Below are 72,089 nucleotides of genomic sequence, written 5' to 3' on the forward strand. Positions count from 1 at the left end.
CACATTTTAGGGCCGTCTTTGATAGCATCGAAAGTTTTGCAGGGTTATTGGAGAATTATATAAAAATATATACGCATGAATTTGTATGGTGTTCTGAGGGTTTAGTACATTTAGAGGCTTAAAACAGGAATGTTTAATGTCACCTGGTTTATTCTTATTGTTTATCAATGATCTTATGGTTTGCATCGGGGAGGGCGTTTGGATCGGTCTTAATAATAAAGTATTGTTGTATGCTGATGATCTGATGCTACTGGCATTCCCGCCAACAGCGCTTCAGATAATGATTAACGATCTAAAAAAATACTGTGAACAATGGGGATTAATAATTAACATGGAAAAAACAAAAATTATGGTTTTTCACGAGAGAGAGTCAGTTAGCGAGATATGAAAGATGTTTTTTGGGAAATGAGCAAATCAAGGTGGTCAACAAATACAAATACTTGAGCACTACTTTCATTTCTTTGTTATCTTTTGAAGAGCACATAAGAAAACTGGTATCAATAGCCAAATTCGGTTTGAAAAAATCTGGAGCAGTTTTTTAGCTAACAATGAAATGCCGGTGGAAAGTAAATGGGACATTTTTGAAGCGGTAACGAGGGCGGTGGTAACATACGGAGGACAGGTTTGTGATTCTTATATGTTAGACGATTTAGAGGTTTTGTTAACGTTTTTTATTAAAAAGTTATTCTGTTTGCCGTAGTCCACTCCTAATTGTGTAATATACATGGAAACAGATAAGATTAATTTATCTTATTTTACTTTTAGTATGAATTATAAACATATTAAAATTAAAAGAAAATCGTTAGCTGTGTAAACTTGCTATTAAAGTTATCGAGTACAATATCAGATGGTATAGAATATGGTAGTCAATGACGGAAAGGTAAGGTTGTGATTTTAGCGAGCGTATGGATGGGGCGTGCGATTGGAATGTACAGTTGAGTGGTGTGAATGAATGCATGAAGAAGGAGTTAAAGGAGAAATGAATGGCTCGTTATTTTACAATATTTAACATCGTCATGCAAGATTATTTATTCATAAATAAATAATAAATAATCGGAATTATTTTACTGGTAAATTTAACAGGAACGAAATTTCGGTAATATTTAGAACCCGGGTTGTCCAGTGGAGATTAAATAAAAGTCTGGGTAGCAAAGGCGGACAGTGGCTACGCACATTATGCAACAGGCTGCAGGAAGAAGACATATTACATTTTATCGAAAATGCCCGATATTAGCGCATATAAGAAATTCTAAACTGGGTAACATTGTCTTAACAGTGAACAAATAATTAATCTACTTAATGGAAGGGATTGGATAAGGCTGATGGATTTATTAGGTATGCTAGTCTTACAGTTGTAGTTTAATTGCTGAATTTAATACTTAAAGAGTCCAACATGGAGTTATGTGTGTATGTGTGGGTGTGCTATTCAGATGCTTCAAATTTAGGATGAAGTATATATCGCTGAGTCCCGCTGCACTGAAACATAAAGTTTAAAGATGACGTCATAATCACAGTACATTATGTTCATTGGTCTGGGTATTTGAATAAATCAGAAAAATCTGATTTATTCAAATAATAAAATTGTAATTAATTTAAAAAAAATTATTTAAATAAAAATTAATTTTTAAAAATTCTAAAATATCTATTTTTATTTGCTTGTTAAAAAATATTGACAAGTAGAAAAGATATTTTCTCCGATGACAAAATTATACAGTAAAATTAGTCTTTTTATTTTTTAAATAATTAATTTTTTTTTAATTTTATACTAGAAGCCAACTAGAAACTGTAATCCGTCACTATAATTTTAATTTCGAAAGATAATGATCCATAAACTTTCAAACCAGGAAAAATAATGTTAAAGCACTAAAAACAAGTTAAAAAAGAAAGAAGTTTTAAACAGAATTGTGACTTAAAATGAAAATGGAATAAAGTAACTAAAAGAGAAAACAAATGTTGCTGTTTGAACAAGCAGTGAATATTTAGCTGAAAAAAGTAATTAATTATCTTTTAATATTTGCGTTAAACAATTTTTTCTGCAGATTTGGTATTTTTTTATTTATTTTTAGCTTACGACAGCTACATTTTAATTACACTAATTTTTTTCAATATTTTAATAACTTTTTTATTATTTCTTTAACTATAAACATATTAAAACTAAAAATACACATAATAAAGATATTATTTTTATAAAAATATAAACGTAGCAAAACACGTGGAGTAGAATTTTATCGTTACGAGTGTTTGGTATGGAAGAGCGGTAGGGACTGTAGTGGAATGCATTCGATTATGCGATGCAGTAACAACAGATGCTGCATACGGCGAACACAAATACACCATATGGCGCCAGATCGCTTCAGTAACTCAAAAGACTTTATTAACTCTCAACGTTGAGATTCGCAAACACTGGAAAGCTATCCTTCCCATAAGGCACCGGCAACGCTTTGTCACGAAGTAGATGGAGGCGAGAGGGAAGCCCGGCTTTTCATATAAGGGACGGGAATAGTACGGTATGGTATGAGAAAATGGAGGGTGTAACTTATAAGAGTGGGAGAGTTGAAGGAAACGGTGGGTGACTGTGGAAGGAGACATCTTTAATCAAGCAACGGCTGAAGTGAGGGTGGACACAACGCTTTCTCCTCAATTGTCTAGGACCGTGATAAATGATACGATCCCTGTTTCTTCCCCGTTAATGACTTATTCGTACAAAAAACCCTTAGCTACATTGTAGACTTCATAAACACCCCGAAATAATCTGTGTTCGCTGTATCAGTATAAACCCGATTTTAAAATATTGCCTCTATCATCAACATCATCATTTTCTTTATCATTATCATGAACATAAAATATAACCTACACGATGCAGAATCTAAGTTCATAAAACATGAACTCATTTTTAAAAAAAATTCTATTAGATATAATTTTTTAAACGCAAAACCGCATGACCTCAATCCTTCAGTGAATGTATAAAATTGATAAGATTTACATTTTTTATTTAAAACGTATAGATGAAAAATAATATATATATATATATATATATATATATATTATAATGCTGCATCTAATTACAAAAAGGTTTTCAGTACATAAAACATACATTTTTCAGTATATAGTTAAACTAATTGTTTCTAAGCAACAAAGTCACTAGAAGATGGCGTGCCAAGACGTAATACGTTTGGCTGTCTTCATTTAACTAACTTGAAGAATCACCAACTAATAATGTATTATCTTAAAGATTATTTAGCCAAATTTAAATTTATTTTTATTTTATCTTGACATGAGAATATAAAAAAATATGAACGTTTTGACTTTAGTTCGTAATTCTCCCTTTTCCAGTACAATATTATCTCGGTGTAACATTATTTAACATGGTTTCGACTGTAACTCATATGTCCCCCTACAATATGAATGAAAAATAATGCAATATATTTTACTCTTTGATTCATTTCTTAACACGTATAAAATACTGGAATCCGTATGTTTTTCATTAATTATTATACTGAAAATGATTCTGCAAAACGTATTGCATTTTAACTGATACCGATTTGTTGATAATAAAGTGAACGTTGTTATGAACTTACCGTACCTGCTGTTGTACAATTATGTTTATCATTACTGTGAATAAGTGATAAAAATTGAAATTTTTTACTTTTATATTTCAGTTTTGAAGTTTAAATCCTAGTATAAACTAGTTGCTTTTTTTACTAGACAGCGGATACCGGTGTACTTTTGTGGCTGGGGTTCATTTAACTAAACGTCACAGAAAAGGTCGGCCTGAGTCCTTACAAGGCAATACTTCATTTACATGTCATACATATCATTTTCATCTCATTGGGTCGTGGTGGGGAGGGTTGTTTATTGTTTACTAGTTTAACAGATTGCAACGCACACAATAGGAAAATACATAAATATTTCAGTTTAACAATAGCTTCGATGTACGCATCAGTACCTATACTATCCTCTATATATATTTATTGATAAATCATGTTTCTTGTTTTTAGCTAGTTTTATTTTGTATTATTAATAATCATTCGTTAACAAGTGCTGTTTTTGTTGTTAATTTTCTTAGCGTTGAACTAACAACACTTTGTTGTAGAATCTTCAAGAAAATTTTTTTTTTATGATTTGTAAAAAAAAGTAATAAATGTCAGTAATATTTATAATATATTGTAACACAATAAACCAAAGACAGATTATAAAAGAAATTAAAAATTGACATAGCGATAAATAATTTATACAGCAAATTATAACATTTTTAATAAAATATATTAAAATATTTATTTAAAGGATTACATGTACTATAAAAATAAATAATGAAAGGACCCACATTAAATTCTCTTCCATAAAAGGAATATAATGGACACAAGTAAAAAGAGACACTCACAAAAAAATATGGCAAATTATTAACAGAAAAAAATTAAGCTAAATGAAAATTCGTACGCTGCTCAAAGAATTATGATTATTAAATTAAATTAGCCGGCCAAAAAAATTATATATATATATATATATATATATATATATTTAGTCGTAGTTTTGAGTGCTTATTACAGTGAAATTAAACAGTAAATTATTACAGTCAAAAATTAAACTAGGTATTTTTAAATATAAATGTAAATATATTAATGCATTATCAACTAATATGTGTTATGATTGGCGTAGTAAACCATAAAGCACCCACCGGGTTGGTCCAGTGGTAAAACCGTATTTCCAAATCAGCTGATTTGGAAGTCGAGAGTGCCAGCGTTCAAGTCCTAGTAAAGGCAATTATTTTATACGGATTTGAATACTAGACCGGGGATACCGAAGTTCTTTGGTGGTTGGGTTTCAATTAACCACATATCTCAGGAATGTTCGAACTGAGTCTGTACAACACTACACTTCATTTACACTCATACATATCATCCTGTGAAGTAATACCTGAACGGTAATTCCCGGCGGCTAAACAGGTAAAAGAGAGAGAGAGAGTAAACCGTAAAGCAAACATAGAGATGAGTACTAAAATAATTAATAATCGCCCTAAATGATTACATAATTGATTACATAAGAATAGTTAATTTTTAAAACAGTCATAATGTTTAGAAATTCTTTGATTGTTGTGTGGAAGAGTTGAAATTAGCTACAGCTGTACTAGCTGATTTTTAAAATTAAAACCAATATTCAACAAAATTATAATAATTTCACTAATATTTTTACCGACTATTCGAATAAAAATACTTACACAGTAGATTTTTGGTCATACGGTGGGATTGTGGGGGTGAAATTCAATCTTCTTTTATGTTTAGAAGTATGAGGAAAATAATACCACTCACTTAAAATATAATTTCCATATATATATATATATATATAGGCCTATGTATGTAATGTATAACTTATAAATTTGACTCGAAAAAACTATTAAATTAATATTCATTGAAATCTACTTATGGTTTAGTAATATATCTGAAGTAGTGTATGTAATAATACGAAGAAGATTGGTCGATTCGTTCCAGAGTTAACTCAATTCGAGATCGACAACAAGCAACGTAACTTCAATTCGAGGTACTTTTTTTGGTTGTATGATGGTATTAAATGGTAAAAATGAATTTTCTTTACGTTTTGAGATGTATAATTTTGAATATTCTATTCAAGTATAACATTTTTGGGCTAAAAAATATCCAAAACTAATAAATCAATTTCAATGAAATTTAGACACGAAATAGTATTCTATGTAACTTTATGCATGTGAAATTTTTATGAAGATACATTGAGTCGTTCTTCAGTTACGCTCAATTTTATGTCAACAACAGACAATATAACCTCAATTTGAGATTATGTTGACTTTGCACTTGTGTATTTTTTATTCGCGCTTATGTAATGAGTCACAGTGATGAGCGAGTTTAACATTATGCTTGTGTGTAGGGTCAGTCGTTATTTTTAAATATTTCATCAACGGTTTTATTTAGTTAATTTTCTTATAATATGAAAAAAATTTCATTTTAATATTAAAAAAAAAACATTATACCTCTTTACTTTTTTTCATTTAATTTATGATTTATATGTTTCTTGATTAAAAAACTATTACAATATAATTATAACAGAAAAAATTACACAAAATAAAATAGCAAAACGTCGAGCTCTTTGCTTATAAGTGCTGAGGTATATTTTTAATTTATAGTTATCAGGTCATACAGTGATTCTCAAGCTATTTGTATCGTAGTTAATTATTCACATTCCATATTACATAAAACTAGTATCGTGTTATTTATTTTTTCTGGACTAAATTTTTGTGAAATAGTAATTTTCATTTTGATTTTTGTTTTTCTTAAACTGGTTTTACAGTTTCTTTGTTTGATAAATTTAATATATCAATAAACAAATATGTAATTTATTAAAGGAAGTTAAAATAACAAATTTTCAGATGCGATGATAAAAAAAAAACTTGTTCTTACATTAACCAAAATGTGGAGATCTGAATCGGAAAAAATAAAAAATAATGGATATCCTGTTATAATTATTTAGATGAACTCTTTTACAGCGGATATTACGTAAATTCCGTTATCCGAACCGATCCTGCAAGTTTAAACACAGTCAAAACATAAAAAAATTAATAAGAAAAGTGTTATCAATGATCCAGTGTGAAAATAAAAAAGTCAATTTAATATTTTATTTCTTATTCAAATCATCTGTCAGCATAATATTTTTTTTTAAATCCTCCAGTTTAGTTATCTGAAAAACCGTCCGATGAATTCATTTGATGAACTTGAAAACTCACTGAGTATATTCATTTTCTGAAGTTTTAGGAGTAGTAAAAAATTAAAAAAAATCTAATCTGTACATCACATGACTTCCTTGTACACATTAAATTACATATACGCATTTTTAAAAGTACATAAAATTTTATTTCACTAATAACTTCTGATTTTTTTTCATTTTTATTGTTATTATAGAATTATTATTTATTGTCATATTTTTTTTTTACGATTAAGAGTTAAATAATTATTAATAAATTAATATATTTAAATAAAAAAAAAAAAGGAAATGAAGTCGCATTCAAACCGATGTGCCTTCACCTTATAAGATCCAAATATCTCATTTAATAAAATTTTATCTGGCTATAACTCTGGAACCAATGAAAATAAGTGCCCCTTATCGTTGAAAAGCTCTCTATTTGGGCTGATTACTGCAGTTTAGAAAAATTCCATAATAGTTCTTTTTTTTGGATTTTGGCTTTTTTCGACACTTTTGGTCAAGTCGATTGCAGTCAAAAGAGGAGGTGCATAACTAGATGTTACAGCAGTTCTAAATCCAAAGTTTCAACATTCTATGGCTAATCGTTTTTGAGTTATGCGAGATACATACGTACAGATGTCACGCCAAAACTAATCAAAATGGATTCAGGGATGGTCAAAATAGATATTTCCATTGAAATCTAAAAACCGATATTTTTCGCCATCACAGTACTTCCTTTACTGCGTACAATGAAGTAAAAATGTATAAATATATATATATATATATAGAAATAAACTAAGGATATGAGTAGATTAGAAAACTATCCTTTTACTACTACTACTACAACTATTACTTGCTTTTTGAAGTCGGTTGAAAATAATTATATTATCATATTAAATATGTATAAAAAATATATACATTATTTTTTTTTTTTGTGGTGGGGGGTAGTCATAACATATTTATTTATTTTGATAGAACTATACTCTTTTATATGGTAAATAATCGTAATGCTGTGCTTTGTATTCTATGATATAAAAATGCTACAATAAAATTTTATGCATTCATCTAAACCAGTATATAAAGTGGACAATCCTTTGCAAAGACGTTTTCAGGATAACTTTTATTTTCCTAACAAATCCTACTACAAAGAAACAGAAGACATTTTCAGTTGCTTTTAAATATTCATGAGATTTCTTTCATGATCTTCACACCGGTTTGTTTGAATAACTTTACTTCAAATATATATTTGTTCTACGTATTTTATTTTAAATGGTAATTGAGATTTTCCAAAAAAATATTATTGATAAAACAATTAATTAAAAATGTAATTTGGTTTTTGTTAAACTGATTTATACAGCGTAATGATAACATTTAATAATACCATTCAATAATTTTTTTTTCTAACCTCCGGTATCACCGTTGGGTATCGCTTCAGAGGATGAGATGAATGATTTGTAGCGTGTATGAAAATGCCTTGCCTGACCGTGGTCCCGGTTCGAATCCCGGTCAGGCATGACATTTTCACACACGCTACAAATCATTCATCTCATCCTCAAAGCAATATGGATAAATTTAATTTGATTACCCAGAGGGTAAAAAAAAAAGTTCAATTGAATAAAGGAAAAAAGAAGGGAGAAAATATCATGACCTAATTTGATAAAACTTATTAACTATTTAATTTGAAATAATTTGGTAATAATTCATCACAGAAATCTTTCGTTCTAATATCCCAGCTAATACAGAATGTAGTACTACCAGTTAGTTTACAAAATATAAACTGGGTGATCAGCTTCAAAATAACTTTCAATCTTTCTAATCATTTTATCACATTTAATTATATACCGATTCTGTTTTATCACATATGAAAAAAAAAGCTAGTACCGATAACAATTTTTGTTAAATTCTGCGTTTGCCTAGAGGATAAATTTCAATCATTTTTACAATGATAAGTTTAATAATTATAACTAATATCAGAACACTTAAAATTCGCTACTCTATTTACAAATCTCTTCATGTAAACAATGATAATTAAATAAAATCCATTCTGAAAAGAATTTTTAAATAAGTATTCATAAAATATTTTTAAAATGACCTCCTATCGTAAGACAAAAGAGACTGTTTGTTCATGAAGAGCTGTTGGTCTCTTACTCTGTACAAATATTTTCATTGTAAAATGTAAAAAATAAATAAAAAATATATGGAAACCAGCAAATACACTAAACCCTGGTTTTCAAAGGTAGGGTGAAATTTTATTTAAGAAGGTCATGAACAAATTATTTTTAAAATTTGTTTATCTTCTTAGAATTTTTAAAAGTATTTCAGCAAACTATTCGAAAAACTGTATGTAAGACGAGAAAACAGTCATGGATTCCACATGATTACTCCACCCCTTTTTTTTTTGTTAGAGAAGAATGTGTGTAAGAGTTGAATATATTAAAAACAATAATATTACTTGAATATGCCGGGATAATTTTTTACCAAAATTTACCTGCCTCGAGATAATAATCATAGACCAACCCTCAGGATAGCAACAAGCGCATCCTCTCATCCAGTTTTCTTAAAAATTGTCTAATATCAACGGTTCATGTAATAAAACACTAAAAAATTTATCATGATTGTACAACTATCTGAAGTATAAACGTTACAGAAAGAAAAATATACACTAATTCTTGAATAAAAATTTTTCTTCCCCACTTTTATTTCCTTTATTGGACTTAGTAAAATCATGAAATATCGGGAAAACAGGAAAAGTGTGGATTATCATGATATAAAAAAATTATAGCATGGAATACTGTTAACAGAAGAGAAAATTAAAACATATATATATATTTAAAAATAAAAATTCCAAACCATATTAGCCAAAAAAAATCTAGATTAATCTGTTTGAAATTAATTGTGTCATTTTTTACTTCCTTGTACGAAGTAAAGGAAGTATTGTTATCGCGAAAAATTTCAGTTTTCAGATTTCAACGGAAATATCTATTTTGAAAATCCCTGAATCCATTTCGACCAGTTTCGGCGTGACATCGTTACGTACTATGTATTTACGTACGTTTGTATCTTGCATCTCAAAAACGATTAGGTGTAGAACGTTGAAATTTTGGACTATTATAACCTCTAATTCTATACCTTCTCTTTTGATTGCAATCGACTGGACCAAAAGTGTCCAAAAAGCCCAAAATAAAAAAAAATCTGGATTTTGGATTTTTTTCTTAAATACAGTAATCAGCCATTGAGAGCTTTTCAAATATAAGTGGTGCTTACTTTCATTGGTTCCACAGTTATAGACAGATAAAATTTTAATTTTTGAAATATTTGGATCTTACAGCGGGAAGGCACATCGGTTTGAATGCGACTTCATTTACTTTTTTAACTTTTTTTTTATAATTTAAATATATCGATTTACTTATAATTATTAACCTCCGATTGTAAAAAAAAAATGTAATAAATAATAATTCAATAATAACAACAAAAAAGAAAAAGAAATGAAAAAATATCAGAAGTTTATAGTAAAAAATATTTTATGTATTTTTATAAATGTGTACAAGTATATGTAATTTAATAGGCGTATAAGGAAGTAACATGGTGTTCAGATCAGATTTGGTGAAATATCTGATTAATTAATATTAATTGAAAATTATAATTTAGAATCGTATTAAAATTTTATGTACTTTTCATTTCAAATAATGTGTATATGTAATTTAATAGGTGTACAACGAAGTCATGAGGTGTCCACATCCAATTTTTATTTACAAATTTATTGTAAATTCTTTTATTTTTCTTCTCGTTGTTTCATCGTGATTCTTACTATTTTTACTATATGATTTTTTTTATTTTTATTTTTTGTTCTACTATTAGGTGTTAAACTTAGTATGAAATATATAATTACTTCATAATTGCTTAATTTATACGCTGCTTGCCTCGAAATTTCTTTGTAATATTTAGTTTTTTGTTTCTATTATTAATAAATCAATATATTTAGATTAAAAAAGAAGATGAAGCCTGATTTGAATCTATGTGGCTTCCCCTTGTAAAATCCAAATATTTCATTAATTAAAATTTTATTTGGCTATAAATCTGAAATCAATGAAGTTAAGTACCACTTATTTTATATCGTTGAAAAGCTCTCAATAAGGGCTTATTGCTACTGTTTAAAAAGTCCAAAATTCAAAAACAGTTTGGATTTTGGACTTTTTTGGGCACTTTTCGCTCAGCCGATAGTTCATCAGATTTTTTATTTGTAGTGCAAGTAATTAGAAACCCGAAATAGTTTACTCTTAAAAAAATGTGTATAATATAATACTTTCTTAACTGAATAATATTCAAACACAAAGTACATAATTTACAAATTATGGAAGTATTCTTTTACACTGATTTCAGGGGTAATAAATTTAACCTTATTAAACCATATCGATTAGAACGGCAATGAAAAAAGGATTATTGTTTTTAAACATTTTATTATGTTATTAATGCTACTATATATGAACTACCACATAAATTTTATCATTGTATTAATACATTATATCGCGTTTATACTATCATGATTGACTTTAAATAATATCGAGTTAAAATACTTGTTTTGTGATATTATAACACAAGAAATAAGCTGTAAAAATTACTGTTTTCTATTTGGTCAACAAAACTATAGCCATTATTATATTGTAACTAATGCATTCCGAGTACAAATTTTGAAAGAGAATATATTTCACCAGTTATACAGTCTTTGAAACTTTACAAAGTAGCTCGTTCAAAGTTTCAAGAATTATGTCAATATTGAAGCGTCTACGCTTTCCCCCGTTGCCGTTTTCTCCCGCTCCTGAACATTACTTACTTGTTCTACTCTTACAGTTGCTACTGTTGGTGAAGGAAAATTAATTGTCTTGTAACCGTGTGTCAAAGTTTAAAAGTTCATTCTTTGGCCGTCTAGCAGGGGTTAAAAAGTGAAGATAAAAGCTGCTCGGGAAAAGAAATCTACTAATTCTTTAGAAATATTTTGTCATTAAAAAATTTGATTCACCCTTCAATTAAATTATCATACAGATAATTTTATCTAAAATTCAATCTACAAATCTTTTAAAAATAAAGTTGTTTTTCAATTGTAATTTTAAAACTAATTTTGTATTATAATATAAACTTATAACTAATTTATTATCATTTCTTATATCCTGTAACTGAATTAATAGATCCTTAAAATAAACAAAAAACACGCAATAAAAAATTGTGGTATTTTTTTAATGGAAAGCAAAATGATATTTATTTTTATATTTTAATTTTAACTGTGCAAGCACTCCAGAAACGATACAGTGCTCCCAAAGAATAAAAACCACCTAACGACAGGCTAACTAGGAAAAATTAGGAATTAAATTGCTTCCTGGTTCCGTTTTCACTAAACAAACACACTGTATCTTGCTTAGTGAAATGGCGATAATACTCGGTTTTATAAGTGATATATGTACTCTTATCACCACATAGCGTCTATATAATGAGTATTATAAATCATTATACACCTCACGTTTGCCCGTGAGATGCTTCGGGTAAAGAAAACATAAGGCAGAAATTGCGGTTTTTGGAGTACGATAAGGTCGGAAAGCCCCAGTCTCGAGGGCCGGCATGCTGTGTTGTGCCAGTTCCGGTGAACGGCTGGGGACTCCTGGGGTGTCAGGGTGAGTGTAAATTAAAAGAATGATTTCCGGCCGCTGGGTGAGCGCCCGGGAACGACATAGTCGGGCTCGGCTCCCCCACCCCGGCGGATAGAGGCAGGCGTTAAGAGTATAGACCGAGTCCCGGTTCCTGGGGTGGAACCCGGGAACGACATAGTGGGGCCTAATTAACCCCTGTCGGGGGTCGGGATTAGATAAAATATGGGGCAGGCGATAAAATATCCAACCGGCGGACCAACCTGTCATGCCAGACGTGATGCCGGTTGGCGTGGAGAACCGTAAGAGTTTTAAGAACACTCTCCTGGGCTGAGCTTTACTTAATTTTATGTTCGGCCCAGGAGAGTAGAGAGAAAAGAAAATTCGTTCCAACTGAATATCCTCCATTTTTCTAACTTCTAAGTGTGTTCTTCCATTTCCTTTTAACTTCTTTTCTTCTGAATGTTTGTAGGCATCCTTCTTTCTCATGCTCTCATTATTTTCACCATTCCACTATAATCATTCGCTGAGGATGATCTCTACTTAGGATACCACTCAATCAAGATATTTTCTACTTTTGATTTAAACGTTCATTGAATTCTTCTCTCCAAACATTTTTCCCAATACTTTGGGACAACATTTTTCATTTTGTCGGTCTGTTTCATTTTCTCTGTTGTTTTTCTATCCAAATACTTTTATCCTTTATTTTGACGTTTACTATTTTGACGTGAAACCCATATGATGTAAAAATCCTTACCAAGGGTTTGACCAATCTCTTTGCAGTTCAACCGGGATCTTTCTTGCAATCAGTAATTTTTTCATCTTTTCTAAACTTCTCTTTCCATAAATATTTTGTTCCTTTCTTTCTTATTATATCTTCCTTTACCAAGATACCATACATTCCAAACATTTGTATCATATTTTATGATCTTTATTTCCATGATATATTAATGGAATTTATTTTTCATTACCTTACCTCACATCCTTTTTTTTAGTCTTCGTAATTTGAAATTTGGAAATCATCCCACTCTCACAAAACTCTTTATCATGAAATGTAATTTTTCCTCAGATTATTTCAAGATCGATGATCACAATTACATTTGATTGTCTTTAATTTTTTAATTCCAATACGAAGTCACTTATTTTGCATCCCTTCTTTCAGTTAATTTTGAAACATGTACTGATGTCGTGCGACATTCTTATCTCATTATTCTTCCAATAAGTATTTTTCCCATTTTATTATTTTTTTTCTTTACCTCCTTTTTCGTGTACGATTCCATTAATAATATTTGAATACTTTCATTTGCACCTAAAATCTGTACCGATTACAGCAACACTATTTACGATAAACAAGTTTAATTAAAAAAAAATGGTACTAACGATTAAAAAGTTTTCTACTTAGATAAACGAGAAAGTGATAATTTTAAATTAAGTTAGCACTTTAACGACCGATTTTTTGTTCGCACAAGAAGAAACGCACTTATTTTCAGGCTAAACTATTTAATCGAATCTTGCTACGTCCGATTAAACAAATGAAATACATTTGATTTTGTATAATTTTTGCGCAAGAAATGTACAAAATATAAATTAAATAAGAAAACTAAAAGAATATATTTTTTTTATTTTTAAAATATAAACTCTTTATACTAGAAAATTAAATTATTATAACTGTAATTGGATGAAATAGTTAAAAACAAGACTAACTAATGAAAAGAAAAATTAAAGAGTACATACAGGCATCAAGTTTAAACTCGTTCACCTGGGTGACTCACTTCATAAGCGCGTTTAAAAATTACACCAATACAAACTTATTATAACCTCAATTTGAGATTTTGTTATCTGTTGTCAATCTGAAATTGAGCGTAACTGAAGAACGACTCGACCAATCTTCATCAAGTTTTCATTTTTTTAACTTCCTAAAAACTACTACAGCATATCTAAATTTCAATGAAATTGATGTAGTAGTTTTAGAGATTTTCGAGCCACAAATTTTATGCTTAGCCTATATAAATATATATTCATGTATAATACATATAACAGGTAAAAATTACATATGTACATATGTTTTATTTATATGTAAAATTATATTTTAAGTGAACTGTATTTTCGTACTACTCAATCTCAAAATATAAAGAAAATTCAATTTCAACCCTCAATGCCTCCTTGCAACCGAATTCAATCCGTACTTTTCTTTGAAAAGTCGGTAAAAAAAATGTATCTAAATTTAAAGAAAAAAATTATATAATGAATTTAATATAAATATAATATTTTTTTTAAAATATGGATTAAAAATAATATTAAACAAAAAATTAACGAATACAAGTTAAAGTGTGAAAATTTTAAAGCAATACCAGTTTTATAATAACGAAAAAACGTTTTCTAATTTGGTGTAAGAGAAAAAAATTATAGAAGTGTCTCAAAAGGGAGAAAGAAACGAACGGGAAAAATAAAATTACATGAATGATGGTGCTAGATAGGGACAGAACAAAACTCACGCTAAGGAAAGTGACAAATGCCAGGGAAGCACGATGTGTCCAAATCATTTCCCATCCGGCCTTCCCCTAACGTAGTGAACGAAAATCTGCGTGATTTGAGAAAAATTGCATGAAGGCTAAAATCCAAACACAGACACACAAACTAAGAAAATAGAAAAAAAAAATATCAGTCAGTCATGTATATTCAAGAAGTATCGTTAGTTTATACAGACAATAGAAGCTAAACAAATCTACGAAAATATAAATTTGATAAATATACCTATGTATCCGTTTATTTTCAAAAGTAAAAAATATGCAACATTTTACATTGTGTTATTGTCGAAAAAATCTCTCAACAAAGAAGAAAAATCCATAACTAACATAAATCGCTTTCCTTTTAGTGTAATTTATTTTTTTGAGACATATTCAATACAGCAATCCATCAAACGCAATACGTTAGTAGCACGCTAAAAAAAAATCATAATAAAAACAAAGTGATATATGTTTATTTTACTAAACGTAAATTTCCAAATTGCAATCCAAAATATTAAACATTTTTTAGAACAGAAATTAAATTTTAATTAAAATTTAAATTTATAAATTAATATAATACATTAACTTATTTTCTAATAAGTCTAATCTAACTAATTTATTAGAGTTATTTATTATCTAATTATCTTATTTATTAGATTTATCTATGTAATAAGTTTGATCTAATTAATTTTCTAATAACAAAAAATAGATTTAACTTCTTTGCTTCAATGAAATATAAAATTTTCATAATTAGCTTACATTAAACTTTCTTCCTGCAATCTCATTAGACAATATTATATTTCGTCTAATAAAATATTATAATTTTCAAAACACCATTAACATACATAGTACAGTTCATATATATAAAACTAACCTTTTGATATGCGTGTATTAAACGGTACGTTTCTTCCCAATACACTGAACAGATACGGAACTTTCATTGGCTCATATTATTCTGCAATGATTTTTTCACTAATCAGTAGTTATTATTAATAGTTTGCATTGAATTCTTTTCCCATTTAATCAAATAAGTTCATTCATTTAAATATGAAAAGAATTTATTGGTGGATAAAATAACGGTGAATCCAACCAATTTTATATTCAGAATTGTTATTTTATTGCAGTTACATAAGAACTTTAATTTTAAGAATTATCAGTAATATCGAATTTCAATAAATTTGTGGTGTAGTATTACATATTATGTTAAAATCTTAACAACTAATTACAGTACACAATATTGTTTATTCATAAAACTGAAGATATACACTCGTAAATCTATAGATATATAATTAGAAACTTCTAGGAAATTAAACATTTGTACTCTATTATTATTTTTTTTTTTTGAGGTTTTTTAGGGGCATCGACTACTTTGGTCATTAACTTAAAAAAAAAACAAAAAAACAAAAAAGGGTTCAATATTTCACATTTTCATATGTCAAAAAAAATGATCAAAATTTTACTTTTCTTATAACTTCTGATCCAATAAAATTACTTTTTAGGCTTTCCTTTCGGCCATCCTTTCTTGCCCCGTTTCTCCATTCTTCTGACGGCCTCAACCTCTGATGACAGCGTATCTGAGGCCTCAGACATGGCATCGTCTTCCTCTATTTCGGATGCCAGTGACGTTCTGCGGCTGACGTCAGTCGATGAAAGTTTCGTCAGTGCTGTTAGCATCTTTGCTAGGGAATCTAAACTAATAAGCGATGATTTCTCCGCGGCGGATGAGCCGGACTCTATCTCTACTTCAGTACTGGGTCCAGCTGAAATAGATGCTCTCACCGAAGCTGATCTTTGTGCTTTTGGAGGCTCTATTGGTACAGGTTTTATTTCATCTGCGCCTGGTGCTTTTTCTATAATAACTTGCACCTCCGTTTCCGCAGATTCAGGTTTTCTTGTCACAATTTCTTTAGATTTGTGACTACACGACGGAGCGATCTGTTTCTCTTTGTCAGATAAATCAAGATTTTTAATTCTTACACAAGTTGGTGACTTTACAATCGCAGATTTTATATTATTATTTTTATTTAATACTATTATTATACTATTATATTATTATTTTATTATTTATTTATTTATATTATTATTATATTATATTATTATACTATTACTATTATATTATTATAATACTATTATTATTTTTTTTATTAAAATACTATACACTTTGTTGTAAATAGGTCAACTTCTCATTTGAATATGATTTCAAACAACTAATTTTAAAAATAAGACTTTATCGTTTAATAAATTTTGAGATTTTTAACAAAAATCTCAAAATTTATGATTTATGATGATTCAGAAAAACTGGAACTTTTTTTAATTTTTGTTGGTAACCTTGAGTGAGTGTCACCACTAAATAAGTTATTTAAGTCAGCTCACGTCCTCCTACCATTTACTTATAGAGTCAAGGAGTGGTGCGCAATGTGCTTTTGACATCAAAGATTTTTACTTCCTTGTACTAGGACAAGGAAGTAAAAATCCTTTTACAAGGAAGTAAGTACAAGGAAGCAATAATCGCGAAAAATTTAGGTTTTTAGATTTCAACGGAAATATCCATTTTGATCACCTTTTAATACATTTTGACTAGTTTCGACGTGACATCTGTACCTACATATGTATTTCGCTTAACTCAAAAACGATTAGTCTTAGAATGTTGAAATTTTGGATATAAGACTGGTGTAACATCTAGTTGTGCTTCTCCCCCTTTGATTGCAATCGACTGGACCAAAAGTGTTCAAAAATCTCAAAAAAATGAATTTCTGACTTTTTCTTAACTGCAATATAAGCCCCCGTTGAGACTTTTTCAACGATTTATCATAAGAGGTACTTATTTTAATTGGTTCCAGAGTTAAAGCCAAATAAAATTTTAATTAATGAAATATTTGGATCTTACAAGTGGACAGCGCATCGGTTCGAATCCGGTTTCATTTCCTTTTATTTAAATGTATTGATTTTTTAACTTATTAACTTCTGATTGTAAATAAAATTTTAAAATAAATAATACATCAATAATAACAATAACAAAAAAATATATGAAAATATCAGAAGTAATTAGTGAGATAAAATTTTGGTACTTTTAATTTTTAAAAAAATGTGTATATGTAATTTAACAGGCGTACAAGGAAGTCACGTGATGTTCACATCAGATTTTTATAAAAATAATGAAAGTGTGGGAAGTGCATGTAGAGAATTTCGCCACCAGTTTAATTTAGAACCATTAGCTCTTTCAATTAATACATGGGCAATTAATTTTGAGAAAACTGGTCCAGCAGTTTAAAACACCTCTAGGCGGCGTTCGTACATCAGGGATTATAATCACTATTTAAACTGCTGTCATAATAAGGCCACGCCGTTCAATTCGTCGTGAACCGGTGTCTTTACCTTGTATAATACAAGATAAAATAAACTGTTTCACAACTTACTTTACCATTCGTACAAGTTGACGTCCAGATCGTACAGGAATTGAAAACAAACCATCACATAATCGCCATTAATTCTGTGAACGAATGGTTGTAAAGACAAACGAGGACAATGGTTTAATTAACGAATTTTGGATATCGGATGAAGCCCAATTCCACCGTAACTGATTTCTTAATAAACAAAACTTTCATTCTCGGGCACAAGAAAATCCTACACAACTACATCAGCGTGTACTACAAAGCAACAAGGTTGCCATGTACTGTTCTGTGTTATCGTTTGACATAATAGGACCTGATTTTTTTTTGAAAACGAGGATTGCTTCACGACTATAGTCACAACAGATCAATATATCGTCCTTAAAAGCTTTGTCGCGCAAATATTACAAGAAGCTACAAGAATTATTGACAACGCATGAGTTCAACAAAATAAATCAACATGCAGTACGAATAAGATGGCTTCTGATCTCCAACTGTTTTGTACCATTTTGAAATTTATAAACGTAATACCACTGTATTTATTTATTAAAAATTTTTATTTATTTATTGTAAACACAAATATTAAATATATTGTTCAAATATCGTAATTATTTATTGAATACTAATTTATTTTTACAATAGTATTATTTTTTACAAAAAAAAAAATAAGTAGAGAAATATAAATTTTATGTTTTCTTATTTGTTTGGGTAAATAGAATAATAATTGATATATATATATATATATATATATATATATATATATATCAACAGAACTTTTATTGTTACGCTGTATTTATTCCATTATATAATATATACGTCCTATTAAAAAATAAAAACAAAATAAAATTATATTAATAAAATGATAAAAAAATAAATAAAAATATTATGTTAAAAATTTTTCTAATTAACAAATTCGAGTAAATAAACACTTTTTTAATTGAGACATGATCAAAAATCCTGCTTGTCGCACCTGTAAAACAATTACGATAAATATAACATAATTTATTACTCATGATGTTTTTGTTGCAAAACTTATGTAAAGAATAAGAGAAACTTTTGAATACTTTCGTTGAAGAAGAATTTTTTAAATTAGTTGATTTAGTAAACTACGAAATTATTTAAGAATTGGAGAAGAAGATATTTTATTAAAATCTATTAAAGAGAAGTTTAAAAAAATAAATTAGTTTATCATTATGATATTCAAAGGAAATTTTAACAGCGAAAAAATGTATATTAGTTTTAAGGCAAATGTTTGAATATAAGATTTAAGATGTAGTTAATATGTAAATCATGGTTAAAAGATCAATGTAGAATAGAAAAAATTATAAAATGCATAATTTTTTGTTATATCACTGAAGTGGTATAATAAAAAATATTGCCGGTCTCCTACAACAATAAATTATACAGAATTTTGTATCTAGTCAACTGAAAAAAAAAAGTAAGAAATTAAAACTTCCGCGTATTCCTACATGTTATTTTTATTGAATAAAATACTTGGAGTTATAAATAAGAAGAATAAGTACACAATTTTCGTAAAATAAATAGCTTATATACACTTTGTAATTAGAAACTTGCTTTCTAAAATACGTGACTTAAAATTCAGGTTGATAAGGCAACAAATTGTATAATCACCCTATTGTCTTGAGGGTTCAATACCACCCATTCGGCCCGCTACGTTTTAATCGTGATTAACGTTAATCCTCCCACACTATCGTACCTAACCTCACTTAACTGTCCGACATATATATATGTATCTACAGAATACTCTCCATTGTCCCGCATTCAATTCATGGAATTCCCTCGTTAGCAGTAGTTATAGAAAGGAAGGTCTTACATTGTGACCCTTTACCGAAACAACCCTAGAGGAATATCAGTCATTCCCATAAATTCTATATTTTCTTTATATCTTCTACCCTTATACTACGATGTGCTATTAAATATCAATAGTTGATCTGATATTATAATTTTATGGATTTGAATAGTTTGTTAAAATATAACAATATTTTCACAAGGATCTATGTTCTCGTTCTGAAAAGTTTAAATATTTGTTTTAAACAATGAAGTGAAAATTGTACTCTCCACCTGCCTCTACAATGGTAGAGAAGTCATTATTTTTCATCCACAATTTTCCGATTCAAAAAATCAGATCAGGCACGCCGAATTTTTACACGCTGAAAATATACCTAAAAAATTCCTTTTAATAATTTTTGTTTAACAGAACATCCTAGAGGTAAAATTTCAGCCGATTACCCCTTAAAAAAATAATTATATACAATTTCGTGTTAATAAATACCTGAATGATGGTAAGGAAGACTATTAATACACTTTTCATTCCTTTTTTCACTTCGGTTTTGTGATAAAACACGGTTTATCAAAAATTACTTAACCTTTTTAGGTAATACACTTCAAATAAAATTGTGGTATTTCATGACATTTTTTGTTACTTAATGAACAGTTTTGTACCTGTTCACGGCCTGCATAATTTTAACTTTCGTGATTCTACATTTACCATTTTTGGTAATTTATTTTTACCACTTTTCGATTTTAGGATATTTTTATTTTCATTCCGATTATTCCCAGTCATAATTTTTTTCTTAATTTTAAATAAAAAAAAAAAAAAAAAATGTGAACGTCTTCTTCGTTACCATTCTCACGATTAAAGAATAATTTGATCAATAAATACTTCGTATTTTTTTTTTTTTTTTATGTAATTTTTTCCTTTGTAAATCCATCAGTTTACATCTTACGTAAGTTTCTTCAATGTGATGGCCACGAAATAAAATTGATTTCTATATCTGTAGCGTTTTTTTCACTTTCAGCGAAAAAAGTCAAATTTGCAATAAAAAAAAAGTATGTGTAATATAAACTAAATTTTATTTTTTATATAAAAATTTATAGTTTACATTATGTTCGAAAAAGTATCTTTCTTATTTCCTCCACCACTTTACTTGACATATCAAGTCTATCAATAAAATTTTGCGTGACTGTTTCGCACAAAATCAACTTGAATTCCTCTAATAACGTGTTGAATATATTCTTTCAAGTCATTAATCGTTAACGGTTTGTTGGTATAGGTTTGTGCCTTAACATAACCCCTGAAAAAAAAATCTCAGTGATTCAAATTATACAAATTTGATGGCTAACAGATATTACCATTTCGTGAAATTATCGAATCGACAAACATTTGACACAATAAGAGCATAATTGTTTCAGCAGCTGTGAGACATGTGCCACCTTTCTGTTGAAACTACACTTTAAAATAAAAAAATGCGAATCATAACTCGATAGCGTTACCATTTACTGTTTTTTTTTTTTTTGTCTTCAGTCATTTGACTGGTTTGATGCAGCTCTCCAAGATTCCCTAACTAGTGCTAGTCGTTTCATTTCAGTATACCCCCTACCACCATCATTTACTGTAACAGTGTAAAAGAATTTCCTTGTTCATTTTCGAAAAAGAAAATGAGCAATGTACACCTTTTTTTTTTTCTTTTCCCTGTTTAGCCTCCGGTAACTACCGCTTAGATAATTCTTCAGAGGATGATATGTATGAGTGTAAATGAAGTATAGTCGTGTACATTCTCAGTTCGACCGTTCCTGAGATGTGTGGTTAATTGAAACCCAACCACCAAAGAACACCGGTATCCACGATCTAGTATTCAAATCCGTGTAAAAATAACTGGCTTTACTAGGACTTGAACGCTGTAACTCTCGACTTCCAAATCAGCTGATTTGGGAAGACGCGTTAACCACTAGACCAACCCGGTGGGTTGAGCAATGTACACCTATCCACACCAAACTTTTTTCCGATATAATGGTCGCTGTTGAATTATGATTGAATTTTAAACATCTCAAATACGGCAATTTTACTTGTTTTCAATGCTATCAAGCAAAAAATGTACCTTTTCTAAAAAGATAAATTTTTTTAATGAAATTTTTTATCCAATCCGAGTGGCTTTATAGTCCAATCGGCAAACCACCAACAGAAGTAATAATCCCGTCATTTTAATTCTTGAGTAAGTTGAATCTTATACGGGTGTAGGTTAAGATATTGACGCAAAATTCGCCATGTAATTTTTGAAGAATTGAGCCTTTCTTCATGTAAACTGTGTGAAACCAATAAATTTTGATTTTCACGAACACTTGCAGTTACAGCAACAATATTCTCTTAAATCCTTGCATTTTTATTTTATGAATTAGTGTTTTAGCATTAAGTAGAGAAAATTCTCTTTAAATTTTTTTTAACCAAACTATGAATTATATTGTTTAGTTTGACCGATTATGAATACCATAAATATCACGAAGTGCAAGATATAACTGTAACTGATTCTATATTTCGATATTACACTTTTGTGATTTATAAACTGTGTGGAGACGTGACTGTTCTACTATGATTTATCATGAACAACTGAAAAAAAATTGACGCTTGTTATATAAAAAAACAATCAATGTCACCACCACAATCTGTCAATTTTTTTATGCTCGGTTTGAAAAACCCGTCAACCATAATTAAAAAAAAAAATTACATTAAACTAACTTACACTTTTTAATTCACTTCATACATGGTATGAACGATTTGCAAGAAAACATGAGTTATATGATTGATCTCTTTTACTGAAAAGAAACCATTATTTTTTTAGAACATTTTATTTAAATCATAGCTTTACTCCTTTTAAAAAATTATCAAAGTTAATTTAACACTACTTTAGAACTTAAAATTTGTCAAATTCTCTTAACTAGAAAGCGCTTAAAACTCGTTAAAACAATAAGAAAATTGTTTAAAAAAATAAAGATAAAATACTCATAAAATAAGTATGAAGTTTTCCGGCGAATAGAGCTAAAATAGCTAAATTAAAGGAAAAGTATCGAGATAATATCAAACATCGTTACCGTTTTTTTTTTGCAAATCTTAAAGATGTAGCATCCTGCTTGTTAATTCATAACAAAAAAAAAAAAAACATGAATTTGTTTAGCATTGCTTTTAACTTTATATCTCAGGATTGAACCAAACCGGTTCAATCGATTTTTCTTCATATTTGGCTCAAATATTTCTAAATATGGGGCAATGATCATATTATTTTTTTTTTCAAAATTCGTTAAGAAAGTGGGAGGATATCGTGAAAAAACCAATTTCTGTTTTCTTAAGTGGCATTTTAGAAAAAATAATTTTCAAACAATAGATAAATATTAAAAATTATATTACACGACTGCAAAAAAAAAGTTTTGATGTCAAATATTGTTCTTTAATATACGATAATTAATAATGTAGGATTATTAAATAGCGTGCATTTAACAATTGTAAATAGTATAATCTATTTTTCAAATTTTTAAATTTATTTAAACATATATATATATATATATATAACCTGTGACATTCCCGGTTACGTAAGGATTCCATTGAAGGGTCATACATATAAATCGGTTCAGCCGTTGAGGAGCTATGGTGAAACAAACTTACAAACATACATTACATTCCTTTTTGGGCAGTCGTGTAAAAATCAAACTCCATCTCTTAAAACCGAAATTTATATTTTTTTTTGTTCTAATGTTCTATCTTCCATCAGTTAAATTTTTTTCCAAAAAATTGTTGAAAATTTATACTTCATTTATACACACCTATCAAGAAACGTCTATAATAATCTTAAATTATAGAACCCAGGTCTAACGTGCAAAAAAGGTTTTCTGTGAATTTTCTTTCTTTTATTTTAGTCTTTATTGAATGGGTGTTAGTTTTAGAGAAAACTTTAGTTTTAGAGAAAACTTTACTTAAGCATATTTATAACGGTAAATCTATATATGAATATTTTAGAATAATTTTTTTTTTTAATTTTATTCCCACCTCTATAAAATACATTTTCTGATTTTTTTTTTCTAGATCTTTAATTCTCTTATACGAGTACATATTTGTTTATAACAAACTGAAATTTAGAGTTTGTGGAACAAAATAAAAGAAAAAATTTATAATAAAATTATTTCAATGGTTACAAAATTGAAGAATATCAAAACAATTAGACTGTCTGGAATATGATCTTAAAATACGACTGCTTGAAATAAATATTTGACAAGTTCTTAGACGGAATTATATATTTCAAAGAAATACTTTAATAACAATGGAGGAAATTTTTAGGTTAATATAGATAGGCGTCCAACATATTAAGTCTTTTAGAGTTTTAGAATCATAGAATGATATTGGTAAAAATAGTTCTATTATAAAAACATTAGTTGTTATTCATTCGTGCAGTTGCAGTTATCTTAAATAAATTTTCTTTAACGCAGTTGTTTTAATGACTGTTTGAAATTCATACTATTCTTATCCTAGATAACAGATCTGTATCTGGATTGGGCGGCCACACCAAGCGGAGGAATTAAGTTGCTTAGAATATTTTAAGCTGATTTTCTATTTTTAAGGAGAATTGCCGTACAGAGGAGTTATTGCCATAACTTAATCGTTTCATTACCCATTTTTTTAATTTTATTTTATATTATTTAATTTTTTCATGTTTACCTTTGCTAATTCTCTTTTACTGTACATTTACTGTTGGTTGTTCTTTAATAATAGAAATATGCATTTATTATTATATTTCTATTTCATTGTATGTGGTTTTTAAGCAATTTTTCATTTTTGGTTTTATTTTAATAACTTGTTACCGTAATTTTTTTTTTAACTTCGTAACTTGGATAAAGATTTTATAAGTTAATAATTATATCATAATTAATTTAATAAAAGTATTAAAAGATGTCAAGAGTTGGAAGCAACTATGTGATTGTACCTCATCGATATTTAAGAAATTTTCATCAATATATGATAAGTTTTATATACTATTATAAAAAGACGAGGAGGGTTTTTGTTTGTTAGAGATAAACAAAAAACTATTCAATCAATCGCAACCAAATTTTTACCCATGTTTCTTTGCATAACTTAAAATAAAAAACAGATATATTTCATCATGAAAAAAAAAATGAAGATATACCTAATAGCGAATATTAGCCGCTGATGTATAAACTTTAATTAATAGAATTAATGAACGGTGAACTGCGAGTATCTACCACTGTGTGAACTGCCTTTGAACTGAATGGTTCGAATCAATGAAATGAATAATATTCATTCTATTATATTCAGTATATAATATAATTTTGTATTATATATAGTACAATATAAAATTTTACCAAATTATAAGATAATTAGGTATATTTATCTTACATCTAAAAAGATAATTCTATCATATAATTTTATAAGATACTTATAAATTATAAGATATTATTAATAGAATTAAACTTATGTTAAATAAAATCTGTAATATTATATAAAGAAGAAGAAGGTTTTTGTTTGTTTGGGATAAACAGAAGAACTACTCGATCAATCACAACCAAATTTTTACCCACGTTTCTTTGGCAAAACTAGTCCTAGTTCTATTTACAGTTAAAATATTAAAAATATTCATGAATTCTTCACCCCGAAGGTGGGTGAAGTTGTAAATTAAAGTTATCAATTAAGGAGAAAACAAAGATTAATTATTTCATTTCATTATTATATTTCTGCCTCCATGGCGAAGAAATAAGTTATGAAATTTTCGTCGACAAAAGTGTGTGTACTTTAGTTACCATAGCTACAAATATTATTATTATTATTATTATGTCTTTTACAGTTTAGTTTCTTGTTCAGGTTTCTATAATGCCAGAATATTTAAATTGTTATTTACCTTTATTATTCTCACAATCATGAGGATAACGAACAGTGCGGGTGTTAAGGGGAGGAGCCTTCCGGATAGACGGGAATAGTCACCGAATCGAGCTCTAAGGGTGTCCAAGGCGCCATCCACCTACAACACGGGAATGGTGAGCGAAACGAGCGCTGCGGCCCTAGGGTATACCTTGTATCCTCGGGAGACCTCGGAGGATCCCCTGAATTAACTCCGGGGTTTTTCTAGGTCGACCTTGGAAGTCCAGGTTCTGGCTAGATGAGCCGGGGGACATGTATCTCAAATAACAAATACCAATCAAATAAACCTAAATAACTGTTACCAAAAGTCGATTTTCGCGACTTTTAGTGTTGGTATTGAGTTGTTGATTGTTTATTGGGTTGCCAGCTCACAGTTCATCGTTTATTAATTCTATTAATCAAAGTTTACGCATCAGCGGCAAATCTGCACTATTAGATTTATTTTTTGAGATGAAATATATCTAAAAACGTTTTAGTTATACCAAAAAAAACATGGTTAATCAAGAACCACAAAACTTGAATTTGGGTTGTTGATTGTTTATTGGGTTGGTTGTTTTATTGGGTTGCCAGCTCACACAGTGATAGATACTCACAGTTCATCGTTTATTAATTCTATTAAGTAAAGTTTAAGCATCAGCGGCAAATCTGCACTATTAGATATTTTTTTCGAGATGAAATATATCTAAATACGTTTTAGTTATACCAAAAAAAAACATGGTTAATCAACAACCACAAAACTTGAACAACACAACCCAAATATATATTTTCTAAATTTTTAGTTTATATTTTTTTTTTTTGTTTGGTGGAATTTTGGAATTTTTTACCGACTGATGATTTGGCATCCCGCGAAAGTCGATTTTTTGTATTAGTTTTTTTGGTTCTGTTAACTGTGTTTGGTTATTTTGTTGTTATTTGGCACAGTTGTCAGTAGATTAATGAATAATTTGGATTTTCACAGTTTTATATATATATATATATATATATATATATATGTATATATGTATATATATATATATATATATATATATATATACAGAAAGAAAACATAAATGCTTAAAGTAAATTAAACAAGAGATGCGCAGCTACTGAATAATTAACTAAATGACAATGAATAAGATCTAAAGAATAATCATAAAATGTAAATAAAATAAAAGTATTTATCGTATTAAAAGTATTAATAGTATTAAAGTATTAAAAGTAATAAAGTAACCAAATTTGGTTATGGATTTGGTAAAGTAATAAAGTAAAGTTATTAAGTAATAAAGTATTAAAAGTATTTATTGTATCAATTAGACGATTATAACTCTGAGGCAACATGAACCAAACTTACTATAATATAAGAATATAATCATATTAACATTCTGCGTAATTATTTACTAATTTTAAAATGTTGGTTTTCAGCAATGTGTGGTAGTTACAAGAATCATCGTCAATATTATTACATCTGTATATTTTACATTACTAACAAAATTTACAAAACGGATGATATATGTTGATATTACGCTGTTTGGTCTACTCAAATAGAAACTTTATCAAGAAAGAAATACAGTAAGAAAGGAAGAAGAACTTTACCAGACGGATTGTAGATTACACATGTACCATGCTAAACTGTTCTACATTTGACTGGCTGTTTTTACACCTAGGGGAATAGAAACATCTGTATTTTCGTATTTCAATGAGAATAACATATGTAATCGTATTGTTGTATGTTTTACTTTAAAGGTACATACAATATTTTACTTTATTTACGTATTATAATGTAATAAAATTATCTAGTGTATGCAAAACACTACCGCTTCATTCACGTAAAGTAGTTGAATTGAATTGAACAACTTTTATATTATGAACATTTAATAACTCTTTTCTTACTATTATTAATTATGTACGTAAATTTATCTATTAAATAATGCAATTACATTATATTATACGATAAAAATAAGGTTAATAAAAATAATTTAGTCATAATCAAATAATATGTAAGAAAATTAGGTTGATGGATAAACTCTGATATATAATATTATTTCCCCTATTCTCTCACGCACTTTCATTCTGTCTCTCTCACTCTCTCTCTCTCTTTCTATAAATACATATATATATATATATATATATATATGCAGAATATTTACTGTATGTTTTCAGGTGCTTAGTAATTAATAACATTATTACCGAATAATTTTGCAGATATTTCTCTGATAATAATAAAAGTCCGATGATTTTCCAACACAACAGAGCAACTACGTACTTTTCTCTAGCATTTAGACAACATTAGACTTAACACATCTGGAGTACAACATGTCAGGTCACTTGAAATCGTAAGTTTATCAACAAAGGTGTACTAAAAGAAGAGTTAATTATTAGACTTTTTAGTGCGGTATAACTAATACAAAAAATCCTGTTGAAACACGATAAGCCACTAAAAACTTTCATCAACGAGTGCAATGCTGTATCCATTGTTGTGGAATACATTTTTAACAGCTTATTTTGTTTTAAGTTGATTTTATTGTTTGTTTGTATATGTGTTTTTTTTAAATATTTTTTTTTGTTTTATTTTTTAATATTGAAAATGTTGTTTCGTTTATACCTAATGAAAATCTGCTACATTTCGATTTTTGTTTTTTTTCAAAATTTTTACGTTTTTATTTAGTTTTATTCATACCACTTTACTCGGAATCAAAATTTCTACAAGTCATATTTAAAACCTTTATGTGTTTATTAATTATTTAACTAAGTTTTTAACGCGAAAAATTAAATAATATATTTTTCGACTGCAAGCTTTTATATTTTACCGCAGATTTCTCAAAAACTACTACAAATTCAGTTCTGGGACCTATTTCATTTCAATTTTTCTGGTCATCTTTTATATAAAACCACTAAATTTAGTCCTTAATTTGGGTCCCATGAATTTCAGTCTGGCTTAATTTTATCGATACTATATATACATATAAACATATGTTACGGTAAAATCCCGAATACCGGTAAATTTTAAGTTTTACTGGTAAATTATAACATTGGTAAAATTCCGAAAAAATCTTGAAAACACAATTATTTCGGACTTTTACCAGATAGTTTTTCATTATTGACATTTACCATATTCTTTTGGTAAAAGTTGACAATTCTGTAACGAAATCACTTTTAAATAGGAAAGAGCATGAATTTAAAAATGCTCTTCTCAATTTCGGGATTTCAGATCAAAAATTGCAATAAAATTAATAATTTTCAAACGTGAGAATAATCAATAAATAGTTAACTCTTAAATACACAGTCTGGGTCTAACACCCGGATTGTTTTTTAACCCAATTTATTTTCAATTTTTGCTGCGGGAAATAAAGTCAACGTATAAAGTGAAGAATAAATATGAAATAATGATTTTGAAAGAGTAAATCCTTTTCAAAGGATGAAGCCTGTAAAATACAATTACCATTACGAATAATCGATTAACTTTTTTGTGTAAAAATTATTCTTAATAATATTAAATAAAACTCAATCACATTTTCTTAACAGCAAGTTTTTTTAATCATGGTGTTTTGTAAAAGGAAAGACGAATTTTACGATAAACAGAAAACTGGAAGGCTATATTTTAAAAAACAGAATTTTTAGTTATATTTTTTAGTTTTTTTATATATTTCCTTAAGTTTTAGAATGGTTTGAACGAACAAAATGACTGTATTTAATGAAAAACGTTCAGTCGGGATTCAGAACTTTTTTCTTAAATTGAAAATAAATTGGGTTAAAAAACAATCTGGATGTTAGACCTAGACAGTGTATTTAAGAGTTAACTATTAATTGATTATTTTCACATTTGAAAATGATTAATTTTAATGCAATTTTTTAAGTGAAATCCCGAAATTGAGAAGAGCATTTTTAAATTCATGCTCTTTCCTATTTAGAAGTTATTTACCAACAGAATATGGTAATTGTCAACAATGACCAAAACGATTTGGTATAAGTCCGAATTAAATGTGTTTTCAAAATTATTTCGGACTTTTACCAAGTGACTTTTTTTTTTCTTTTTTTTTTTTTTTTATTCCCACCTACTCCTCTGGAACGGATCTACAATCAAGTTTGACTCGCTCCAGAGGAGTGTCCTTTACTCTAGCTCGCCTCCCCGCCCGCCGGCTGTATGTCCGGCACGGCAGGTCAGTTCACCGGTTAGCTCTTTTATTTCGTAGGTGGAATTTCCACCTACGACAAGCCGTCATCAGCGAGCGGTTTCTTCTTGACGAGCTTCCTCATCTTTCTTCTTTATAACTGCGGTTATAAACGACGAGATCACATTAAAGTTATCCTCGTTAAGTAGCATTTTATCCACCACATTCTCCATAGATAATGGCCCTATACGTCTTACACAGGATTGCCTGCTTTCAGTCCAACGGTTACATTCAAATACTACATGTTCAGGGGAATCATATGCCCCACAGTAAGGACAGTTGTTGTTATCTACCCTTAGTCTTGCACATAAATAGGACCTGAACGACCCATGCCCTGTAAAAAATTGCGTTATCCAGTAATTTATGTCCCCGAACTTCCTTTCTATCCATGGTCGGATCAAAGGTATCAAACGATGTGTCCATCGTCCCGTGTTGGCTACATCCCAACGATGTTGCCAATTACGCAGCATCTCTTCATATGCTTCTTTAGAAGGTTGTCCACGTGCTATATTCACTCGCATTACCAAGTGACTTGGTAAGTGTTAAAATTTACCGGTAAAATTTAAGATTTACCGGTATTCGGGGTTTTACCGCAACATATATATATCATTGCACGTTAGATAATTGTAATATATTTGTATGCAGAGAGTATCATATTATCATATTGCAAAGTTGAAGTTAATTAGAAAAAATATTGCATGTATTTTCTACTACCAGAAGGTGGTTTTTGGAAAATTTTGATATTAATATATAAACAATAATATCAAATTAATAAAAATACATTATTAATACAATATATATATATATATATATATAATACATTACCTTATATAAATTAATAACTCCGAACAAAAAAACGAATCATGAAAAAAAGAGGAAAATTTTTTAAATATTAAAAAAATTATTTGATCACTTTTTCGTCGTTTGATGTACGAAGAAGCTTGGTTAATTAATGATCATAGATAAAAGTAGCTGCAAAAATTTTAACGAGATTTTAATAGAATTGTCAGATAAATGTAATAACTCAACAGGAGGTAGGAGTTATTATTTTACTTGAGAAGGCGAATTCTACGTGAATTGCCGTGTTATTATTTCATGATAGAGAGTTCAATAAAATAGTATAAAATCATGTAATCTGACTCAAAAGTAATGATTACATGAAGAAATGTTTAAAACATGTAGGTATTCTTGGCAATAAATACCATTAAAAAAATTTATGGAATAATTAGGAACAAAGTTTATAAATCCGATATATATATATCAAATTGATTTACAATATTAAAAAAAATTAGCGTGATGTACGAAAAAAAATAGTACATCTTAATAATTATCATAATACACAAAAGAAAAGATTTACTTAAGTCCATTAAATATACAGCTAAAGTTAAACATTTTTGTTTACAACAGCAATACAATAATATAATAAATTGTTTTTATTTAAAAACTTTACCTATATTATAAAAAAAGACATTCTACGGCATAATTTAAAATTTCAAGATTATATTTTTCAACCTTTTACAAGTTATATCTTAGTCATATTCAGGACTTTATAGTTCTGAAGCAGATCAACAAGTTTTTTTATGTTTTTTCAATGTAAAATTATAAAAAATCTCATTTAATCGTTGCAGAAGTGTTCTTCGGTACCCCACAAGGAAATAATATTCCGCGTTTCTTTATATTTGGTTTACAGTAGAAATTTTTTTGCAATACTTTTAAAAAACTCACCAGCAAAAGAATTAGCTTTTGATATCATTAATTTCTATCAACCTAAGTGAAACCATGACCTTATTGTATATTACTTATGATTCTTGGTTTCTTAAAACGAAGGATAACTTATTATTTAACTCCGACAATGTGAAGAAATCTATAAAAAAAACCATAGTGCCCCTTTTTTTTACTCATGAAACCCTGCACAAATTAAATCTTTACCTAATAATATTTATCCTTCCTTTTATGATGTAGTCCAAAATTATGCACGTTTTTCCTACATGTTCATCAATATCTGGTTTTTCGGGGATTATGGGCAAAAGTATAATTGACTTTTTATTATTTTTCTGAATACACAACACTAATTTCGTATTGGTTTTAAACTCAATAATAGATAAGGGTCAACGGATTTTTTTTTCTGCAGAGAAACTGGTGGTTTTACGAAAACCTACTTCCTCTTCGATCAACAGGAAATACGAATCCAAAATTTTCATGAAGTTTAGGTGGAGGAAGGGCAGAATTTGTCCATGTTCATTGTTAGATCCTCCCCGTGAGGACCATGAAACGTACGGTAGAATTTAGAGCGAGGTCGGACTGTAAATTCATAGGTGATGAATGAAGACAACGCCTTGTTGCTTGTTGAATAATGATTTTATTGAATTGTCGTCTTGATACTTAATGATAACGTGTAATTGAACATTTAATACGTAACTTTACACATATAATTACACTTAATAACATTTAACTTATACTAATAAACTAGTCGTTCATCCGGACTGAAATTACATACGACCGCTCTGGATCGGATTCTGACGTAGAATGCTAGTACCATCTTAACTTTCCGTTGAGCGCTAGCATCCACTACATCACAGCACCGGACGGCTCGACGTGGAACGGAACATTCATAAGAAAAGAACAGTTTTTTTAATGTACAAGGTATATTCAAAAATTTTATATTGTGGCTGTAGTGTATCCACAATACGTTTTTTTTTTACAAATTATCTTTATTTATTTCGATTCAATTTTTAAAAGTATAAGCAATATGTATATAATTAAACAAATGTATAAATGTGTACACTAACAAGATTGGTGATAAACGAAAACCCTTGGATATATCATAAGTATAAGCAGCTTGTACATTTAGAATAACGGTCTTCTTTATCAAGGTCAAGCAGTATGTTAAAGAAAACAACGTATAATCTAGCTTGATTACCTTGTTCAACCTAGCAAGAATTTTACTTTTGTTTTTTAACTATCATTTAAAGAAAGAAACATATCTTCTTAATCCTTTTTAAAAGAGAATTTATATTAAAAAAAAAAAAGAATGAATAAAAAGTAATCCTTAAGGAAAACCTATGAAATGTAAGCACGAGACAATATAGTCTACTTAGAGAGAACAAACAAAAAGTATGTTTAAATATGCTAGTATTTTATATAATCCTGCAATAAATAAAAAAAGATTGAAGAAGATAAAGGAGGAAAAAGTATGATTTTTAGTTCGTAGGAAATGAGAAGTACTAAGAAGTACAGCACAAAAGAAAATAAAATAAAAAAGGAAGAAGATAAGGGAATAAAAGAAGAGATAAGTATAAAAGGTAAGGTGAAGTAATATCTTCTGGTTTATTGCGAGCATAATCTGCTGTTATTGTAATTTTACAACCAACCCTCGTAACACAATCCCGTTTTCCCACTACACTTACATTTCCGCCCCCACCCCATTCCAAACCCCCTTCTAAGAAAAAAGCTTTAAGTCACAATGCTATCAACTATGTTGTTACGTAGAAGAAAACGCCTATCCATATAAATTTTGAAGCTTGTTTTACGTAGATACGTATCATACGTACAAGAAGATGATGATTTTGGTGGACGAAATGTTTGAAGTTTTAAATATCTCACTCTACTTCTACCGTTCTGTACGTAAGCTATTATTATATGAAGGCGTATTATAACATTTAAAGCCCATTTCATTAGTCTGACATTACAATGTGACAGTTATAAACCCGGTAACAGCAGTCTCCTGTTCTATCTAACAACCCGGCTACCCTTACATTTTATATTATATTATTTTAGCCTAACAGTACTACTAACATTTGAATCTGCAAAGAGCTTTTTTAGTTTTATAAAAAGTAACTAATAAAAGTAAAAGCGGATTTTATTACACGGTAACTCAATTAGCTTTTTTTTTAACATTAATATTATTAAAAAAAAAAATAATAGAAACCATGTTTATCAGGGTGATTGGATATGTTTATACAAAAATTAAATTGATTAATTTATCTTTATTTTTTTTAAACCATATGGTACTCAAAAATAATAAATATTTCTTTTTTTATGATTTTAAAATGATATTTTAATTGCTTATAATTTGTTTTTAATTATTATTTTATCATTGACCAGAGAAAAAATATAGTTTTTTTTGTATAGGTAAAATAAACTGAAAATGTTTTAATTATTTATATTAAAAGCAAATGTAGTTTTTAATTTATGGTTTAAATAAACACAGAATAGAACTAAAATCAAATCCCTCGACCATTGATTACAAAAAAAAAAATATTTTATTACATCATATCTCTTCAATAAAAGAAAAAATATTTATTATAATTTTTTTTTAAACATATATATACACATATACAGAGTACATCACGAAGTTTTCTCAGAACTTTCATAATCTATTTTACTCGTTAAAAATAATTGTAAAGGTATTATAAACATATGTTATAAACTGCTTCGTTTGCGAGTTACGGCTAGTAAAAGATTTCACTCGCATTTCAGCTAGCCCGGTGAAATGAGGTCGTACTGAATTTTTTAGAATTTTAATTAAGAGGCTACATTAATATATTTGTCTGAAAAGTAATTATTTAATATAAAAAAAAAAATGCAGATTCTTTCTAGCGATGTGAAAAATATGTTAAACCCATATTTACTGTTAAAAATTGCTGTTAAAAAATTTAATAAAAACTGGAATTATAAACAATTTTAAAATGAAAATAAATTAATAAAAGTTATGTAGATGATAATTTTATATTAATGACAGAAATACAGTAAATTGTATGAAAAATTATTTCAAATTTGCCAATAAAATAGCAAAAGCTGATCAACAATGCGCAATACTGTAATAGTGTTTAAATCATTCTGAAGGGTATATGATGTATATCGGGTACTGTGAACTGTGGTCTCGTTAGCAAAGGTTTTTTGTGAAGTTTGAATGTGATCGATCGGTTTACCATTGAAGTAATTCCGTGCTTATTTACAACAAAGAAATATGCTGAAATGGTATTTATTTTGAAGTTGTAATGTTGCGAGTGCTGCAGTAGAATATGAAATACCTTATTCGAATCGCAGGGTTCCAGATCCCAAAACAATTAGCGCGCTTTTCGCAATCTTCGGGAAACAGTTTCGCTGCTTAGTATTCATACCAGGTACGAACGATCTGACAAACACGACGCTGTTATTAATTAAATTATTATCGATGTAGTATCAGTACAGTCCAAGCGTCAGTTCACGACTTCTAAGCGGATCGGATTTTCTCATTCGATGGTTTGGAGGACACTTAAAACAAGGTTATTCCTTATCATAAACAGACAGCTCAGCATCAACACCCAGGAGATGGTCCGCTTTTCGTGGAGTTTTGTAAATGGTGGAATACACTCAACAACTCTACAAGTGCGTTTTGTTTACCGATGAGGCAAATTTCACTCGAGATGGCATCAACAACTTGAGCATACATGGGCAGATGTGAATCCTCATGAAACGGTGAAAGACAATTTTCAACATCGATTTAGCATCAATGTGTGGTGCTGCCTTCTTCACAATCAGCTGTTTGGGCCATTTATATTACTTGGTTGCTTAAATGCTGAGGTCTATTGGCATTTTTTTTTCAAGCTGAATTGCCGCAGCTGCTCCAACATGTTGTTCTAGCGCTGAGACGGAAAGTATACTTCCAACACGATGGCGCGCCTTACTTCTGTTGTGCCGTTTTCACTCACTTAAATCATCACTTCCCTAAGAAATGTATCGGATATTCCTGGCAATCAAGATCTCCTGATCTAATAATACCTTTATATTTTTGCTCAGGGGATGGATTAATAATATTGTATAAAAAAAAAAACAACACATTATTATGAGATATTAATTGTTCGCATTATGGATGTAGCTGGGAAACTTAAGGACAGCCCTCAAGAACTATATCAGCAAAAAAATAAGTACAGAAACGTGCCAAGAAATGTGTTGAAAACGGATCATTTTTGAAAATTTATTATATACTGGTAATAATGTACTTTGGTCTAGTGTACTGCTTTAAAATAATTTCGATTTTTTAACTTTTCTTTGTTTTATTTAATTTATCTTACCATTTTGTTAAAAATTAAATTTTCTACAAGTTTTATTTAAAATTTTTACATGTTTATTAGCCGTTTAACAAAGTTATTGTTTAAAAAAAGCAGGGTTTTTTACCCAATTTATTGGTTTTACTCAAGATTAAACAAAACCTATTGCAGATACGGTTGTGAAACCTATTTTATACAAATTTTTCTGGTCATAAACCATAAGAAATCACTAATTCTGCCTGTTAATTGAAGTCCTAAAATTCTACCTCATTTCACCGAGGTAGCTGAAATTCGGGCGAAATCTTTCACTATCCGTAACTCGGAAACGAAGTATTGCAGGATATATGTTTATATTAACTTTTTCAATTAAATTCACAAGTATAATAAGTTATGAAAGTTCCGGGAGAACTTCGTGATACGCCCTTAATATTAAAAATTATAAAAAAATATTGTTTTCTAAACTTAAGGTAATACTAATAGAAAATTGTATTTACCTATATACCTGAAATTCTTTAAACAATTGCATTTATATCCCTAAATTATGAATTAAGTGAAAAAAAAATCCATGGAAATAGTAAAATACGTTAACTCTGGTTGGAAGGAAGAAAGGATGCATTGTATAATGAAACCAAAACGTTGTAAATCAACTAAGATGACATTTTATTCACACTATTACAGAAATGCTTTAATTCAATAAATTAAACAATTGTCAAGATACAAATACTATATAGAGTTCTGTAGATGGTACAGTACTAGACGGAACAATATATAACAAGTCGACTAGTTTTTTTATTGTTTTATTACTGTAGCCATGATTACAGTAATGAATTGAAGTCCGTAACAATGTACTGTTATATTTTACTATTTAGAATTTAATCTATTATCATTTAACTAGGATGTTAAGTCAAAAAATCAAGAAATTCCATTTAATTCTCTCTTTGATAGAAGTGCTGTAGCCCAGCAACATCGTCTTAACCTATGCATTATTCAATTATTATTATTATTATTATTCTAAGACAAAAAAACATGTTCGCCATGAAGTACAACATTAAATACCTTAATGTTAATATTTATTCAAAATGAAAATATGTTTGTGTAAACGATTCAAAAATTAAGATTCAATTACTCGTAAATTCAAATATGTTTTGAATACTTTAAAAAGTCAATTTTTATTAAATTCAAATATGTACTGAGTTAAGCGTAAACCTCAAGATCAATAAAATCATGTTTTTTTTATTTTATCAATTCTTTATATCGCGTGAGTTGTAATTCAAATAATACTTGTTTATTGTTTTTAAACCAGCAATTCTGAACATATATTAGCTTGCAATGGTGTAAGCAGTTTTGTTCACAGAATCTACGATTATAAATTGGCTGCATAAAAAATTAAATTTTTTCGATGTCTTCTATATCCATTAAATATAAAACAATTAACTAGTAGGAATATTAGTCGAGTTTTTAAACCAAAATTTGAATAATCTAAAATTCCACACACGATTACAAAATACAACATAAGAAAAGCATGATTAATTATTGTATATCTGATCTGTTGTTTATAATATATGTAAAAAACTGCTAGGTTATTGTCAACAAGAATATGGCTGTAAAAATCCTTCTTACTGTAACGGAGAAAATATTTAAGAAAAGTGGTAATAGAAAAAATTTGCTATAATTATCAAAGGGATTATTCTAAAAAAAGTTCAGTAAAGTTCTTTTTAAAATACTACTCAGTTTTTTATCAGTAATTTTTTTTTATTTATTAATAATGCCCTCCAGTAATTTTAAACTTGGGGCCATGACACCGAGGGGCACCGTCAAAATTGTTAGGATCAGTGAAGATGCTAGATTAAAATTTTTTTTATATCCTTGTAAATTGTATGTACTGTAATCATGAATTTCCCTTATATGATTATGATTTTATCATTGAATAACTAAAAATGATGTCTACATGCGATTATATGACTTATATATAACAAACACTCTCCATTTACAGGAACATTTCCCTTAGCCAACAATACTCGCCTGTACACCAAGCAGTTAATCTAATCTACGTACGCGTAAATTGTCCTAATATACACCAACGTGTTTTTTTTCACAACATTCGTGCATCGTAAATAAAAGATCTTGATTGGCAGATTACTTTAATCTAATTCGTTATTAATAAAATGAAATACAGTACAATTAAAAATTTATTACATAAATTTTTTTATAGTATTAACTATATTCAGAAATATAAATAAATAAATGACTACATTTATTACATACGTTGATAAAAGAAGTGTATGTAAATATGAAGATATGTAGCCACAAATAAGTTTGCCAGATCAAGGAAGCCATGAATCTTAAACATTTAGATAACACTGGTATATATACATTATTAAAATATCTGAAGTTATATAAATTGATGGTGAACCAACATTAACGTCTACATTCTACTTTATTTTAATAAACTCTTTTATATTTTATGTTATACGCATAAAAATTAGTTTTAAAATAGCAAACATAAATTTCAACTTAAAGGTAAATAAATTAGAAAATATTATTAAATAATAACTCACCAAGGAAGACTATATATACTATTTTTGAGTAATAAGATTGTACTCACCTGAAAAAAAAAAGGTAAAAGATGCATATTAAATGAGATAATAATAATTAAATAAAAATGTGAGTGATATGATACAGCTTGAACGCCTAAAAACTACATACATTACTATATTACAAATGAAATAAATGCATTGATAAATTACAAATTATATTTTGTAATTCTGTAATTAAGTTAAAATGCACCATAAATTAAAGAAAAAAAACAAAATATTGGCAGAATAGCTTGTTAATAACCTTACTCCTGCAAATATAGAATTAATTTTAAAATAACTTAATCTATAAAATACAGAATGATTTTAGTAAAACTAATGAAATGAAATAATTTTATATAATAAATAAGTTTAAAACCGTTTACTTGCAATAAAAGACAAATATGTATATTTTCAGAATGAACTGAAATATAAATTTGGATGTTCGATCAGAAATATTACAACTGAATTCTTTTTTTTATAACATTATCTGTAGGTATTATTCAAGCAATACCAAATAAATTATTCTTGTAATGACATATAATTACAAAACATGGCGAGTCAAGAAAAAATGGTTAATTGTTGATAAATTCAGAGATAACAGTAGAATAAATGATTTTATGTGTGTTAAAAATAAAGAACACGAAAAATAAATCACTGAGAAAACAAAACAGAATTTGAGATAATTTAAAAAAAATAATCCTAACAATAATAAATAAATGTGTGAAGTACTAATTATATCATAATTAACCGAGAAAAAAAGAAAAAGTAAAAACTTAATAAAAATTATGTTTGAAATCCAGAAAAAAGAAAAAAATTGCAACAAAATAAAAAGTAAGAAATATATTTATATGAAAAAATAAAATACATTTTTTTTGTGGAAATGAGATGCTTTAGTAATAAAAATTATAGCTTGAACTAAGGAAAACACACAACTGAAAATATAAGTCATTTTCAAGAATAACACATATGTCAAATTAGGTTTATTAGGAAATATTTTGGAGTGAAGTGGTTTCCCAAAACATTTTTCATCGAGCGAAATATACAAGAAAAATCTCATTAACTGGCTGTAAAATGAACATCAATAATCAAACTGGTTAAAGTACCTCAAACGCATTATTTAAATTAAATCGATAAGAAATATTGAGAAAGAAAATACAAAATTTCAAATTAATTTTATCCCATCCGTCGAGAAAAAACACATTACGTTAACTTTCTATCTGAAAATTCTATTTATTTATTTTTTTATCATAAATGATTTAAAAATTGTAAAATTTTTCTACCAGATCACAACTTATGAGAGAAATGTTTATGGGACTTTTTTTAAATTTTAACATTTACTTCAAATTATTTTTCACGTTATCCATCAATTAAAAATAATAATGATAAAAGTAAAAACAGTTTTCATTAAAATTCGTAAGAAATAACGTGATAATGCGTTTTAGTCTAACTGAAGTAAAATAGAATAAAGCGAAAGCAAGAGCAGCTGTTACAGATATTGTGTGAGTGTAATTCATTAATTTAAAAACAAGAGAAGGATTGATATCTGCTTTGCTGTGGTTTCAGACGGGTACAGACAATTAAGGGATTCGGATGAAAGATGGTGCGTCTTTCTTAAGTTTAATTAAACGAAAGATGGATCACAACAGTTACATCAAATTGCCTGATGTTCTCAACCCTTTCCTTCCCAGTTGAACACAAAAAGACTAAAACTAAATAATACAATACATTTTCAAATGTATTTTGAAAAAATAAATAAAAATAAAAAAGTCGAGGGAAGCAATATTACAATGAGAAAACCTACATAAATATTGCTTCTTAAAAAAAAAATAATAATAACGGCCCTTTAATTCACGATAGATAAAATATACCTTTATTTATATAACCCGTTAATAGGTACATCTAAAATCAAATTTATTTCTTAATTAATTTTTTTTCTAAATGTGAACTTTCAAAAAGTTAATGCCTTCTATGTAACTTAAGTAAATATTGTAGATGATCTGTCTAAGAAGGGTCACAAACAACTCCCTACAACGACGTAATCATGCTCAATAATAACAAGAACACCACGACTGAAATGATAAAGAAAGTGAGGAGTGAAGTGGGTTCATTCTTTACAGAGCCAAGTAAACTGATGAATATCACTACATTCAGCTCACCAAAAACGTGATATTCGGTTCTACAACTGATCCCTTTTTTTTTATTTGTTACAGAGTTTTGTTTCTTATTAAATAAATAAAAAATAAACATCCAAAACAAGAATAATTCATTATTGTTGAATAAATTATTGTTTATTCAATGGGTGGTGACTGGTATACAACTGTTTTTCACAGAATGATCTACATTCATTAGAGGTTTTACGTTATTTGTTAGTGTTTGCCTACAAACCTGTTAAGTTATGATATCCATGAAACATTATGAATATTTACCATGAAATATGAATATTTATTATATTCAACAAATTTAATATAATTTTATATTTTTAAATCTTTTTTTACGGATCCTATATTTCAGTTTGTATCGATGTCGATGTAATAATTTTTTTTCCACTCTTCTGTGCTGTGTATTGTTTATGTTTGTTCTATATAGGGTGAAACTATACACACGCGCACGCACAAAATGGTTATCACTTGAAATAAAATATTGAAATCTATGCTAGTTGCGCTTACGTCTTTTCCGATAATTTTGAAGCTTAATAATCCGTCCCGTAACTATGATAAAAAAAAAATGTGGGTACTATTATTCCAAAATGTGTGTTTTGTTAAACTGTAGAATTTAATTTCATTGTTGTAGTATTTTTCCACAAAAAAGCGAAAAAAAATTACCCTTTATTGAATACTTTTTAAACCCATCTTTAGCTAACCAACGTCTTGTAAAAAATACAACGCCGTGCACGAAAAAGATACAAAATATATGTAGTAATTATTGTTTAACAACAAACTATTTTTCTTGTAACAGTTAATCCTATCATTAAGAATGGTTTTGGTAATAATTAAATATAAGTTTATGTTAATTATACAATAGAAATTTTTTTAAAACTGAATAGCAGCTTATATTCTATTTTAAGTAGCAGTTGATGAAGTGATGGTTTAGTATCTGTTTTTATCTCAGCGTGTAACGTAGTTGTTAAGGTAACATAAGTGTAATAAAGTTCATTATTTTCGTGATCTAACTATGTTAGATCACGAAAGTGATCAGGATTAACGTTATAAATAATGCTGTAGACGAGAAATAGCACTATTCAGCGGTTTTCCTCGAAATCAATCAGGCTTTTGACAAGGTTTGGCATGCAGGGTTGCTCCATATACTGAAAAAGGTTTTACCCCATGTTTTCTACGTAGTGCTAATTCTTACTTAGAATACAGGTGTTTTCAGGTTAAACATGGAGAGGTTTTGACGGATTTGTTCCTTATACAATCAGAAGTACAACAAGGAAACGTTTTCGGTCCCATCTTGTATGTTTTGTTTACGGCTGACTTGCCAATTACGGTAGATACCATAGTTGCAACGTTTGCTGATAATACTGAAATTCTTGCTGTCCACGAAAATCTGGCTATTGCTCTTATTTTATTCAAGATTAAATCATTCTCCTCGAATCGTGGGTTACATGTTGGAAAATAAAAATAAACGAAACAGATCAAAGCACGTCACGTTCACCCTTGGTAAGGACTATCCTCCTATTTCTGTTTCCAATGTTCCGATTTCGCGATTTCAGGAATGTAAATATTTGGGTTTTCACTTTGACCGACTACTTACTTGGGTGAGACATATCAAAGCGAAAACAGTTGGATCTCAAGTTTGAAAACATGCACTGGCTGATAGGACACAGATTTCGGTTTTCAGTAGGAAGTAAATTATTTATTTATAAATCAGTTTTGAAACCTGTTTGGACTTACGGGCTTCAATTTTGGAGTACAACATGTAATTCCAGTATTGACATACTTGAACGTTACAAGAATAAACATTGCGAAAAATGCTAAACACACCCTGGTACATAAGTAATAGCCTCCATATATAATGATCTTAATTTTCGAATCGTTCGGCAGTAAAACTCTCTGGTCAGCCTACGTTATCAAAATCGTTTGAATCGGCACCCGAATTATTTGTAGGTCAAACAAGATCACTGATTTTCAAGATTGCTAAAGAACAATTTTCTTGGTTTGCCTTATCGTTTCAACTAGGTGACTTCATGGTCTGGCTGTAGGGAGTGCTCTGACCCACCGGGTTGGTCTAGTGGTGAACGATTCTTCCCAAATCGGCTGATTTGGAAGTCGAGAGTTCCAGCTTTCATGCCCTAGTAAGTCAGTTTTTTTGTACGGATTTTAATACTAGATCGTGGATACCGGTGTTCTTTGGTGGTTGGGTTTGACTTAGGATGCACAAGACTATACTTGATTTACAGTCATACATATCATCCTCATTCGTCCTCTGAAGTAATATCTGAACGGTAATTCCCGGAGGATAAACAGGAAAAAGAAAGTACAGAGTTCTCTTCTATTTCATTATTAATTCACCAGCCCCTGGATCTGTAACTACTTAATGTTAATTCAAATATAGGAGATCTTATTTATTTATTGTTCAATTATCTTGCTGAACAGACTGTAAAGTTGCTGTGTCATTATAATTAACAATGGATAATAGTCTTGTCTTATCTTGAAAATTAATAAAAATTAAAAGAATTCATATTAACTTAAAAATATCTGTTCATCCACGATGTAATAACTGATATTTGTTATCATACACATTTTATAATTTAACACGTAAAAACTAACAAAAAAATATTTTTTTTTTTTTTTTTATGTAACAATTCTTGACTGAAATAACTGTTACTGATAACGAAAATTTAATAGCATAAATTTCTTGTTATTAACAAATAAAAAATTTATATTTACAAAAAAAATATATACATATATCCTCCCCTAAATAAAATCTGTTTTAAACTAAATGAGATTTATTGTTGGCTAATACGCTTTCTTAATAATTTTAACAATACGTATCCTGAAAAGATATATTTTCAGGTGTATTAATAATGATGAATAAATATATTTATTATTATTATCGTTGAATTAAACAGTTTATATATAAGATATATAGGACCATGTACAAGGATTTTTTTTTTTTAATTTAACTTATTCATACGTCGTTAGGATCGGTATCTTTACTGGTAGTAAAACTCAAGCGAATGATGAATGTTATACAAAACATTTTGCAATTAATTAAAACAAGAAGTCCCAATCAAGGAATGGCTACAATAGACCAGACTTAATTAAATTCACATGCCCGTTGAAACACATTGCTTGCTTTCCTGCTCTCTAGCGTCTAAACTCCTAATTACATCTCAAACTCTTTTAAAGTGTATATATATATATATATATATATATATATATATATTACTATTCACCCCAACCAAGAGTAACGTACAACTGAATTTCACTCACGCTTCTGAACCTCCTTTCATTTTGCAGCTGTATTTTTAAATAATTTTTTTTTTTACAAAGGAACGAAATATTTTTAATGAGTAAAATTCTAGAATCAATAGTGCTAAGTACGAGTACTGTTTACATTATGAAGTTTATGTTCATTGATGTAAATTTTAAATTAATATCAATAAATCATAAATACCGTTAAAATATAACTTGGGTTCTCTCTCACTCTTTCTCTCCCTCCTCCAATATATATATACATGTGTGTGTAAACTTTCATACTACTTAAATTATTCCTAAAACAAGGTCATATTTACCTACTACTACTACTACTACTACTACTACTAACCACATCTTTAAATGACATTATTACACATTTTGGTTTACGAACAATATCTATTTAAATTATCGCCTAAAATTTGTAATTATTTGAGTTTTTTTGGAATAATTGAATACTATCATAAGCAGAGACTAAAAATGATAATTTACGATTGTTTTACACCTTATCTCAGAGAATAAAAATATTTTTTCCGCTTTACAAGAAATATATATATATATATTTTCATTTTTTAATATGAAGATATAAAAAAAAAAGATAAAAATGACAAAATATCATCAGTTACATATCTAGAGGGGAAAAACGATACACTTTACAAACAAGCTATATTTTAAAATACTTCCCGATAAGCTAGAGGGCTAAACATTCTTTAGAAGTACAGAAACCTCCAGCCGAGAAAAAATCCAAAGTAGTAAGTTTGTAACCTCAATCCCCTACTTAGAGTGCGTTAACCCACCTCTTTTTCAAAACTAAGCTTTTTTAATAGTATATATATATATATATATATATAAAACAAAGTTAAGAAATTATTCATGTAAAATAGGAAATTTTACGCTGCTTGCTGTATTTTATATGAAATAAAATGTTAAAAAGCAAAGTTTTTATAACATAATCGATATTGTATTACATATTAAAACAGTGATCAGTATAAAACAGTTTTTAGTATACTAATTGTGAATAATACTATACAGTTTTGATGTTGTTTTAGATTAAAGCATTTGACAAAAGGGTTATTGCAAAAGCAGAAGGATTGAGAGAAGGTTAAATTGGGGAGGGTGAATGGGTAAAACAAGAGCATTTACGCAAATTTCACTGGAACCCATGGTTTGGGGTGAAGTTTTTGCTCGGAAAACCGACATGACATGCACAAAATGTTTGTCGAGGGTATGCTGAACAGTTGTGAAACAATAACAGTGGAATTGCTTTTCTGTCTTTCCCGCCTGTCTAAAGTAAACTAGAAACAGTAGCGTCTCAACGAAAACCGCAACGTATACTAAACAAAACAATATTATTCACAAGAAAGACAAAATAGAAAACTGAATATATGATACGCTCACGTGATCATAACGAATGTATACAAAACCTAAGTAGAATACAATAGTAATAACAATAAAAATAATATACAACAGACTCAAAGAAATTAAATAACCCTCTAGAGATATTTAGAAATCATGACATTTGTATTTCAGTATCAAATAAATGCAAATACTCTAAAATATGCAAAATTTCATACTTAAAATTCAGATTTAATGAAGAGCTAAAAAAAATATATTACTTCAATATATATTATATTAAACAAATTATAAAAAATTACTATTTTTTCAAATCATGTTTTTCTTTTGTAAATAAAATAAAAAATGACGGCAATCATTTGCTTAACTTGATCGGCATTATCGGGAAAGTTATGCAAGCAAATCATTTTAAGTTCTATTTTTAACTTTATGATAAAAATTATGTTTTTTCTTGAAGAATAATAATAAAAATTATGAATTCTAATCTAGGAAATAATATTTACTGAAAAAATAGGTTTTGAAATATTAAACATTTTAAATTGCGAAACAAAATTTCTGTTTCATTTTGGATCTTCTATTCTCAGCGGAAAATATTCGGGTAGAATTAATTTAAAAAAATAATCTCTTAGTGCTGACAATAAATTGTAACAATAACTTCTCAAAATTGCTTTTAAATTTAATGATACAGTCATAATTCTAAATAAATTTGTAATTTTTTAAAAAGGGTAAAAATGTTTAGCAATTTTTTTGTTTTCAAGAAATACCGAAGAGTAAGGATATCGAAAAAGAAAGATTTATATTTTAAATGCAGTGTGTTCCAAACGTAAAATAAATTATTTTAAATAAATTTTTAATTTATTGATATTTAAAATGAATTATAAAACTTTTTTTAATGAAAAAATATATTTTTTGTTACCCCAGTCCACTGGAGTGGGATGGGAAAAATGTTTATAATGCTTGAAAGTCTGCCTATTTATGTAAAAAGTATAGATACAAATAACTCCCATTAACTCATTTTCTGAAGGCTAAATAGCTAAAAAAAAAGAAAATTGTATAAAGTCGTTTTTGGTGAGAAGGTGAATATTTAATAAAATGTTTTACTAATGTGTGTTCTTGATAAAAAAATATTTCAACTTTTGTAAGAAAAGTCTTGCTTAAGTTTTCCAATAAAAATTTGAAATTTTATTTCTGAAAAAACAACCTCACCTCTTTTTCCAATTTTTGAAAAATTGAATAGATTTTTTCCTCTAGAAGATAATACCTGACTAGTAAGTTTGAAGAAAATCGGTTAACGAGGTTCAGACTTGTTTAACCACCGGTTCCATCGTTAGGTACCGCTTCAGAGAATGAACTAAGTGATTTGTAGCTTATGTGTAAATGCCATGCCGTACTTATAAGACCAAATTCAGGTGTAAAATTAATACAGGCGTACATGCATACGAACAAATGTCTATCTGACAAAAATAGACTTTTTTTATTTGCAGCAATGGAATAAAAAGTTTTTTCGCATATTTAAAACTTATTTAAATCAATTGTTTTTTTTAAATGTCTCCTTAAGATACTAAACTTAATAACAGACCAAATTTTAGATATTTTTTTTTTTTTTTAAATATATACTTTACCTTTATAGCTGTAGCGGATATAGCAGCAGGTATTGTTATAGCCGGGAAATTATAAGTTTAAAATTACAGATATCTACATGAATGAATCACAATGTTTTAAGTATTCTTCTAATAATTTTTAAATATTGAAAAACTTACTTAAAACATTAGTTAAAAATATTTAATATAAGAAGTATGTAATTAAATGAATTAATTAATTAATTATAAAGCTGTCATTTACTTTATTTTAATAAAAAAATAGATTAGAACGAAATATTTACGAGAAGGATGCCAAGATGTCGGTAAAAATGTACTACAATTTTCATATTAAATTTTATAAGAACGGATAAACATGAGAATGTCTACAATATAACTTCAAAATCTTCTATAATAACAAACTATATAAAACAATTAGTGACCGAAAATTATTTCATAATAATTAGTTGAGGAATCGAATAAAAGGTATTGTAGATGTAGGGCGATTCGATTTCAGAAAAAAATGAAGAATCTCCTTTCAGATTAATTTCATTTTGAAATACGCAAAATAAAATAAAACATAAAAACAAAGCTACTTCAATAAAATATTTAGAACTAGAAAAATTATTTGATAGAATAGTTAAGATATACAAAAAATTACGATTGAAATTTGGTAGCTATAAAATGAGGAAGGAATAACTACAGTATAAAATTGACCAAGTCAAGGAAACTACTCTCTGTAATTAATAGTTGTAAGTGATAAAAAAAAAGGTTTTAGTAAAAAAAAAACATTCCAAAGGAAATAAAAATATATTACTACTCAATTGTAATATCGTTAGTTGGGGTGAAACTAATTATGAGGTAGAAATAATGAATAATATGATTTGATGATTTGAACCAAAACTTTATTTAAAAGTAAAAAAATTAATAAAACAAAGATAATAAAATACAAAGGAGGATAATAAGGAATTAAATATTAAGGAGAACTCAATGTAGAAGGTATTTTATTAAGTTAAAAAGGACGTATGAAGTAAAAAAGGCATAAAAAAAAATTGATATCAAAAGTCAGGAGTCGTTTATGTAAAAAATAATTCTACTAATAAAAATTTAGAAGCTATAAATAATAATAATTTTACGGAACTTCTGGCGATGAAACATTTTAAAAAGGGGGGAAAAGACACTCTTAGGTTTTGAGTGTCGTCTTTTAAGAGAATCCTGAAAAGTTTTTAGTTGATAATACAAAATGATGAAGTTTTATGATTAACTAAAGAAGAGAGAATTGTTTGGCAGAATTCTGAAAGAATAATAAAGTTGTGAAGGATAATGCAAATGTATTCATGTTTTACGATTTGTTTTCAGAAAGAAATGTTGTTAAAATAGTAAAATAAAATAAAATTTTAAATATATGATAAAACAGATAATTTAATATAAGGTATAAAAGTCATACGAATCATATATCGTATTTATTGAGTATAAAAGCATAGTAAAGAATATAAAGAAATGGAGAGCTGCATAAAGCTAGTCATATGACCGATCAAACAAATAAAATAAAATGGACACGTCGATAGTTTTCCTGTCATAAATATGATTACAAATTTTCTTATATAAATATTGTATGAAAATATCTTAATTTTTAAACTTTTTTGAATATTTCATTTTTAGGTAAAGTTCACCTTTTCGGAGGGAGGTAGAATAAGTCAAGATCGCTGGTCCAGGTAGTGAATTACTTAACCAACCGGGTTGGTCTAGTGGTGAAACCGTCTTCCCAAATCAGCTGATTTGGAAGCCGAGAGTTCCAGCGTTCAAGTCCTAGTAAAGCCAGTTATTTTTACATGGATTTGAATGCTAGATCGTGGATACCGGTGTTCTTTGGTGGTTGGGTTTCAATTAACCACGCATCTCAGGATTGGTCGAACTGAGAATGTACAAGACTACACTTCATTTACACTCATACATATCATCATCATTCATCCTCTGAAGTATTATCTAAACGGTAGTTACCGGAGGCTAAACAGGAAAAAGAAAAAGGTAGTGAATTAGTGGTATTAATTTTTAGTTTACCATTATTATTATTTTTTTAAATAATAATTTAAAGATTTTAGTGTTTTGTATGTATTTAACTGTTTTTTATTTATGTCTTGTCTATTCTTTGCTTTTTATGTTCTGAACTTTCTCAATATTCCTTGGACTCATCTTTTTACGATGTACATATTTACGTTTACAATATATTACTTATGTATACTGTATAAGATACGTATATATCCAGTATGTATACCCAGTTCTTTGAGGGATTTGAATGGAAACTCCTTTCTGAATGTCATCTTTTTTGTATTCAAATTAATTTATAGTTCCGGTAAATTGAAAATAATTTGAAAATTAATCACTGGGGCAAAAAATGAAAATAAATTATGTAATTTTTTGCATGTTGAATTAATTCACCACTAAAGTTTTTTTTGAAGTTTTTAATGTAAATATTGAAATTGAACCCGGGACCGCCAGATGAAAGGCCGAGATGGTACTACTCCGCTACTGAGATCATCAAAATCGATAAGTTTTATATTTACACTTAATTTTAATTTCTTACCATTCTACTGATGATAAATACTTTTCTTTAATTAACCCTGCTTCCCGGAACCAGACCCCAAATAAGCATGAACACGGTTCCGAGAGGTTCCTTCGCATCTAGCCGCCAGATGAGGGAAACGTTAGGTCCGGCTATGCCGTTCCCGGCTTCCCCAACCGGGACTCGGTCCTTTGTGCTTCGCCTCTAACGGGGATATTCCCTCGCTTCCCGATATTTCATTCGAAGTATTCCCGACACAAAACCCGTCACACATTGTCGAAGTCCAAGATAAATGTTGGTATAACTTCAGAGGATGACATGGAGAGTGTGAAAATGCCATGCCTGACCAGGATTCGAACCCGGGACCTCCGGATGAAAGACCGAGACGCTTCTACTCGCGCCACAGATGCCGGAATGATAAATTCTTGGCAAGAAAAATGTGAAAATTCACTTTTTTAATGCTTCGTGTGGGTTTTCCTTTGGAATATTTTTCGATAATCGTAAAATATATAATTTTCATCGTATGTAAAAAAAGAAGCATTTTGGATTAAAAGAATGTTCTCCCGGTTAATATGATACACGTTTTATTATTTTATTACACGTTTTATTATTTGATACACGTTTTATTATATGATACACGTTTTATTTATTATTTTTTAAATATAATTTTCTGGAGTATTAAATATTAATTATACTTATTTATTTCTAAATAAGTGTTTAATAACAATAGCAAACTTGTAAATCTAATATTGATCTGATATTAACAAGCATCAACCAATCACACAAAACTTTTTGACAGAAAAAATACATTTTGCATAAAACACATTTTTCAATTTAGAAATAAAGAAGATATAATGCTATTTTTCAAAAAGTTTTTTTATTTATTTTTTCTAGTTTCTCTCTTTTATAAATGAATGTTCTTTGAACTTTAAATCATAGTGATTTGTTTTATGGATGTTTGTAGTTATAGAACAAGGAAGAAGAATGCGCTAGCACGTGCACGGTTGAAAACAGCCGAATCCGTAACACTGTTGAGTAAAGTATGGATAGCATCTGCCCTATTATCAAAGCTATTTCTACTACTCAAACAATCCGCCAGATGTTCGAAGGCCCTCTATAAATAACAATGACAGATACACCGGCAAAACTCTAACTTGATTAAAGCAGCACCAGAAACATGGCTGGAATAGTAGTAATAAAAGTACGATACAGTGTTAGCTCCACTATCACCACACCACTCTGTACTGTGTTCTGCTCACTTTCAAACTTCAACTTCGAAATGTTAAGTTCACAATGTGTTCTATTTTACTGCATAAAACCTTTCATTTTTGTAACAAAATAAAATTAAAGATAAATTTAAAATAAAACACATGCTATATTGCAAATTTGAATTTCAAATTTGTAATATTGAAATAATATACAATAATTTTTTTTCAATTATATAATGTAATTACAGAATGCGAGTTATAATTATTTTGTATCTCTATGTATTTACAAACTGGTTTTCATGAATATATCTGCATTTTCCTAACATATATCTAGGATGAAAGCACACATTATAAAAAAATAAGTTTTCAGTTTGATTTATACGTATCTAACATGCGAGTAAAATATAAAAACAGTATAATTATCCTTCTGTATGGCTTTTTACGGATTAATTCCTAAAAGGCTTAACCGAATAATATCTCTCTCCAGTTTAAAAAACCCTGTAAAATCATATATTTATAGCACGTCTACCTGACGTAAATCGCGTTACTGAAAAAGAAATGTTAAGCTTGCTTCTTAAGAAGAACTCAAAATTTGTGCCCAAATCTTGGTTACTTCAAAAGAAATGAATAAAATAAAAATTAAACCCTAGAAATGAAAATGACAAACGAAGGCAAAATTACAAATAATTTCCTGCAGTATTTTTTAAAATTACATATTAATTATATTATTTACATGATTCTTTATTTGTATTTATTAATATTAATGTTTTGTTAATATTTTATTAAAAAAAAAAAAAATCATTTTATTACAATAGAAAGTATCAATAAACTATTTATCTGATTATGAAAGAAATCTTCCACATGAAAAAAATAAAAAATAAAACAAATTAAATGGACAAATGAAATTTTATTATTGATAATCATACGTAAAAAAAAAATATAATTTACAAGAAAATATTAAAAAATAAACCTATTACAGATGTGGATAAGCCAATATATTATTAAAAACCAATAAAAAAAATAATAAGTGATTACTGGAATAATATAGACTAAATAATAGAACTAACTGACCCGGGAATGCTTCACCATTGCTAGATTAGAGTGTATATAGAAATTAAATGAACTCTAATGAAAGTTTGATAAAACATTAAAAATTGAACAATACGGAACTTCACAAAATTTAACCTTTCCCTTTTTCACAACTTTCCTTTTTTCCTTTCCTCTTCTTCTCTTATTCCCTTTTCTCCTTTTCCCCTTTATCCCTATTTCCCTATTCTCTTTTTCGCAAAAATATTTATTTTCGCGTAACTAATAAATATTCTGAATATAAGCCAAATCGGACCATAAATGCAATTTTTCCAAATATCTCGACCCCCAGCGCCACCAAGCGGGTCCAAACTAATAGAAACCTTCGCGAGCTTGCGTACAACTCACCAATGTTTCATCGCAATCGGGTGAATGGTATAGAAACGCATACGGTACAAAGAAACAAGCTTACAAACAAACAAACATTCATTTCTCTATATATAAAAGATAGTATATTAGTGTCTTTTTCTTTTCGTCTTCATGAATTAAGCAACAATGCCTGTTCCGGGAACCATCTCCTTATCGGTCGACCAATAATCTCAAAGTTCTTCGGGTTTCTATTTTCTTGCCTAGTGAAAAACGTTCGTCGTCCATACGTTATAAATGATGGTACCAGTTTTTTATATATTAATGCTAGGTGGTATAGAAAGTACTGAGCCTTTTGCGCATGATATAGCGTCAACGTATTCTGACAAAAGTCGAGGAAGACCGACATGTAAGCAGTTACAACATCGCCAATGACCTTAAAATCCATCCGAAATGTTAAACATTTTAAACCTTGTTAAACAAGAAAGCTGGCTATAAAAAGAAGCTCGACAATGGGATGCCACATGATGAGACCCAGAAAAATTTACTCGATCGAATTTCTACCTGGGAATCTCTACCAAAACGTAACGAAATCGTGCCATTTCTGAAGCGGTGATCACGAGTGATGATAACCGGATAACCTACGTTAACAATGTGCGAAGAAGGTCGTGATCGAAGGGAGGAGAAGTTTGTGTATTAAAAAGCCCACACTGACGCCCACGAAGGTTAGGCTGTCCGTTTGGTGGGATTGAAACGGTATCGTATATCACGTTCTGCTCCTGCCAGGCAGAACGATACACACAAACCTGTACTGTCGACAATTATTGCGATTGCACCAAGCAATTCAAAAGAAACGGCCTGAAATAGTCACCAGAAGGGGTGTCGTATTCCACGCTGACATCGCCAAACCACATACAAATTTAATGACGCACCAGAAGTTGACATCTGCCCGGCCCTGGAACCGTCAGACTATCATTTGTTTCGGTCTCTGCAAAACGCCCTGAATGGTGTTAAGTATTTTAAAAAGGAACCTGTCAAAACCACGTGTAAATGTTTTTGACCAAAAACTACAGACGTTCATACCGACGAATTATGGTATAGCCGGAAAATTGCATAAGTTCATTGAAAAAATAGTGGCGCATATGCGGTCTCACAATGTTATTTTCCAATAAAAATAAATGTATTCTCAATTTTGGCCTCCAGAGGCTCAATACTTTTTAGACCACCTGATAATCTTTTCTTCAGCATTAAAAATATTAAACTTCCTTCTTACGTCCTCATTTGGTAATCTATCTTGCAACCTGCAAGCCTTCATTGCTCTCAGAAACCTCATTTCCGCTGCACGTAGTCGCTCTTTCTGAACTACCAACATTTCGCTACCAAAAAATACTAACAGTACCGTCATATATTTACAAAATTTAATTTTTTTTTGTATCTTACAGTCTTATTTTGAAGATTTTTCTTTATTGTTCCACTGACATATTAAAATCGCTCCCCAGTCAACATTTTGTCGCCACTTATGGATGACATCGTCCAAATATATACTGAAAATTGTCGAGAGATACAGCAGCCTTGCATAAGTCCTCTTTCCTAATCTTTAAATCCTTCACCATTTCGGTCACTTCTATAATTATAATATCGTCCAAGCTCCTTGTATCAGGCACTTCTTCTTCGCAAATCCCATATCATTTCTTCGCAAATCCATTTCTCATTTCAACGATATTTAATTTGACAATCACGGTGTTCGTTACATAGGATTTTAAGTTCTTTAAAAAAAAATTTCTGTAACCATGAACATCATTCTCAACTTCTGGAATAAATTTTTCCCAGGAATCTCGATAATTCTTCCTAACAACTTTCTTTGCAACATTTATTATACAAATACTTGCCCTGGGATTACATATTAAATTCCTGTAAGCAATATTCTTCTTTTTTATTACCTTTTTGGTTTCTTCTGTCAACAATTTTACACTTCTCCTCTTTCGAAACTTTTTTATTTCCTTTTAGAAACTTTTGGAAAACAATTTTTTTTTGTTTTTTGTTTTTAATATAGATTATCAAGAAAACAGCTACACGAGATCATCAGAGGAAAATCCTACAAAACTATTACAAAATATCATTTTGTAATACTGTTGGAAAACTGTTTACTGAATTTGTTTTTTCTTTTTTCTTTTTCACTTACATTTGTGGCATTTTATCGGATAAGATCGAGTTAAATATAAAATTCATGAAATATTATCAAATTAAGAGAATAATCTTACACTTTGATGGGGCCTGCAACCAATTTTTTTTAATATACTCGTATATATGTTGCTAAGTTTTAAATTCGGAAATATTAATTCGACTATTAACGCATCTAAATAATATTTTTTCTATTTCGTTATAATTATACGCAACAATTTTATTTTCATTATTTTATTTTTTAAATTTTGTTAAGAAGGATGATAGTCAAACGTACAACACCGGCAGTATGTACATATACCATATACGAGTATATATATCTTCTGAAACTAGATTATTTTCGCAATAAACAGGAATAAAGATAGATTTTTATTTTACTTAAACACGGAATAGTGGTTAGTCTTCGTACTTCTACATACTATAATTAAAGCATAAGATTTTATCAAAACAGGTTACTTTAAAGGAAAAACAGTATATGTAGGCTAATAAATAAAACGTGGTATATTTATGAATATGGTGGTAACATTAATTTTTCTCTTTTTTTTATTGTAACACACACCTATACACAAGAAAAGTCAAACGTAAAAAAAAAAAGTTCAACGTAACAAGTACTGTTACGAATTAAAATAAAAATAAATTGTTCTTAACACGCATGTTTTTTTTTAATCTCCCGGTCTACCGTAAGGTACTGCGTCAGAGGATGATGAATGATTTGTAGCGTGTGTGAACATGCATGCCTGACCGCGATTCGCCCGGATGAAATGCTGAGACGCTACCACTCGCACCACGGAGGATGGCTTGCATAGCTGTTTTTTTTTCTTTCTTTTTTTGTGCAGGAGCAGGAAAAATCTGTGCCCAGATGCCCAACAGCCCACACTATTGGTTGTGTGAGGTCCTGTCAAAGACGGGGACTCACTAAAAATATTCCCACCGTGAAAAACAAGCCCCAGTACCCGCCACGATAGCATTAACGCGGGACGCGTTGTTCATCACACGGATCACCTGAAAACCAGATCAGGAGCCTCACATACCTCATCGATAACAGCGACCCGAGGACCCTTGCCACCTCCGCATGCATACAAGCTGTCGCTCCCGGCCTTCCCCACGTATACTTGATCCTCCTGCTGGACAGAATCTGTTTCCTCTGCTCGTTACATTCAGCGCACTGTGGGAGATGTAGAAGAGAGGCCGCTTTACCGCATAGTTGCATAAAAAATTGTAAGTAAACTTCTAAAATGTTATTTTTTATATTTAAACAAACAAAAAATTAAGTATAATAATTTTACCACATTACGTTAACAAATAATGATAAAACAGTGGAAATATATGGACAATTAATACACCTGTGTTTTTTTCTTCTTGTGCTGTATCCTTCCTGATAAATTTTAAGCTTAAATAATAATGACAAAATTTGAAAGACAGATTTTAATGTCCAATCACTTGCTTTTTCCACTGCAAAATTAAATAACATTACTTGAGATAAATTTAAATAAAATAAGAATTTGTTTTATTTTATGACTTTTAATTTGATTTTATGAAAAGCATAAAACTATCGTTTTTTAAAAACTTATTATTGATTATTTCATAGCTAGTTTTTCTTTATTATTTTTATCAAATTTGCAAAATTATTTTACCAACCGCTTTCCGGATATCAGCAATTTTCTCAAATAATATATATTTCCGCCACGAATTTAAAAAAAAAAACGAAAAGCGTTTTAAGTTATAGAAATAAATAGGAAAAACTTTATAGTAAATAAAAAGATTTGTAGAAAAATAATTTTACAAAAAAAATTCTTGTAATTGAAGAGTAATATTGTATTATTAGAGAAGTAATATATCATAACATTTACTACAAATCCCGTATTCATAAACGTGATTTTTGTAATAAGAAAGCAATTTTTCATTTCTGTAATGCAAATTTTTTAAATTATTAAAACGAAATTAATTATGGTATGATTATATTAATCATTAATTAAATTAATTATTATGGTAAGTAAATTTTAGGATAAAGAAGTATATAATCACAGTAATATGGTTATTATGTACGATTTTTGTTATAACGCACAATCCGCCAATCTCCATGGTAGAGTGGTACTGTCTCGGCATTTCATCCGGAGGAATCCCGTGTTTGAATCCGGGTCAGGCATGGCATTTTTTATACGCTAAAAATCTCATTTCCATATCCCAGGCTCAAGCTTCAAAAAAGTATAATTATTTATTTTAATTATATCTTTATTTTGAAAATAATAATATAACATTGACTCATTGTTTACTTTTGTTAAATAGTAACGAAGAATATAATTTATTACAATTATATAATATTTTTCAGCCACGTATTGGTCCATTTTGTTTTTAATAAAAAATCAAATTTATTAAACTCTTCTTCATGTTCAGATTACAGTACTCGCGTAGATTTTCTCACAATTAAATTTCCCACAAACATTGTGACAAATTTTTTATTTCTTTACAAGAAATCTAATGAATTAATTGTACGTCAAACGTAAAAATTGTGTTTTGGACCAATTCTTGGTGTTTTACAATCATTTTCCCAAATATTTCTTGAGATACAGTTCTGCAATCTATTTTGTTCAATTTTTATATCAAAAACTATTTATAAATCATGAAATTTACCCTTTAATTCCTGTTCCAAGCATTTCAGTTTTTTGTGTCTTGGTGCAAAAATCAGGGAGAAGTTTTTACAAGCTATAAAATTTTTCGAAATCATATTTGTATAAAGTTTTTCCTTTCGTTTTCTTTGTACAACGCGTTCAGAGATTTTCTTCTGATTCTTTGTGAAACAGCATATAAATATCGAAAAATTGTTACGTTTTTTATTATATATCAAAGAATGACCCATTCAGTAAATTAATTGTTCAAAGACAAACCGTTAGCAAGTAATTTTTGTGAGAAATAATATTGGCTATTTTGAGACGATAGATTTGATTACAACTGTAATAATGTAAACATAATTTTATCATCTCAATAATGGCATAATAAAGGTTATATTAAATTACTGAGGATATTTTCTTATTCAGCTATTAAAAAATAAAACGTAACAGTATTTTTTTTTTTTACTGGTATTTAAAAAATAATCATTCTTGACTGATATAGCTTTAAAAATGGCAGATGACTTGTAAAACTTTCGCCCAAAGATTTCATGATTTGGTTAAAAACAGCACTAAAAGATTACTTTTAAATTAAGATTTTGAATTATTTAAGATTGGATTTTTTTAGAATAATTTTATTGCTACAAATTGGCCTTTAATAAAATTAGGTTAAAAGTTTTAGAATTTTTGTTAAATCTTTATTTCACTTTATCTTTATTAAAACGAAATTTAATTAACCCACCGGGTGGTATAGTGTTAAACTCGTTGTCGTAAATCATCGGATTTCGAAGTCGAATTTCTGTTTCAAATCCTAATAAAGGTATTACTTTTATTGGAATTTGAATAGTAGATCGTGGGAACCGTTGTTCTTTGGTGGTTTTGTTTTCGTCTGTAATCTCCCCGCCCCCCGGAGCTGGATCCTAAATTACGCATACACTCAGCTCCAAGGGATACCTTCGCCTTAAACTACCTCGGTAGGGCGCTAGGCCCCACCCAGGTAGCCAGGAATCGGTCTTGTGTTACATACCATGTCATTAGCGGTAACCCCAAATTCTGTTCGTTGGTGGATAGGTTTCAGTTAATCACACATCTCAGGAGTAGTCTAACTAAGTTTGTTCGGTACCGGTACAGTTATATAACACTTATAAGTCGCTAATGACTTTAATTGTGATGCGACTTTAAATAAAAAGTATTAAAAAATAAATTAATTAAATAACATTTTAAAGAATAATAGAAACTTCAGAAGAAAAATCAGACAATAATGTTTTATTATTATTATTTTTTTTTTAACATTATTATAAACTCAATATTAAGTTTAAAAATAGTGGTCGAATATGTACAACAAGACTAATAAATATCATAGCTTAAAACCAGAAATAATTTGGTTGATACAATTTTTTTCTAGAAAATAAATTCAATTCAAAATATTGTAAATGTTAAACTGATCATATAAAAAGACAGGTAAGGATATTTAATAAAAGTTAATTAGAAAACTGGAAAAGTAACGTAATAATAATAGAGATACATAAAAGTTGGATGTACAAATCTAACCGGAACCTAATACACAGCCAGACATAACGCAGCAGATAGAGTAATACACCAAGACCACCGGGTTGGTCTAGTAGTGAACTCGTCATTGCAAATCAGCTGATTACTTTTACACAGTTTTAAATACTAGATCTTGGATATCCTTGTTCTTTGGTGGTTCAAAGTCGAGAGTTCTAAGGTTCAAATCCAAGTAGTTACTTTTATACAGATTTGAATACTAGATCGTGGATACCGGTCTTCTTTGGTGGCTGGGTTTCAATTAATCACATATCTCAGGAACGTTTGACCCAAGACTGTATAAGACTTCATTTACATTCATACATACCATCCTCATTCATCCTCTGAAGTAATACCTTTCTATGGTTCCGGAGGTTAAACAGAAAAAGAAATAGTAGTAAACCAAGCACTAGCCTCAACATACAAACTCATCGAAGACACAGATCTTTACTACAATACACCATCATCCATACTCATAATTATTAAATACCAACTGCACTAGGATGTCGACATTCATACAGAAAAAAAAACAATCTCCGACGATAGACAAGATATCTTCCAATAAAAAAATAAAAAATCAACATTGCCATCTCCAATGACGAAAAAACCTTCAAACCAAATACACCGTTCTAGCAATAGAAATAAAGAGGCTTTGGAAAGAAAAAAGTCTTTAAAATCCTCCACATTATTCAATCACAGGGCTCACACCTTACACATTATACATCTATACAGTTGCTACTCAACATAACCGTACATCCAAAAATCAGTCAATGGTACTCAACATAACCGTACAAAGAAACATCCAGAAATCAGTCAACCTCAACACATGAAACACTGTCAAATCGTTCTTTAATAAAGAATCATAATAGTATTTGTACTTACTTGGCATAACAGGTCAGTGAAAATTAAGACCGCAATCACACGAGGGATATTTGAGAATATTAATAAAAAAATAGTTAAAGAAGAATTCCGGCAACATTTTAATCCTCTCTAATTTTTAATATTCTCATTTAATCAAAGGTTTTTCGGTTAAGATGGGAAGGATTTAGTTTGATATTATGATGTGTACTAAAATACTGTTTAATATAAAACAGTTATATAAAATAACTGTTAATATTAGTTCAGAAAAAATATTATATTTAAATATTTTTGGGTGTTAAAAATTTCAAGCCTAACTAATCGTTCTTTAAATTGGGAAAATTTTTCAAGATGGAAATTTAGTGCTCTGCCACATTGTGCGGAAAATATTTTTGAATTTTTAGAATTCATTCAGTCGATTTTTGTGTCATTATTTTATGTTTAGATGACTACATCAGAAGAAGAAATTAATAAACAAGAATAAAACATATTTAAACATTAAAAAACTGAAATTTATATACAAAATATATATTTTTATATTTTTTTAAAAATATCAGAAAATTTAACAAAAAAAAAATTATACGTGCATTAAATGTATAAACCACACAAAAGTTCATCAAGCTATTAAAATAATATATATTTCCTTTTAAAGGTGAATCAAATTAAATTGCCATTATGTAAACATGTTCTATTATCGGGGATATAAAACCAGATATTATAAGACGAATGGGAAATTATCCAGAAAGTTTGTCTTTCTAATATCCTTTTGAAGAGCACTTATAAAGTCATCAAGAGAAAAAAAGAATGATCTTTAAGTTAAAGACGAGATTTTTTTGTAAATTATTTTGCCCGTAAACCTAATTCTACATTTTAAGTCACGTTAAAACACGATTTATAATTATTCATTTGAATCTTTTTTTAAAGTCTTATTCGACGTAAAATGAATGTATTATATTATAAAATAAAATTTAAAAAAAACAATAATAAAAAATAACTCAAGAGTTCTCCAGAATTTTATTAAAATATTGCCTATGATTAATACAGAGTATACGGAAAGTGCTGTGCTCTGGAATTATGACGAAACTTTCTTAATTATTACTTATATATTTATTTTATTATTTTATAAAAACTAATATTACAATAATTGGAATAATTAATAACAGGTGTTAAGAATGACCTCCTCCAACATCAGTACAATACTGCACACATTTCAGTTTGTTTTCAAACGCATTAACCAACTGATAAACCGGAATGTCTCGTATGTATGCCCTTATAGCAGTTTTTGGTTTAACTGTGCGTGTTCTGTTTTGCTTGTTTTGCTGCTCCCTATAAATGTAATCTGAGAGAGTCAGATCGGGCGATCGTACAGCTACAAAACCTTGAAACGATTCGTTTTCCAAAGACTTTCGAAAAAACAATTAGCTGTATGGGCGGTGGCACCAAATTGTTGGAATCAACTGTTATTGATATCCACTTCTGTTAACTGATTAATGAAGTTTGTTAAAACAGCACAATAAAGTTAACTGAATTTTCAAAAAGATTGGACCTACAATGCGCGTTCTACTCACACCTACACAGCCTCCAATTTTCGCTAAGTTTATAAAATGTTTTCGTTTATTTCATTAGTCTTTTGTAATTTAGTTTATTTTTCAGGTTTATGTAAGCCTAAAAACTTTGGTTGTTATTTATCATACCATGTGATTATTATTCTTACAACCATAAGAGTAACGAACAATGTGGAGGTCCAGAAAACGGAGCCCCTGGACAGACAGGAATGGCGAGTGAAGTGAGCTCTGCGGCCCTGCGGTATGCCTCAGGAGGCCTTGGGGAGCCCTTAGCTGGGCTCCGGGGTTTGCATGGGCCGACCTGGGCCCTGGAATCCAGATGGCTTTGCCTCCTGGCTAGATGGGTGGTCGGACGAACGAAACGAGCCGCGACCTTCTAGTAGAGAAATAAAACTGATTGTATTTTACTAATAATCTCATCAGAATTACATATTGTATTACGTTGTATATTACATTTCGCACATGTTTTTTTACTGTATAAGTCGATATTGATGTACTAACTGAGAAAAGCTAGCTAGGATTTAAAATGTTATGTTTTTTATCCTAGAGATAACTGTTCATTTTGTTTGTTGATAATCAGAAAACAAGATTAGCAAAAACAGTACAGATAGAATAAAATACTGAAGAAGGTTAGTGTACTGAATTAAAGGAGATTTGAAATGTTTGTTGGAGTTAATATAAATTACATTTAATTGGTTTTTTAAATATACAGTTTTGTCGTTAATTTCTTAAAGGTTCTGAACACATTACATGTGGGATTTAATATGTGAACTACTATTATGTCATTTCAGTAATAATGATGGAGTTTTTTAAGTCGCTGAAATTGTACGGAATAATCACGTCATGACCAGAAAAATCTCCACGAGATGTCTTGTTCTATGATCATGTAAAAAAATAGTTAACTTATGTTCTCCGTCATAGAAATTAAGATACTAATTGTTATGTTGTATTATTACCTCTAGGACTTAGTACCTTTAGTGTTTTTTCTCATACCGATAAAAATCTTCTTTAATTAGTACAAATGATCATATTTTATCTTTATCGATCAGAAATTATGAAATACATATCTATTAGATTATTAAATTTAATCTCAACAAAAATAAGTAAAAATTAATAAAATATTTTATCGAAATCCATTTCTGAATTAATTAAGCAAACTTCATACTCGTAACTGATTATGCAACACTGGTTCCCTGAATTTAAAGAAAATTTATTAATTTTTTTTTTGTTTGATAAATTACGCATCAACAACAGCTTAATCTCTGTTTAATATTTTGAGTTCCACTTGAACTTTAACTAATGAAATTTTTCTTATTTTCGTGAGAAGATTTCATGTAATATTTTTACTGGTGGATCGTTTAAGTTGATGTGATTTCACAAAGGCCGTACCATATTCTGAAAAAAACTTTCTTCTTTGTAATTAAATCTAGGTTATTTTTTTAAATATTAGCTGTACGTCTATATTACTATATCTGAACATGAATACAGATACTCATCTCCTGCATCTCACTGAAGTTTTACCAGAGCCACAGTTTTGTCTACTTTATCAAATCCTGATTTGTTTCAAGTTTCCTGATTTCAAGATTATTTTATAATAAGACATTAATTTTATAAACTATGTTTTTTTTGTTTTTTTTTATAAAGATATTTATTACCAGAAGTAGTAATATTTGAAAACCGATTAATGGTCGAAATGTTAAGATTAGTCACCTGAATACTTTTCATGAAACGAAGAACAATTTAAAGAAATCAACATACACGTGTGCAGTACGACGTAAAACTGAACGAAAGAAAAAGTTGTGACGTAGAGTAATGCTCGTCGGGTAATGTAAGCCCCACCAATGTATCAAGTAAATATAAACAACTAAATTATAAACTACTAACTTCTAACTGTCTTACAATATAGTTTTAAGAAGTCTTTAAGAACATATTTTTCCTATTATTCTAATATAACGGGAATAGTGTGTTAATATCGTTTAAATGTCCTACAAAAGTCAGATTGGGTGATAAAGCTCAGGTTTATAAACATACTCACAGAAACTTGTCGAATTTAGTTATAAAATAGATTAAAACATAATTGAAGTTATAAAAACAGTACCAATAAGTACGCATTACCAACTCCGTGGTTGAAAAATGTTGAATTTATAACAGCGTGAGATATGAACAATATAGGAAATTGTTTCTCTCACCCCAAAAATTCGCCAGTTGTTCAGTGGTAAACCGGAATAGTTTAACTATTAACTAGAGTGAAGTAATACAGAGCGATTCAGGAGGATAGGGCAATACTTTGACAACCCATTATAGAGGCTAAAAATAAGAAAAAAGTTCATATAAACATAGGTTCGAAAACGCTTCGTTAGAGAGTTATAGAGGGTGAAAGATTTCGCCTGAGTTTCAGTTCCTCCGGGTAAATTAAGGCTTCTTGAAATTCTGGGAGGGTCAATTAAGGGGAAAATTCAATTGTTTCTTACGGTTTTTGAGCTGGGAAATTGAAAAAAGTAGGTCCCAGAACTGTATATCTCTTAGTTTCTACGATATCCTATGTAAAATGCCAAAAATAGGGTCAAAAAACACATTTTTTTACGTTTGACGTTCAATAATGTTGTTAAATTGGCAATAAATCATACATTTTTTAAACGTAAATTGTAGAGATTTTAATTATAAGAGGATTGATGTAAGTAATGTCAACAGAAAACAAGTAAATCCTCCTATCCTATCCTCCTGAATCACTCTGTATATTTTTTATGATTCTTTTAACCAAGGAGAGACTAAAAAAGAGATAAATAAGTTAAAAATAAAGAGTACAAATTAATTTTATTATTGTTATAAAAAAAAAAATAGAAATTGAAATATTCTAAAGGTAAAGTGTATGCAAACGATACAGAGTTTTAATTTCATTAAAAAATCATAAGTATTTAACTATTTTAAAAAAAAATCTGTAAAAGAATAAATAATTCGATAATTTATCATTAAAATCTAGAAAAAGTTTCCTAGATAACAAACTGTGCGTTCATATTAGTATGTTGAACTCTGGATGAACTAAAAAATAGGGCAAAACAGTAAATTTGAAGAGCACTCAATCAAAGGATGTCAGTATAAATGCGTTTGTGTTTGTATGAGTGTGTTGAATGTGACATTTATAATTTGAAACATAAATCGACTTTACACATCGAAGGGAATGAGTAAATGTACGAGTGGGAATACACACAGAGAGGAAATTGAGAAAGAGTGGAACGAGAAGGATAGGGGGTACTAGTTGTGCGGACAAGTTTGTGAAAGCGTTATTCATAATAGTAAAAGGATGACGATGATACTGATGTTAACAGTGACGATGACGATAATGCGAACGATGACAATAACGAGTTAGACGAGCTCGAATGAGCTAGCAGCTAGTACCGCTAGCTAGCTAGCTAGCTACGAGGATATCACTCGATAATATACACGCCAGCAGCAGAACCTACTCTAATGAATGAATACCACCCACCACAAAAGCACTTACAACTAATCACCCAACCGCAACATTCTTAATTGCATCCAGTCAACAACTAGAATCTGTCATACTAAACTGAGGGTATGGAACCGACGCATGTGCATGGTAAAATCAAATGTTAGAAACCGTCGACAAACGTAACAAACTAACAACACTAATCTACTAAAACGTACTGTTTTTGTTTACAACCTTTGATTATATTAAACGGTCTGTTCGTGACCACGTTATAAATTGTAATAAAATCCAGACTTCAATTCTCTTCTACAATATTACATATTAACTGTAATACATAAACTTCTGTATATTTACACACACACATATATAAATACAAACGAAATATGTTAGTTAAGTTTTAACCGATTCGATGCTTGTAGTTTTACTTGTATAGCTGACAAAATAAATGGTAAAATATTCGTTGAACTCCACCACCATCTCATTTTCTCATTTCTACACTCACATTATTTCATCCTGTTGTATGACTTCTCCCAAATAACAGTGACCTAGTTGTACTATTTAATTAAATTTCAATGAGTACAAACCAAAATGAGAAATAGATATAATCGAATGAACATTCAATTAAAGTTTTCGCATCAAAAAAAAAGGAATTAAAATATTTTAAGTTGATATATGTTTTATCTATGATAACAAAAGATTTTATACAACATTCTGTGTAATTTTATTCTTAGAATTTTTAAACATTCATATCCTTAAATAGATGTACTTGTTCAACAACAAATTTAAATTAAAATGGATAATATATTATTAATAAATCTATGATTATACGAATGTACGCGTGTTCCAGTAAAGTTGTAATAATAATAATAATAATAGTATATTAAACAATAATGATTACATGCAACATAATATCTTATAAGATGAACTTTCTTATTAATTAGCTTACTAGGTGTTAGAAATAATCTACTTACAATATTTTACACGCAACATATTACTTTTATGACTTATAGCACGCATACATTCATTCACTTTCCATGCATATTTATACTTGAATATGTATAAAAATATGTATATATGTCGATCGTTGGCAAGGAAAAGTATTATCTATTTAGAATTCACTTAGTTTACCTACAAAATTTCAATCCAGAGATTCTGAAAACAACAAAAATGTTTTGAGGTTCGAAGAGCAGTTTGTCCTAATCGGTCATCTAAAGAATATCAATGAACAAACATATTGGTCGTGATATGGAGCTGGTCGGTGTTTTCATTGATCTACAAGAAGCTTTTGATTATTAAATCAGTGGGATACCATGAATGATTAAGATATTGATGTACGTGTACTATATAGAGTGTACACTATACAGAGTGTTTCTAAAATGGTAAGCTAGCTATACTTTTTCGGATTCTACTTGTAACATTAAAAAAATATTTTTTTTAGAAAAAATGGCAATTTTTCCTTCGTTCTCACCCTGTCCGCCATTTTGTTATTTTTATATAAAAAATTATATCTCAAGTTCGGATAGACGAATCACATTGATATTTGGTAAGCGTAAGAGTTTTAAAATTAGCAAAAACTCAGAATTTAAATACCTTCGCAAATTACAAAATAACGGCCATGTTTATTTTTCAATCCGTTATATATCTATAAATATCAGTTTTATCAAAATTTATGTTATTGCTAAAATATTAAGCCTTTTATTTTGATAAAAATGACAATTTATTTTTTTTACATCGATTAACAAATAGTCGAGTTATGGCAGAAAATTGATGTTGTAATTATGTATCTGTTTTCATGTCTTCCACCTTTACGTTTAATTCGATGAAATATGAATTGTTTTTATTTATTGTTAATTCTAGTATTATAAATTACTTTCAAATTAAGTAATAATTTTCTCACAAGAATAGACCTGACCATTATAACACAAAATTACAACATCAATTTTCTACTGTAATTCGACTATTTGTTAACCGATTTAAAAAATAAAATATCATTTTGTTCAGAATAAAAGGCTTAATATTTTAACAAATAACATAAATTTTGATAAAACTTATATTTATGGAGATATAACGGATTGAAAAATAAACATGGCCGCAATTTTGTAATTTGCGAAGATATTTAAGCTCCAAGGTTTTTCTAGTTTTAAAACTTTATTACCAAGATGTTTACCAAATATTAATGTGATTTGTCTATCCGAACTTGAGATATAAATTTTTATTTAAAGATAAGAAAATGGGGGACAGGATGAGAACGAAGGAGAAATTGCCATTTTTCCTAAGGATATGTTTCGTTTAGTTAAACAATTAGAATACGAAAAAGTATAGCCAGCCCACCATTATAGAAACACTCTACATAAAAATTTTATTGTATATCATACAATATAAAATCTATATGATCGCAAAAGACTAGTGTAACATACATTTTCTTTTTTCTATTATCACAGTAAAAAATCGAAGCAAAGTTATCAATTGTTAACAAAAATTTTTCAATATGGTTTTTTAAAAACAGAAAATGGAGATTGTGCCACTAAATAGATATCTATTTTAAGAAAAATCAAGTTTAATTTTTCTTTTTATTGATAACTAATTAATTTTTGTAGAAGATAAAGATAACATGGAATGCATAGGGTTTTAGATGATCTATAAACTTGGAAACGGACATAAATTTAAAAATTAACAAAACGTTTAATTGCTGGAGATGATAAAATAAAATTTTAATTGATAAGAAAATTACGATTTTTTTAGAGAGCACCGATTCTCGAATTGCAAAACTATAAGAAGGTCAGTCACTTCTGATGAATATAAAAAATTTGGAAACAAAATATTCGCCTTTTTAAAACGTTCATGGAGCCAGTTATTATTTAGAAATCTGAACACCATCATCCAAAATGAAAAAAGAATCGAATCAGTAGAAATGGTGACAGCGAAAGATGACGGATAACAAAATCATTATTAATAACCCAACCCCACAAATATATAAAAAAATAAAAATTAATTTGAATTTATTATCTTATAAAATTGTTTTATGAAAATTAAATTTTTTAATTCACATAAAAAAGGGATTAAAAGAAAAACATAGCACTAAAAACAAAAACGGCCGTGTTGTTAGGTAGATTTCATAACAAGAAAGATACTTATTGTAATGGGTACCATGATTCGACTTCCGGAAAATTTCGACATATCATCGCGTTTCACATCCCCCATATCCCAAAGCCACCGTCAGTTCAAAAGTTTATCTTTACATTTATATATATACATATATATATTAGATATATTTATCAATTTTTTGTGGATAGGATAACTGACGTAATTTTCCCCCAATCACTTTCAAATTGATCCATGAAATACAATGACCAAAAATCTCGGTCGAGGTCGTCAACGGCCAAAATCGGACCATGGGGATTGGCGATGGGGGAGCTTTATCGAAAAAGCAAAACATCGCTATAACTTTCATATTAAGTAAATTCGTTTATTTCATTTATTGAATTCGTTTATAGTTCCTACTATTCTTTGCATAAGGGCTTAAAACGTATCTAAGTAAAGTTCTTTGATATCACCAACCGTTGAACAAAGGGTGGAAAAAGTGGGGTTTTGAAAACAAGAAAAATCATACCTTCCTTAATAGGCACAGTATCGAATCGGTTTAAAGTGGTCGTTAGTCCTCTAAACATTACCTAAAACTTTTGTCTGAATTAACTTTTGACAGTGACCAACCCTTACGGCAACCGATGATCAAAATATTGCTGGAACTGTAAGAAAATGGGGCTTGTCGTATGCTAAACATGTGAAACTTTTTTTCACATGCAATCATTGTCGTATTGAGTAAATTTGAACTTTTTCTTAACTTTAAGGTGGAAATATTTCTTATCCCCTACTTTGCACCGGTGAAATCTACCTCCGCCTTCCGGCGTGCCGAAAGGGAGTTTCTTATCGCTTTTATAATGCTAAACGCATTCAGAACGTTTTTGAATCAATTTATTTTCTAGACTTATTATTATTATTTTGTGTTTTTACAGAAAACGCATTCCGTTGTATTTTTTTTTTCAAAAAAAAAAGATTTCATATAAATAAAATATAATAATACAAATAAAATGGAAGAATGAATAAAAATAGAATAGAAGATTTTTAATTTATTGAAAACAGAAAAACACAGATCAATTGGTACAAAGAGATACAAAAGGACATTGACGGGCATGACATCAAGCTGCAACCAACACAAGAAGGAGAGATCTAAAAAAATAATACAATCCAACAGCTCACAGAATTCAAAGAGATCGAATAAAGAAAGACCAAAAACACATAGTCACAGAAGAGGATAAAAGAGTTCTCCCTGAACATGAAAGAATTCTGGGAAGAGAAGAAGAAATTGAAAAAAAAAATATTTAGTGTGGTCCATGGTAACCGAAACGAAATAAAAAATATAAATAAACTAGTAAAATATTTTATTACAATATTATTTACCGTAAATTTCTTTGAATTTTAAGGATTAAGACAATCCTTATAATATATTTCACGAAAAACGTTGTCTACGTACACACTCTGCAGTAAGTAGGGCTGCAGTTATGAAGTGAATAAAATTTATAATGAGTTATTATTATTTTTTTTTCTATTTAACAATAATTAAATTTTATTGTTAAAAAATAACACCTCTTTGGATTTTTATTTTATTTTATTTAATTTATTATCGAATAAATTTGAATATAAGTAAGTGTTCTTTTTTTGCTGAGATAATGGTATAATTTTTTCACATAATAACAAAGTTTCATTTAACATTATAAGAAGTTATAAATAATTTCAATTTTAAGATGAAACAATGAAAAATTAAATTTTTTTTTTATAAAAAAAACTTTTGCAATGATAATTTATGAATTATTAAAAGAGTAAAATTTGTTCATTCAGCTAAAACTATGATGACATAATTAAAAATTTATTTACTTTTATAATTAGCTACCTTCAAAAACTCCCCACATTACCCAAAAACTCCCCATGTGTTTCAAATAATCCATTTATTTAGTATTTAATGGAATAACACCCCAATAAAAAGCTGATAAAAAAGTTGTAATACTTTCCTGGCATCGGTTATTAATTGTTATGTAATTGAAAAATAATTATAATTATTAAAATGTTTTTTATGATTTTTTTTTTTTGAATCGGCTAATATATGATGAAGTTTGTTTAAGAATTAAAAAATAATGTTTTTATTTGTTTTATTGTTTAAGATTATATGTTAAAAAAACCAAAAAAATTAAAAAAATTGATACTTTTTCATTTTTTTTTTTTTGTTATCTCACCTCCAAAATCACCTTTCAGGTTTATTTTTGATTTCTCTACTTTCTGTACGTTTATTATTCTAGGTGGAAGTAACTGAAAAAATTTCCAGTAAAAAATTTACAACCAATAAAATGTTACCTAAGATTTATATTTTTGATGGTGGAGGTAAAATATGATGAAATTTTATTGCAATTCTCTTACTAAAAGTTAATTATTTAATTACTAAAATTTTAAGTAAACCAAAAAAGTTTTGAATAATTCAAAAATCGAAATTTAAAAGTTTGATCGGACCTCTCATTCCCAGTATTGCCCCCAAAGTAGTTTATTTATTTTTTTGGTTTGCTTGCAATATTACTGTGCCAAGAAAGGCAATAAAAAAAAAATCGCTTAAAAATGTGTAATAAATAAAAAGACAGCATTTTCCATTTTCGAGAAGGAAGGAATTCTGACGGAAATTTTTTTTTGAAATAGTAAACAAGCATGCATTCATTTTTTGAGCTTATTATAAGTGATGTTACGTTTGCAAAATTTTGAGAAAATTAACCCTTCAGAAACCTACTCGACTCCCTCGAGATATTAACTGTAAAATTTTATCCACAGATTGCCCATATAACGAATCTCAATAAAAAATTTATCAAAATCAGTAATCCAATCAAATATTACTGGTTTAAACACACCAATACACCTACACACGTATATATGGAAATTATTTTTTTGTTTTTCGGGATTCCTAGGGCATAAAATGTCGATAAATGCAAAAAAAAATCCTACCCCATTTTGTGATTGATTACCACAATTTCCTTCGTGCAGGATAGGTCTAAAACTATGATGTTAGAAAAGTAAAATTTTTTTCTTCAATAATATGATATTATTACACGAAATTCTTTAAATTTAAATTACAAATTTACAGAGTCAAAAAGCCAAATAAATAAATACCAAATACGTGTATACATTCAAATTTTTGAAACAAAGTTTTACTATTTTTTTCATTTTTGAATTTCTTAAAATACCAACAAGTACAAAGATTTTTATGGTTATTCAATAAAGCAAAATCTTTCCCCCATTAAGTACTACATCAATTGATAAAGAAAAATTGAGGAAATTTTATACCGTAAGAAAATTAAATGCTCTTTTCAACTTTTAATTTTTTTTTTCTAAAAAAATGAAATTAGTAAAAAATTTACAATCGGATAAAACTCAAAGTATTTTAATATGCAAACCTCTTAATTAGTCATTGTAATTTAGGTTGTTTTAAGTAAGGAGATCAGCAAATGGTAATCATTTAATTTGTAGTAAAGATTTTTAATTTTCTAATGATACAAACATCTATTATCGATCGGTTTAGTGCATAATTTATGAAAGGAGAGTAAACTTTTTAAATATAGACTTAGTAATTTCATAGTATATGATAAGCTTGTCACAGCAGCTGACGTATTTAGTAGTGAAGAATTTAAATTGCATTTACGAATAGTGAAATATTTCGTTTAAACTACTAAAATATTAAACGATAGAATTATTTTAATTTAAATTTAAATATTCATAAGGTACAATATTGCAGAATAATTTAAATATTCATATTTAAAAAGTAAGTAAATAGTGCATGAATTAAATATTTAAAAGTAGTAATTTCAGTTGTTAATCTATAAACTGCAGCTTTAATAAATTTATACACGTATTACGTCCTTGACTTTATCCAGTTTGACCTTTAAAAGTAAATAAAAATAAAATGACTACATATGATCATTTTATGGCTGTACTATTACCGTAAGAGCCATTTTTTTTATAACTGAAGTTACATTAAAGTAAAGAAATAAACACGCATCTGATATATAAATATACGGGCGCTTTTTACGTAAATGTCAAATGAAAAACATTATCAGCCTATATCATTCTTTACAGCTTGTTTAACGTCAGAAGAAAAATCGCGGAAAGAACCCATAAGGAATATACCATAATTTTAAATAACATGGCTCTGCATCACTTTTCCGGCTATTAATAATGATAATTAGAGCCAAAAAAAAAAGAAATAGAATATATATATTTTTTAGAGGGGGCGAATAAATATTAAGAAAAATTCTTCTAAAAGTAATCGTATCGTTAGCTTAACAAATTCCCGTAAATAAATTTTCTTTAAATCTAAAAGCCTTTTCAATAAAGACTAAAATAGGAAAAATAAATTTTTCCAAAAAGCTTTTCTGCATTTTAGGTTGGGGATTTTGAGAGCAAAAAATCAAAAAAATATATATTACAGTTTTAAAAGGTTGAAATTGATTAATTTTTATTTTTATTTACAACCGGCTACATTTTTTTAGGAATCTTAAGCAAACTATATCATACATACATATTAAAAAAGAATCCCCCATTGGAATTACCTCAAAAATTATGTACTATACTATATAGA

The sequence above is a fragment of the Lycorma delicatula genome, chromosome 9 (genome assembly GCF_047948215.1).
Source record: "Lycorma delicatula isolate Av1 chromosome 9, ASM4794821v1, whole genome shotgun sequence".
NCBI classification, from domain to species: domain Eukaryota; kingdom Metazoa; phylum Arthropoda; class Insecta; order Hemiptera; family Fulgoridae; genus Lycorma; species Lycorma delicatula.